The sequence below is a fragment of the Equus przewalskii genome, chromosome 13, assembly GCF_037783145.1.
Source record: "Equus przewalskii isolate Varuska chromosome 13, EquPr2, whole genome shotgun sequence".
NCBI lineage: Eukaryota > Metazoa > Chordata > Mammalia > Perissodactyla > Equidae > Equus > Equus przewalskii.
This window is the reverse complement of record NC_091843.1, coordinates 91,939,629-92,011,717: the sequence shown is the minus strand read 5'-3', so window position 1 is coordinate 92,011,717 and position 72,089 is coordinate 91,939,629. Positions and strand designations below refer to the sequence as shown.

The following is a 72,089-nucleotide window of genomic DNA, read 5'->3' as shown; positions in this document are numbered from 1 at the left end:
CCAGCCTCCTTCTGCCCTGGGCAAGTAACTTGTAACTACTTCTCTCAGAGGAGTGTTTCTTTTAAATTTCAGGTCGTATGCCACTTATTCATCATGATATCAATTTAATGAATGCAACAAGCATTTAAAAGTGAGTTAGGCTAGCATGAAATGGAATGGAAAATTTCAGAGAGGATCCTACACTGCAGGGTGAGCCAGTTGTGTGAGTGTATGTCTGTGTGTGTGTCAAAATGTGCTTTTTACTGTGAACCGTGGACACAACTGTTTGATAGTGACTGCCTTTGAGAGTCGATGTTGGGACAAGATCCCAAGCAGGCAGTACATCTGCACTGGGAAATAATTTAGGGATTCAATTCTTCATAATTCAAGAACAGAGGGTCATACAAGGAGAGTAGTGCTGTGGCAGCAGGTCGACTGGAGAATGTGAGAGGCCAAGAACTTTCAGCGGAGGGAGTTTCGTATAGAGGAGGGGTTAGCCAGGAAAAATGATAATGACGATGGCAATGAGGCTAATAATGATGGAAATGGAACCGTATTTCATCAACTCACGTCTTTTCACCTTTTGACAATTTTGAAGTAGGAATGATTCAAGATTTAATGGCAAGTCAGAGTTTACTTCACATCATTGTTTTTCTTAGAATTTACAGTGGAAAGTGAAAGCAAGAATCTTTGATTAGGTTGTAAACATGAATGAAATTTCAACTCTTTCCAGGAACTAGTTAGACTCTGTGATGGCGAATTTTATGTCTCAACGTGACTAGGCCACAACACCCGGGTATTTGGTCAAACACCAAGCTCTATGCTGCTGTGAAGGTGTTCTTCAGATGAGACTGGGGTTTAAACCAGTAGACTTTGAGGAAAGCAGGTTGCCCTCCACAGTTGGGTGGGCTCATCCAGTCAACCGAAAGTCCCAAGAGAAACAGGCTGCAGCCCCCCAGGAAGACAGGACTCTGCCTCCAGACTTCTTTAGGGCTCCAGCTGCAGCCCCAACTCTTCCTGGGTGTCCAGGTCGCCCTGCAGATTCAAACTTGCCAGCCCCCAGAATCACATTGGCCAGTTCCTTAAAATCTCTCATTGTCTGCCTGCCTATCATCTGTCTATCAATATCTCTATCTATAGATAAATACCTCCATGTCAATATGTCTCTATCTATTTTGATGTATCTATATTTATGCTAACAGCTACATTAATATCTCGGCATCTAATGACCTCTATCTCTATCTATCTATATCTACACATCCCTGGTGAATTCTACCAAACATCCGAAGAAGATTTAACACCTACCCTTCTCAAACTTTTCCAAACAATTGAAGAGAAGGGGATACTTCCTAACTCATTCTACAAGGCCAAAATTTCCCTGATACCAAAATCAGACAAGGACAACACACACACACACAAATTATAGGCCATTATCACTGATGAGCATAGATGCAAAAATCCTCAACAAAATATTGGCAAATCAAATACGACAATACAATAAAAAGATCATACACCATGATCAAGTGGGGTTTATTCCAGGATGCAAGGATGGTTCAGCATGCCAAATCCATCAACATGATACACCACGTTAACAAAATGAAGAATAAAAATCACATGATCCTCTCAATAGATGCAGAGAAAGCATTTGACAAGATACAGCATCCATTTATGATAAAAACTCTGAATAAAATGGGTATAGAGGGAAAGTACCTCAACATAATAAAGCCCATATATGACAAACCTACAGCTAACATCATACTCAATGGTGAAAAACTGAAAGTCACCCCCCTGAGAACAGGAACAAGACAAGGATGCCTGCCTACTTTCACCACTCCTCTGTAACATTGGAAGTCCTAGCCAGAGCAATTAGGCAAGAAAAAGAAACAAAAGGGATCAAAATTGGAAAAGAAAACTAAAAATTGTCACTATTTGCTGGTGACATGATTTTACATAAGAAAACCCTCAAGAACTCACCAAAAAACTATTAAAAAATATTAAACAAATACAGTAAAGTTGCAGTGTACCAAATCAACATAAAAAATCCGTTGCATTTCTGTACGCTAACAATAAAATAGCAGAAAGAGAAATCAAGAATACAGTCCTATTTACAACTGCAGCAAAAACAATAAAATATCTAGTAATAAATTTAACCAAGTACAGAGCCAGCCCTGATGGCCTAGTGGTTAAAATTCAGCGTGCCCACTTCAGTGGCCTGGGTTCAGTTCCCAGCCACGGAACTAGACTGCTCGTCTCTCAGTAGCCATGCTGTGGTGGCAGCTCAAGTAGAAGAGCCAGAAGAACTTACAACTATATACAACTATGTACTGGGCCTTGGGGCAGGGGGAAGGAAGTAAAAGGGAGAAAGATCGGCAGATGTTAGCTTGCGGCAAATCTTACCCTGCCAAAAAACAAACAAACAAAAAAGACGTGGTACTAAATTAGTAGTTCAAAAAAATTAACCAAGGATGTGAAAGGCCCATAGACTGAAAACTATAAAGCATTATCGAAAGAAATGAAAGAAAACACAAAGAAATGGAAAGATTTCCTGTGCTCACTGATTAGAAGAATTAACATAGTTAAAAATGTCCATACTTCTTGCAGCAATCTACTGATTCAATGCAATCCCTATTAAAGTTCCAAAGGCATTTTTCATAGAAATAGAACAAAGCACCCTAAAATCTATATGGAATAACAAAAGACCCTGAATAGCCAAAGGAATCTTGAGAAAATGAACAAAGCTGGAATATTACACTCCCTGGTTTCAAAGTATACTACAAAGCTATAGTAATCAAAACAGCATGGCACTTGTACAAAACAGACAGATCAATGGAACAGAACCGAGAGCCCAGAAATAAATCCACACCTCTATGAACTGCTAGTTATCTATGAAGGAGCCAAGAGCATACAATGGAGGAAAGAAAGTCTCTTCAGTAAATGGTGATGGGAAAACTGAACAGGCACATGCAAGAGAACGAAAGTACACCATCATCTCACACCATGCACAAAAATTAACCCAAAATGGATCAAAGACTTGAATATAAGACCTGAAATCATAAAAATCTTAGAAGTAAACAGAAGCAGTATGTTCTTTGACATTGGCCTCAGCGGTATCTTTTTGAGTATCATGTCTCCTCGGGCAAGGGAAACAAAGGAAAAAAATAAATAAATGGGACCACACCAAACTTAAAAGCTTCTGCACAGCAAAGCAAGCTATCAACAAAATAAAAAGACAACCTGAAAGTTGAGAAAAGATATTTGCAAATCACATGTCTAATAAGCGGTTAATATCAAAAACATATAAAGAACACATAGCACTCAACAACCCACTAAAAAAATAGGCAGAGGATCTGCATGGGCATTTTTCCAGAGAAGATATAGAGACGGCCAACAAGCACATGAAAGGATGTTCAACATCACTAATTATAAGGGAAGTGCAAATCAAAACTACAATGCGATATCACCCTGTGCCCATCAGAATGGCTGCAATTAAAAAGACAAGAAATAACAGGTGTTGGAGAGGATGCGGAGAAAAAGCAAACCTCGTACACTGCAGGTGGAGATGGAAACTGGTGCAGCCACTATGGAAAACAGTGTGGAGAGTCCTCAGAATGTTAAGACTAGAACTACCAGACGATCCATCTATTCCACTTCTGTGTATTTATCCAAAGAACACAAAAACATTAATTCAAAGAGATATATGCACCCCGATGTTCATTGCAGCATTACTCACAATAGCCAAGACTTGGAAACAACCTAAATGCCCATCAGTGGGTGAATGGATAATGAACATGTGGTAAAAATACACAATGAAATACTACTCAGCCACAAACAAAGATGAGCTAACATCAATGGACCTGGAGAGAATTATGTCACGTGAAACAAGTCAGATGGAGAAAGCCAAATACCATATGATTTCACTAACATGTGGAAGATAAAAACAACAACAAACAAATGCATAGACACAGAGAATAGACTGGTGGTTACCAGAGGGGAAGGGAGGAGGGGGCAGCATGAAAGGGGTACATGTGTACGGTGATGGATGGTGATTAGACTTTGGGTGGTGAACAGGATGTAGTCTTCACAGAAATCAAAATATATAGATGTACCTTTGAAATTTATATAATGTTATAAACCAGTGTTACCTCAATAAAAAATTAACTTAAAAAATCTCTATACCTAACTACCTCTATCTCTATCTTTATTTATCTATCTGTATCTACACATCCTATTTGTTCTATTTCTTTGGAGAACGCTGACTAATACAGTCGCTATTAACACTTCTCAAAAAGTAATAAAAATGTAAGTATGTCTCCATTAGCTTTTGCGTAAGTTTACTATTTTTTTAATCCTAAATTCTTTAGGTTCATACTCAGTTTTCATGTCTCGTTTCTTATATTCAAACTGTCATTCTCTCGAACAAGATAAGCTTTACCTTTATTTTCAGTTCAGACCTTCTCATTGCATTATTAGATGTTAAAAAAAATTGTGGATATTGCATAAAATGCAGAGTGCACCTTTCTCAAAAGAAAGGAAATCTCTATGCCAGTCCTTTTCCATCACTAAGTCTTTCATGTCAAGAGTCTTCTCAAGTTCACCATTCAATGTGATTCCACTTTGGAGACGTGGTTCCAAATAACTAACTAACTAACACATCATCATCACAGTAACAACTTTATTCCCTATAAACTGCATCACTCTTTATCTGTTTCCTTTTTCTTAATATCAGGAACCTGACCTAAATAGTGTCTAATTTAGTGTTAATGATAATTATGATAAAGATGCAAAAGAAGATGATGATGTTGATGATGATGAAGATGTGTTGACAGTGTTTAACAGTCTTTCTATATGTAGAGACCACGTGTTTTCTTCTTTTAGACCAAATCTCATCATATTTTGGTCCTGCAATAAGGAATCCCACAATCAGTGCTAGTGGGAACTCTAGAGTGGATGAGATATTGGGGTGTGTGCTCTGAGCAAGGACCAGGCGATCTCTCCCAGAGACTAAGAGGAAGCTGTTGTTGGTCATGTCTGAGTTGGTATTCAGATACGAGGTTAACTGCCAGTCGATGAGCCCACGTCTACTGTCTGTCAGTAGTCCTTGCTCTGCAGTTGGTGGTTGTCAGTCTCCTGCAGCACAGATGCCCCTTCCACCTGTGTGACTTTGTCTCCTTTGAGCCACTGTATGGTTGGTCTCTGCTGCATCAGTGCAGCTGATACTCTCAACAGTAATCAAAGCCAATTTTTCTGAAGAAATAAAAGAACTTCATGCACATACAGAGAGGAATAATCTCTGCTGTGTGTTGAGGTTTTACTGTGTTATGCAGTATGTATTTCCCACTCTCTCACTACTTAATTCTCCACAGCAACTCTGTGAGGCTGCTGCTATTGCCCCACTTTACAGATGAAGAGAGTGGGGATCAGAGAGATGTGTTTATTGAGCAAGGACACATAGTCACTATGGAAGGAGCCAGGCCGCACAGCAAGGACGACCTGACCTAACGCCACACTCCCAAACCCTGTGCTCCATGTCCCTCCCTCATTATCCACACAGAAGTCTTGGTCTTGTAAAAATATGAGTTCTCCTGACCTTAAATACCAATCAAAGTCCGAATAAGACATTGTTTTGGGTCGGTAGGAAGGGAACTTGTTGTGACATTTAATCTGGTAAAGAAAAACAAGGTTACATCCACAAAAAATCTAAATTTGAAAAATGCAAAGAATAATGACCAAGGCCTCGTTCTACCAGATGACAAAATATCCTATAAATCAATAGGTTTACAAGTTACTGACAGTGCATTACTCACATAGACATGAATAAATATCCAAGGAACAGAAGGGATATTCCCCAAATAAACATATATACATAGGAAATTTAGCATCTGGCAGAGAGATAATTTCAAGGCAATGGTGAAAATATAGTTAAGGGAAATAAATTGGGAACTAAGTATTGGAAAATATTAAATGTAACTCTGTCACACACACATTCACTCTCACACACATGCACGTTCCTGATGGAATGGACTGGAAAGCTAAGCATAAATAGAAAATCATAAAACAACAAGATAGACATAATCTTGGGGTTAGGAGGCCGTTTCTAAGTATAACTTCAGACATCAAGGCATAAAATCATCCCCTCCCTAATGCAAACAGTATGGAGATCTCTCAAAAAGTTAAAAATAGAAATACCTTATGACCCAGTCATCCCACTACTGGGTATCCATCCTAAGAACTTGAAATCAGCAATTCCAAAAGTCCCATACACCCCTATGTTCATCGCAGCATTATTCATAATAGCCAAGGCATGGAAACAACCTAAGTGCCCAGCAACTGATGATTGGATAAAGAAGATATGGTATATATATATACAATGGAATACTACTCAGCCATAAAAAGGACAAAGTCGTCCCATTCACAACAACATGGATAGACCTTGAGGGTATTATGTTGAGTGAAATAAGCCAGACAGAGAAAGACGAACTCTGTATGACTCCACTCATAGGTGGTAGTTAACATATAGACAAAGAGAACTGATCGGTGTTTACCAGGGGAAAGGGGGGCTGAGGGGAGGGCACTAGGGGTGAAGTGGTGCACCTACAACATGACTAATAATAATATACAACTGTAATTTCACAAGGTTGTTAACTATCATAATCTTAATTAAAAAAACATCATGCCCTCCCCCCTTCTCAAAATAAACTGAAAACATAAAACTCAACACTCCTCCAGGGTCCCTCACACCCTCATCACCTGGACCTCAGGGATCTCTCAGACCTCACTTCCCACCACCCAGACCTTTCTGCATGTGACGCTCTTCCTCCTCCACAGCTGTTGCCCTGGCTCTTCCTTCCCCTGGGAATGTCCTCCACACTCACATTGTGTGTCTCCCTCCCTCACTCATCAGGGAGAGCTCCAGCATCAGCTCCCATACCTCCTGTTCCTTCTCTAGGCTCACCCCACTGTATTGTTGGTCCCGTCTTTTGTCGACATACATCCTCCATTGGCTTGCTTACTTAGTGAACTTGTACATCTCATGAAAGCAGTGACATCATTTCCCTGTTTTTGCATCCCCTGCTCCAGAACAAGATGCATATAAAATGTATTTAAATAATTCATTTTATTGAATGAAATAAGGAACACAAGAAGGCATAAATATGTGATTGAAGGGGTTTAATATATAAAATTTTAAACTTTGTACCACAGAGGAAACAAAAATTATAGGAAAAAGATAAACATCCACTGGAAAAATGATTCACTGCTTATATGATGACAAAGGGACTAGATTCATAGATAAAATGCTCCTTTAAATCAATAAGCAAAAGCAAAAAAAAGAGAAAAAAACGACAATGAAAATAAGAGGAAACAAGTAATTTAGTGAAGACACAAATAGCCCTAAAACATTTCAGAAAGTGTTAAACTCACTCTTGATGAAGTAAATTGATAATTTGGTAAGACTGATAAGCAAAGACTAAGATAATCTACAGAATCAATGTTAGTGAAATTGTGAAACCATTCTACATGTTGTTGATAAAAGTATAAGTTTATAGTTTTTGAAGGAAAATTTAAAGATGTCTATAAAATATAAATATGGGCACGTCATTTGCTTCAGAATCTTAGGATCCATCTTCTAGAAATAGTAGTCAAGTTTGCAAGGATTTCAGTACACATGGATCCAATGTAGCTTTGTTTGTGACAGTGAGAGTGGGACCCTGCCCCGGTCATTAGGTTTGCAGTAGACACGTGCACAGCATATACTGATATGTAAATATATCCATGATGTATTCAGTGAACAGACTTGCCAGGATTCCCAAGCCTGCTCTTCTCAGGGCTGGTTTCTCAATTCTCGCATCCCTCTCTTAGAGTGAGGAGCTTGCCACACTAAGTGTGTTTATAGTTTTTAACCTCCATGTTTTCGATACCATCTGGCTCCTAACCCTTCACCCACTGTTCTTTCTCAAGCTGGAAGAAAACTGGCCTGTGCTGAGCTTAAAGAAATCGCCTGAGTCTGGGACTCCCCTAGGTGGGGGCTGTGCCCAGTGCAGCTGGTTTCTGATCCCAAAGAACAGGAGACCAGCATTAGCAAGGATGGATTTGGCCTTGACCAAGGGTGTAGATCTAAGACTGAGAAATACTTGCAGAAGAGCTTTTGGCCATGCGAGAGCAAATGCTTCTGAAAGTTTTGCCGATTGAGTTTTGATGGTGCCGTTAGTTCTTTCCACTAACCCCGAGGGCTGGGGATGATACGCACTGTGAAAGTGCTGCACAATAGGCTGAATGTCATAGATAGATTTAGTTACTTGTCTGGTGAAATGAGTTCCCTGGTCGCTGTGAACCTCGGCAGGAATTCCTCAGACAGGAATTACCCTTTCCAGTGACAGTCTGCCTACTGGTAAAGTCATTGCTCTTCTGCAGGGAAAGGCCTCAACTCAATGTGAAAACATACGAATCATTACCAAGATGTGTCTGTATCCTGGAGATGGTGGCATCTGAACAAAGTCTAATCGCCATACTTCAAAGGGCCCCTTAGGAAGGGGAAAGTGACCTTGAAAAACATGATGTGTCTTCCCGGGATTACATTTAGGCCATAGAGGACAAAGAGCATATGCTTTAGGAGCCGCTGTGGGAGAAACTTTCCAAAATTATTGTTTTCCCCATAATATCATCTTTTCAAATGCCCAGTGACTTACATGATGTACACGTTGGAGTAACGGCAATTGTGCTCCAACAAGTACTATATGTCTTTTGTCAGGTCGAAACCACATTTGTGTGGCCGGGTCAAAAGTTCCCCCTTTTTGTTGCCATGTTTGTTCCTCTCCCTCCGTGGCTATTTCTTGAGCCAGTAGAAGGAAATCTTCCCCTGGGTCAGCAGCGTTAACAGAGAGCAGTGGGCATTCTCAAGGCTGGACAGGATAGGTATTTAAAGCTGCTTGCTCAGCAGTAGCATCAACAAGTTGGTTACCCTTGGCTTCCCTACTATCGGATTTGAAATGCCCTGGTATTTTAATAATTGATGATTATTTGCATAGTTGTATAGCATTTAGCAATTTGCAATGTGTTCCATTTTTTACAGGTTTTCCTGAAGAGGTCAAGAACCTCCGTTATTTCCACAGCATTCCAAAGCCGTGTGCCACTCCAAAGGCATAACAATTGTCAGTACAAACATTACCTATCTGATCCTTAGGTAGTTGATAACTTTGAGTTAAGGCAATTAATTCAGCCTGATGTGCTGATTTTACTCCTGGTAAATAAAAGGTTTCCATTATGTCCACTGAGGATGTTATTGCATATCCAGCCTGGTAATGTGCCTGCTCATCTTTTGAACAGGATCTATCTGCAAACCAAATTAGATCAGCATTGTTAATGGGATCTCTTGTAGGTCATTCCTAAGAGTAAGAAGGTAATCTGTTAATAATATGCAGTCATGGTCATTTTCCTCCTGTCATGCTGAAGCAAATAGCAGGGTAAATGTCATTGCAGTGAGCCAGGGTAATATTACATGCAGAAAGCACCGGTACTTCCTTAGAGGCTCATTGGCTTACAGAATAATGCAGAGAATTTAGAAGAGACTCAACTGAGCATGGGACATAAACAGTTAAAGGAGATTCCATTACCATTTATTCACTAGCCTCACACAAGAGAGCTGTTGCTGAAATAGCCCTCATACACAGTGGAAGTCTTTTTTGCTACCAAGTCTACTTGCCGACTATTATATCCTATAGGTCAGTGTTGATCACCATGTTTTTGAGTTGATACACCTAAAGCATTTTCTTTATCTTTGTATACAAAGAGGAAAACTGGCAAGCTGAAATTGGTGTGACCTAAAGCCAGGGCCTGAGCCAAGATGGACTTTAAGCGGTTTGTGACTTTTTCTCCTTCTGGTGTCCCTTGAATCAAATCAGATTGGTGAGACTTAATTAATATATATGAAGGTTGAGCAATGAGTGCCAAGTTAGGCCCCCAAGTCCTGCAGTATCCAGTCAGTCCTAGAATCCCCTCAACTGTTCCTGTGTGAGCAGTTTTACAAAGCCACCACTTCCTCCGTTAGAGTTCTGTAGTTTCTTATCCAGTTCAGTTTTAGGATCTGAAAGTTCATCAGAAACCTCTATTCTTGAGTAAATGTCACAGTCCTTGCCACGAATCTCTCTGAAGCTGAAGCATATTTGTAAAAGCATCAGAGAAAAACAATACCTATGTGTAAATGACAAAAGACAACATTATAATGCAGTTAGCTTGGAAATTAGGTTACAACATTTTAAGGTGATGACTAAAGTTATACCAGGACATATTAATAACGTTTACCCACACAATATAACCTAAGAAAGTTTCTCATCATTTATTTGGCATTGCTTCCTGTGCAATTTAACATATCAAATAAACCTAAGTAGTTTAATATCTCCCTCTCTATAGGAAGAGAGAACAAATTCTTCAGAAGTCCCACGGGCCCACTGGAAATTCTCAAAGTTACTTTCAGATCAAAAGAAAGCTTTTATTTAAGTTTTGTATTTTTGGGTAGTTGGTCAAAAAACACTTAGTCAGATAGGATTATAGCTCACTGTGAAGCAATGCTTAGTTATCCATTTAACCAAACAGACAACAGAAGATGTTAAAGGCAATCATAGGGAGTTTAAAAGTTTCAAAAACCCTAGCTCTCTTATTAGAGTGGTTTTAGCTTTTTGAACACAGGAAATTATTTTGATAAAATATAGACTCCTTGTCTTTTAGGTAGACTTGCTTAAAGGTGAAGAAAAATCTTTCATCATCTCTTTATCAAGAGCAGACTAAGAGTCCAAGAAAATTATCCCTGTAAGACAAAGAAAAGCAAATTCTAATTTTTGTACCAGCTTACTTTTGACATTGAAACTTATTTACTTAATTAAATTCATTTTAATCTCAGCCAACTTGACCATGCACAAAACTCTTTCCTCAGGGTTCTTCTTCAACAAACCTTCCATTACTTTCTCTCTTACATTCAGAATTTGTCCCATGTCTTCCCTCCTTCCTAGAACTTTAGTGCAAACTTACCCTTTTTTTTAAGATTGGGACATGAGCCAACAACTATTGCCAATCTTCTTTTTTTCCCCTGCTTTTTCTCCCCCAATTCCCCCAGTACGTAGTTGTATATTTTTAGTTGTGGGTCCCCCTAGTTGTGGCGTGTGGGACGCAGCCTCAACGTGGCCTGATGAGCGGTACCATGTCTGCACCAAGGATCTGAACCGGTGAAACCCCAGGCCGCCGAAGGCAGAGCATGCGAACCTAACCACTCGGCAACAGAGCCAGCCCCCAAACTTACCTTTCTTAACAAAACAAATAAAATATCTCCATTCCTTATACCTTCTTTCCTGAAAATAGACATCTTCCTTCCTTGTATACAGAGATGTTTTCCTTATTCTTTTACATTAGCATCCTGTGGATTGGCAGACCCACAAATACTATCTAGAAACAGGAGTTTTCTCATAGAAAGTTTCTCAGTGTGGCACAAAGTATTTAATATTGAACATTTTCCTAGATTACGTGACCCTGCGATTCATTTGGGTTAATGTTTTAATTATACTTAGAAATAATTTACATAAGTACTTACTTTAAGCCAATTGAATAGAGCTCTCTTATAAACTAGTGTTAAGCATACCACCCAGGGGTAGAAAAATAGTGCATATTTATAATATACATATATAGACACACACATAAACACATAAACAGATGCAAAGATTGAATAGCCTCCGCTTTAAAAATTTTCCTTAGATCTCTGGGCAAGGGTGCTTGCATAGCAGTCTGCATCTCAAAGGCTTCTTTTCTGCTTTTTTCTTCAGTCTTAGGAATCTGGGATTGTCTAGATAATAACCTCAGAGTGGTTGTGAGCTTTTTGAGATAAACAGGGGAAGTTACTTACCTATCAAAGGACTGACACACCCATACAATGATATTATCCTTACTTTGCCTCTTTCCCTCTGGGTACATAGTCTTATCTTGAAAGAAAGTTCTCCTGATGTTTTGAATATCTGCTTCCAATTTGGCCAAATTTCTGATCATAATTTGCTAAATCCTCCCAAATGTCTTGTCAGGTTTCAGCTGGGACAAACAGTAGCTACTCCTGGCAGCATTAAACAACTCCATTAATTGTTAATTTTAGTTTCCCCTTGACTGTTTAAGGGAATAACAGCAGTTTCCTGAAAATCTCAGAGTCTCCTTAACTCTGGAAGGCCCATACTAGGCCCTCCTTTGAAGGTAGATGATGGGGGTGTCTGCAGAGCCATAACTCAATAGACTTTTCTTTTAGGTACCTCTTATAACTTAATTTTTTATTGGCTTTTTGCAACAAAACTTTCATAAGGTTACTTAGGAATTTTGAAGTCTTTCCTTTTAAGTGCACTTCTTAATTGATCTTATCTGATTGGAATGTTCTTTCTAATGGCCAATGTAACTCTCCTGAGGCTGGTGGCAGTTTGGTAAGATCCCAACCACAATTGGAGTGCAACCTGCATTTCTGTCCAACCATATCTGACTATAAATGGGGTGCAACCACATTTTTGTCTGACGGTGTTTTGGGGTCCCCACCTGACGATTATCAAGTGAAGCTCTCAGGAAAAAAACAAGCTTAGAAGATTCTGCTGCTTTTTCTAGGTATTTACAACTTCTGGAACCTTCAGATTTTGAGCAATTGTGCTGATAGTTGGGGTGCTCCACTCTTTAAGATTAAGATCGCATTTAATCTGTCTGTTCTGTGGTTCTTAAATCTATTGAACAAAAAAGACAAATTCTGGAAGCACGAAGGAACCCCAAAGTGGCCACTGTAATGTTAAATTGTCCCAGGTTATCTTGATCCAAAGATCCAGCCGTTTATGGTTATCCCCATTTTGTTAAGCACTTGCAAGTATCAGCTCCATACGTATTGTCTGTGAAGCCAGCTGGAGTTCCAGGGGGAGGCTTGCCTGTTTGGGGGCTGGTTGGCTTTAGAAGCATGATTTCCCATTTTCTTTGACTTTGATTTTAGCATAACATCTGAACAATTTCTAAAGAGAGTGGAGTGGGTCAGAAGTGTGCTGCTTGTGAGTGTCACTTCCTAAAAGGCCGTGAACACTCTCTCATGTGTCCTGGTGTCTCCCACTGGCAGTCGAGATCTGGGGGCTCAGAGGACTAGATGACAAATCCTTCTGGTCACATCCCTGGATGAGTCGTCAATTGCTTAAATGAATGATCACAAAGGAATTCCCTATGAGACCGCCGCACATCACAAGGACCAACTTCAGACACTCCCACTAGGTTCCCAGTCTCCTGAGAATGCCTTATGCCTGGAAGGTGCTGGTGTCCCTTCTCTTTGAAATTGAATGAGTTCAGTCTCTCATTTTGCTACAAACAACTTGTTCAGAATTTATAGACACAATTCTTTCCAATTTAAAGCCAGATTAAGAAGTCAGTCAGTCCTGTTCACTCCAAAGTTGCCCCTAGGCTCCCCTGGCCTAGGAAATTCCCCCTAGCTTCCTTTACTAGGATATGCACCTGTACCCCCTCAAGATACCTAGCATTAAGACTCGAAAGAGCTCATGTAAAAGTCAGAGCCTATGACTTGACTAAGGAGGTCCAGATTTCAGGAGAACTCACTGAGGCACCCAAGGAGCACAGTGAAGCTGGAAGGGCTCGATGGGCCCATGTTGGTACCAAGCACCTGTTCAAAGTAGATTCCAGGCAGTCTCAGGAACGTTTCTCTGAAATCCCACTGTCTATGTCAAGAAATGTCAGTGCAAACATCCAATAACCATTCTATAGATAGAAGAGACAAGGCTAATTTTACTAGAGCCAGGCTAAGGGCTACAACCTGGGAAGGCAGGCTCCACAGAGGAAGAAAGTTTTCTGCAGAAGCATGGTTTTCAGTACAGTTTTATACCTTTAGAACAAAGAACACCCATTAAACATGCCTAAGGTACGTAGTCATCAAAATTTCAAAGATACTCAGTTTCAGATTAGCAGGTGAGCATGACCCTGATGTCCCAGAAAGGGAACTTATCTTCAGGAGTAGTGACATGGGCTTACCAAGGCTGGTGCTCTGGGAGGGAAGTATGCACCCTTATCATCAAAGAGGTCCTTCTTTTACTTTGAGATAATGTTTGGTGCCCCCTTTACTTTAGTGGTTAAAGCAGATGGACAATGTGCATTTGAAAGGCCATGAGTCAGGCTTCTTTAGTTCAGGCTGAATCAGGTTTAAATCAGAATAGCTACCGCATATACCTCAATATGTGAAAACTTCTTGTGACTGTTCATTGGTGTCCTTTAACATCCTTTGGAATAAACCACAATCTAGTGAGTAAACTCTTCTCCTGAGTTCTGTGAGTCACTCAGGCAAATTAATCAAACCCAAGGTGGGAGTCACAGGAACTTCCCATTTAGAACCCGTTGGCCAGAAGCACAGGTGACCACCTGCACTTGTGATTGGCATCTAAAGTGGAGGCAGTCTTGTGGGACTGAGCCCTTAACCTGAGGAATCTGATGCTATCTCCAGGAAAATAGTGTGCCAATTGATTTAAATTGTAACACCGAGCTGGTATAGAGAATTGGTTGTTGTGGGAAAAACACCCACCCAGAAATACATTTCAGACCAACGCTCTAAGGGATGGGGGCAGCGCATCTCACTTGGCTCATGTACCCGTGGTCAGTCTGGCCTCATTTCCAGGCCGTGCATGCTTGAGTTCAGCATGATGCTCACAACAGGCAGCAAGGGAGGAGACCCAGGCAGGAAGTGGTGGGGGGGTGGGGGTGGTTCATGGAGAGTTCTGGAAAGATCCAGGATCTGTTTCCTTCTGTCAGAAGCCATTGAAGACTGTGCAACTAGTTGCCACAAGAGGGACACCAGAGATCAGTAATGGTGGAGCCTAGACAATTCTGGTGTATTGGGTGGAGAAGTGGCCCAATACACAGAGGTAGGTGGTTTGTTTCCAGCGTGACTTGTAAGCATCATTTCTCCTTTCACTGTGACTTTAGGACTTCCATCCAAACAGGATGGGAATTCACTCTGTTCAGGAAGACTCTACTGGAGAGTTCCCAATAATTCTGTTGGACATGGGCCAGGAACAGTGTGGAATCCCTGGTGGGCCTTTCACTTCTCCTTGGACATCAATCTGAGGCACTAATGACACTTCAGGTGTATCTCCTTAGGTTCTGGAGACGATGTCTTCGTTTTCTGTTGAGCATTTTGGTAGCAGTTGGATTAGCAAATGACCCATCAGCCCTCCTTGAGGTCAGGAGGATGCTACAAGCTTGGGGAAACAGGGACCCTTGCCCCCTCATTGCTGCTATCTCTAGAGGCTCTAAAAACTCAACTACTAACCTTGGATAAACCGTAAGCAAGCAAAGGGAAATAACAGTGAATCCAAACTCCACAGGAGATGTTTCATTCCTCTTTCCAAGGGGTCAGGGAAAGCTTTTAGCATTCAGATTGAAGTTTTTCTTCAGATCTTAAAAATTTTCATCTAATACTTTTAAAATTATTTTCCTCCACTTGTTCTTTGCTCTTCATTTTATGGGTGGTAAACTGAGAAACAATGTCAGTGAAGTCCATTTCCTCACTTCCCAACTTGGGGACTAGTGTCATTGTGTCTCCGACTCCCGAGGTACTTGCTGCCCTACTTCTTCGCCTCTCTCTTCCCTGCCCCTACAGTCCCCAAAGTTGTGCCATGTTTAGCCAATTATGAACAGAGTGGAAAAGCATGGGCCAGCTTACAGGTGAACCTACCTTATACGCCAGCAGCAGAGGGAGACGGACATCATTACACCACAGTCCCTCTGAGTGTCCCAAAACATGGTCGCAAAGGGAAACCTTCCCAGGAGGCGGACTACAGGCAATTAATTAGCTGTTAAGTTTTCAGGAGGGAAATATGCACTGAAGTTTGGACGTGCACTGATTTCGGGGCATTGGCTAACAGGTTGGTCTTTTGTTCAGGGATTTGAGATGAAAGAGACTGGGAAACTGATGACGGGGAGGTTTGGAGAAGAGGATGTAGACAGACTTCTTGAGAGGGGCACAGGGCATGAAGATATCTGCATCCTACATAAATGCCCACTAAAGGGCATCCATTGCAGAGACAGATCTCAGCAGTGTGGTGGATGAGATGACTCTTCCAGTAGATGTCAATCAACCTCTTTTGTCAGCCAACCTTGCTCCTGGGCCCATGAATAATTGAACATGAGTAAAGGGGTGGAGGCTATGGATTGACTCAATATCATGAGCTTTCTTTCACCAAGGTTGACCTTGATTTGGCACATTCCCTGGAGTCTCGGGGGACAACTAATGGCATGTTGATTATATTAGACTCCTTTGATGATGGGTAAGTAATGTTTGTCTTTGTAGGGATAGAAAAACATTCTGGGTGCAGTTTATCTTTCCTTCCCCAACCACTTAGAGAATGGACTTTCAGAATACCTTAATCATCACCAGGGCATCCCACACAACATCACTGATGGCCAGGGAACAGATTTTACAGCAAAGGGAGTGTGGCAACAGGACCACCATTGGAATTCATGATTCTTGCTCCCTCCTCACCGTTCATAAGCAGCAGTCTTGATAGACTGAGGGAATGGCCTGCTGGAGGTTCAGCTATGCTGCAAGCAAGTATCCACACAATACTATGTGAGTGAACACCGCTTTCCTACAGCTGTCGTGTATGCCCTACACCCGCAGTCAGCATGTGAGGTTGTCTTCCCTATAACCTGATGCATGGGTCCAGGAACCATCATGCAAGATGAGAGTGTCCTCCCCACTATTACACACAATAGTCCAGTTGAAGAAGTTCGCTTCATGGCACTGCAAGTTTGGGCTTGGAGAACATAACGGTCGAGCACATGTGTCAACTTGGCTAGGCTACAGTACGCAGTTTTTGTTCAAATGCGGGTGTAGATATTGCTGTGGAAGTATTTTTCAAGATGTGATTAACATCTAAATCAGTAGACTGAGTAAAGCAGATTGTTTTTCATAATGTGATGGATCACATCCTTCCAATGAAGGCCTTAAAAGACAAGACTGAGTTCCCCAAGGAAGAGGGAATTCTGCCTCCAGGCTGCCTTTGGACTCACGCTGCAGCATCGACTCCTGTCAGAATTTCCGGCTTCCTGGCCTGTCCTGCAGATTTTGAACTTGCCAGCCCCCACATCATGTGATTCAACTCCTTAAAATCAATCTCTCTTCTACACACACACACACACACACAAACCCTTATTGGTTCTGTTTCTCTGGAGAAGCTTGATAATATAGTGGATTTGAAGATCTGGTACTGAAGGAAAGAATACTCCCACTAGAAAATATACACAGCCATATGATTTCTTTAAATTAGAAGCTACGACTGCCACCTGTTCTATTTGGGCTTCCTATGCCTGTAAATCATCAGACAGAGAATGAAGTCATTCTACCAGCAGGAATGATTAATCCTGATCACTATCAATAACTTGGATTGCCATTACAGAATGTTACAAGGAGAAAGAATTGGGGGAAACTCCCACTACACCTTTGCTCAGGAGTCCTGGACAATGGAAAGATGCAATAACCCAAAAAGCCAAGACCTCGAGGACTCAAATCCCACATGAAATAACAAGGATGAAGGTATGGTTCACCTCATCTGGTAAAGAATCCCTGTCCAGCCACGATGCTGGAAGAAGGTTAGGGGATCGTGGATTAGGTGATGGAAGAAGCAGCCATGATTAGAAGTCCTATCTCGTACTCATCGAGCATAGCGGGGACTGTGCCAGCTACATTTTATGTTAAATTATTACTCTGCTTCTATCCCACTAATTTGTGAAAAACACTGATAGTGACTAATATTTTAGACCTTGCTGAGCTTATCCCTGCATTGACATCACTCCTTAGCGTTGTGGTAGCCAGAGGGAGCTCCCATGTTCGTGGAGTTGGAGATGCGAACTTTCACCTAATTCAGGACAAGGATTGAAACTGAGGGCAAAGAGGATGGACTCCTTGCCCCTCTAGATTCACTCTCCACTTTCTCCAACCTGCTCTGTGCTCCACCTGCATGGACTACACCAGTGGGCCCCTGGCCTTTAGTTGGTGGTTGAGTTTGGCCAGTGGGGTCCTTGCCACGAAGTAGCAGGATAGAGTAGTGTGAAGTCAACATATTGAGTCCCTATCTTTCCCCCAAGAGTGCCACATCTGGGTGTTCCTCTCCCCTGTAGACCATGACTCCTGTTAGGTACCCCTCCCCACAGAGCCCTTCTGTCCTTAGGTCCTGTAACTGATCCTGTCCTTTCCCCTTCTCGCACAAGTAGTAAAGGTTCCCACTGGAACCAGTCCAGGGAGATGTATGTCCCTTGCAGTTTTCCTTGAGTCTCCCACAACTTAGATAATTTTCTTTTTATTAAACTCTACTCAAATGACCTGCTTTGACATCTGATGGGATCCTGATTAACACAACTGCCCTATAGTTGATTAAAACCAGGTTCTCTGCCTCCAAATCCAGACACATCTCCATCCTACCTCATGACTCAGTGGTGGGATGGCAGTGGGCGGGCTAGCTGGAGGGAAGGTTTGGTTTACACCATCTTATTAACTCAGAGAGAAGGAGTACATGCCCTTTTTCTCACTTCAGAGGGAAAGTGAGTTCTGTGCTCTGGGTCTGACACCTGGGAACGGTTTGTAGGGAAGTGCAGGGTGATGCAACATGAAACAGAATTGATGAAACAAATACGTATGATGTGACATTTGTATGCAGGTGGATTTCATTTTCAAAGCAGATTGTAAAGCAAATTGAGCTCATCACAATGTGTTTCCCTCTCCAACTCCCAATATGTGGGTAATATTCATAAAAAAGTTAAAATTATGGTAATATTTGTCCCAGTAATATGTATTCTTGGGAGTATCTTAAGAAAATAATTTAATAGAAGAAAGAAACCTACACCCATCACATAACATAGCAAAAAATAAAATAAAAATAGCCTCAACGTCTACAAATAAAAACAGTTGTAAATTAAGGAATATCCACTTACTGGAATGTTCTGCATTATTTTCAACGACGTCATGAAAGCCATGTGGATGCGAATCTTTGATGCCGTTTAATAAGGAAAGTGCACAAGAAGCAGCAGGGCGCCTTGAAACAGATGGCCTGGGTCACATGTGAGCTTCCCTGCATCCAGGCTCTGCTAGCTTGAGCCTCAGTTTCCTCAGTTATACCATGGGGATGATAACAGTACCAAAGTAATAGCTTTATTGTGAAAACTAAATGAGTGAAATCAGATAAATTTCCTATAAAAATGCCCACCAAGACTAAGCACTTGATATAAGTCCTATTTGATTGCTGTCAGTCTTATTAGTAAAGGAAATAGAAAGTTATGCCTAAACTATGCTAGTCCCCACTTCTGAATGAGAAAACGTGTGGAACTGGGTAGAAGAGAATAATTAAAATAAGGAGTATTTGGGTAGAATGTGGGTAACTTCATGGCTTCATAAATTTTTAATAATTCTTTTCATTTTTACAGTAAATACATATACATATGAATTATCGGTTCTCATTTTCTACAGACATACAGGCTCTTAACTTCAAAAAATGAAGCTGTCTAAGGAGCTAATAGTTGATAAGATTGAACCACTGTCAATACCAATACTCTATTTACATTTTATCCAAGAGCCAAATCTCTCAATATCTGCTGGTATTAACCAAAAGAGAAGTCTGAGACACAATATGTGACATTTATGGTGTTTAATTCAGAAAAGTGGGGGAAAATTTTCTGGAGGCAGGAATTTGGGAAAAAATGACCATCTAAAGAATAACCATGCAAAACATTGTTGAAGTAGATGATTTTGTGGTTCCCCCCATTTACTGTAAGGCTCAAAACAAATAAAATGCCATCTTTTCTCTCTAATCAGAATTTTCTCTCTGGTCAGATTTTCCAGTCTCTAAAATGTCCACAATTATCAACTTCACAACACTGTTTTAAGCTTTAAATCAACAAAGCCAGCGACTGCTCTGTGAACTTGATTTCTCCATCCCAGGCTGGTGCTGTGAACTCGTTTTCATAACCTCCAGAAACAGGTCTCGCTGTAAGAATGAACGAACGCACGCTTGGACATATGAAGAAGGTGAGCAAAGGTACCAGTGAGTGGGTGAAAGCATCCTAACAGTTCCCGGAATCAGACGGTCTCCAGCTGAACAGGAGCGTCGACAGTGCAGGGTCGTAGCTGATCAGTGCAGCGCGTTACTGATGAAACCGCTAATGTGCTGGAGTCCCACTCAGAGTTCTGCTCTTGAGATGTTTGCGTCTTCAGGTTCCCGCTCCTGAAGGGTACGGACTGTTCTTACTCTCAGCACTTCTGATTCCTAGTGTGTGAGATTTTCCTTCCAGTAACCAACTCCCTGCTCTGCAGAAACCAGACTGTCCACCTCTCCACTCCACCTGGCACCAGTGCCCAGAGTCAGCACAGACCCCACAGGTCCAAGGGCTCAATCCCACAGCAGCCCTCAGTTCAGAGGGCAGTCCCGAGTCCCAGGCTGCCACCCAGACTTATGACCAACTGGCTCTAAATCAGGGGTCCCCATGACCCCTTCCTCAGCTTCCATGATTTGCTAGAACATCTCACAGAACCCAGGGAAACGCTTAAGTTTACTGGTTTATTGTAAAGGATGCACATGAACAGTCAGATGAAGAGGTACATGAGGAGAGGTCTGGAACGGTCCCTAGAGCAGGAGCTTCTGTCCCTGGGGGGTTTGGGGTGTGACACCCACCCAATAAGGAGGCTCTCCAAACCCCATCATTTAGGGGTTTTATGGAGGTTCCATTCTTAGACATGAACGACTAAATCACTGGCCATGGGTGAATGAACTCAACCTCCAGCCCCTCTCCCCTCCCTGAAGGTCTGGGGTGGGGCTGAAAGTTCCAACACTCTGATCACATGGATCCCCTGGCCACCAGTCCCCATCCTGAAGCCATCCAGGGGCCCCACCTGGAGTCACCTCATTGCATAAATCAGGTAGGGTTGAAATGGGCTTGTTATGAATAACAAAAGAAGCTCCTCTCCCCCATGTCACTGAGGAAACTCCAAGGGTCCTAGAAACTCTGTGCCATGAAACGGCACAAAGAACCAACATCTATTTCTTATTAAAGGCAAAGTGGAAGCAAGTCGACAGACAGATAGATCTAGACTTAAATTCAGCATAAAACCTTAATAGCTTTGTAATTACCTAACCTTTATGAGGTTAATAATATCTACTTCACTGAGTCATTATAAGTAACGGATTAAAATGTAAAGGACTTCACAGAGATTAGGCACCTTCAACAGCAGACATTATTTAAACAATTAACACAATAATAGCAATTTGCAAGTATAACCATATAAACAATCAACATGACAATTAGCACCTATGTTACATATATAACAATATAAACAACTAAACAAACATAGAAATGTTACAATTTTTAATGAAAAATAGGAACAGCAAATACTTTCTCTACACTTAGGCCTGAAAATGGTGGGTGAGCACATACATCTCATGTTATCATCTTCCTTGAACTCAAGCAACATTGGAAGAGAAATGACATCTCAAAATATCCTGCCCCTAAAATCTATTTTGATACCTTTAAACTTGTTCCTCTTCCCTAGTGACTACCGTCTCTAAATGTGCCCCCGTGTCCCTGTACAGCCACAGCTCTTCTCTAACACAAGGCGCCTCAGAGCCTTCTTCACGTCCTTGTTCCTCAGCGTGTAAATCAGGGGGTTCAGCATCGGGGTGACCACAGTGTAGAAGAGGGCCAGGAACTTGCCCCGTTTGTGAGAGTTGCTCTTGGCCGGCTGGAGATACATGAAGATGATGCTCCCGTAAAACAGAGCCACGACTGCCACGTGGGAAGAGCAGGTGTTGAAGGCCTTTCTCCGCCCTTCTGCTGAGCTGATCTTCAACACAGCACAGGCAATATGGCCATATGAGACCAGGATGAGACCCAGAGGCAAGACAACAAAGATAAAGCTGGCCACGTACATCTCCACCTCATTAAGGCTGGTGTCCACACAAGCCAGTTGCATAATGAGGGGCATCTCACAGAGAAAGTGGTCAATGCGATTGTTCCCACACAGCGGCAGGAGCATGGTGAGTGTAGAGCCCACCATGCTGTTGATCAGACCCCCGAGCCACGAGATGAAGGCCAAGCTGAGGCAAAGCCATGGATGCATGATGATGGTGTACTGGAGTGGCCTGCAGATGGCAGCAAAGCGGTCATAGGACATGACTGCCAGGAGGACACATTCAGTAACCCCCAGCCAGTGTGAGATATAGAACTGGACCATACACCCTCCATAGCTTATGGTTTTCTGTGGTCCCCAGAGGTTGACCAGGAGTTGTGGGACGATGCTAGTTGTGAAGCTAATGTCCAGGAAGGAGAGATTGGCAAGAAAGAAGTACATCGGAGTGTGGAGGTGCACATCCAGACAGGAGACCAGAATGATGGTGCCATTGCCCAAGAGAGACACCACATAAAACCCCAAGACAAGGACGAAGAGGATAGTTTCTAGCGAGGGTCGTGAAGAGAAGCCCAGGAGTACGAAGACTTCTGGAGAACTTGCATTGGCTATTTCCATGACCACATGCAGCTGGGGGTGGGACAAAAAGGCCACCTGTGGGTGAATGGAGGCACAGGATGTGAGGCATGAAGAGATTATATCAGTTAGCACATTTTCCACATGAATTTATCCCCAGTGTTCTCGAATGCATCCTCCCAGCTGCTCCACGGATGATGTTGCATCACCTCCTCAAGGCCAATGTGTACTGTTGCTAAAGGGCAGGGAGCATGCGTAGCCTGGGGAAATAGACATTCATGCAAAATCCCTGGCATTGATTGTTACTGAAGTATTACTTTGGGAGCAACATCTGCAGTCAACCTAGGTGTTTAGTGCTGAGGATTTGTAGGGTAGAGGATGGCGTTTCATGTGATGAAACACTGCACAGCATTGAGATTGTGCTTCTTCTCCTCTCAGTCAATGGCCACATGGAGTCCACCTTGATATTCCTCTTTCTCTCAGATCCCACGCTCATCACAAAATGTTGCTTTCTCATTAAATACATCCAGATCGCATCACTGCTCACCAGCTCTGCTCCTCCCCCTGGCCCATGGCGCCATCATCTATCACCCGAATTATGGAGCTAATATCCTGACTCGTCTCCCCACATCCCTGTCACGTCCCTTCACAGTATTCTCAGCACAGTAGCCAGAAGGTCACATTAGACATGATGTGACCATCTTGCTCCACAGCTCCACACCCCCATGTCCTGGAACAAGGCTTGCAGGGCTTTCCCCGAAGACATGCACACGCTCATTTTCCCACCTCCTTCGGGGTGTTTCTAAAAGCCACCTTCAGTGAGCCCTCCCTCACGGTGTTATATAATGTTGAGAACCCTCCAGCTCTCTTCTCCTCTTTCCCTGCTTTACATTTATTCACAGGACTTATCACCATAGAACATGTGTTGTTCTAATTTATCATGTCTGTTTCCTGTCTCTCTCACTGGAGTAGAAGTTCCATGGAGCCATGGCCTTCAGTCTAACTTGTCGACTTCTGCTTCCCAGTGCTGGGCCCAGTGTCTGATACAGAAGTCCCTTCATCAACAGTCATTGAACAGGCACATTGTGAAACAGGTTGTTAGAATGGTATGTGGTCCTGGTGGATGCAGGACTGGAGAAATGTGAGGCCATTGTTAGGGACACGCAGGGCAATCTCGCAGTGTGTCATCAGGAAAGAACTCTTGGAACCGTCGGAGTCCTGCATAGGTGACCAGACTATCCCTTTGTCCAATACAGGAGGAAAAAAGCAAATCGTGACCCAGCAGGACAAATAGTCAAGCCAGAAGCCCCCGTAGAGGAAAATGCACAATTTCAGTCTGCTTCAGATGCTCCTGAAAAGTTCTGGAGCCTTTCTGCAAAAAACATTAATTTTTTTGTTCTATGTCTTTTGAAAAGAAGGATGAATTCATTATAATTAGTCTATGCAGAGGTGAGGAACAGAGCAGCTATAAAGTCAACTGTTAACCCTTTTAAAATCCCAGGGAGTGAAACTCATCCATCTCTATACCTGAAAGTTGCCCAAGCAAAATGAGCTTGCACACATGTACATTGTCAGTGTTGTAAGATACTTGCACAGTTTCCATTGTGCATATGTAGGAATGGGGCTCCGAGAGCATCAGACATTTGCCAAAATTCGTGCATAGAAGTTGTACCGGTATGGACTTTACGGAGCCAGAATGCTGAGACAGTCTTCTGATTTGCATGTAGCCGACCACGAAGGCACTGATGCTCTGAGAAAGCACAGGGGATGGATGCTGGGTATCCAAATTGGACAGCACGGAGAGATGACAGAACATGGGTGGTTCAGAATGTGGCTGTGGGAGAGGAGAAGTGAACGGGGATAGTTCTGTGCAACTGAGTCATGGCACAATAAAGTGACTGCCCCGCACTGAGGGTCACCTCAGATGAGCTGATGAGGACATAGAAAAGGAAAAGGCTGATCTGAAGCTGTGTCATCCCCTGTGGGTGCACGTGTCCCCTCTGTGGAGATACGGGAAGTGTGTTACTCACACATGAAGAGGACGCATGAACGTCACCAAGAGATGGGGACCTCCAGTTTTGCCATGAGGTAGTACTTTAGTAGAATTCTTGAGCAAATGAGCCCTTTGTAATGATCTGATCTCTTTCTAAAAATGTTTAATGGCTTACCCAGAGCTGCTCAGGAAATGTACTGGAGCTACACCCGAGACAGCCAGATTCTTAGAACAAAAATAACATTCTCAGCAAAGGAAGAGGTTTGCTCATCCACAGAGATTCACCAAAACTGTCACAGTGCAAATCCTTCTTCAAGATGTGACCCCATCTCTAGTCCTGGGACATTACAATAAAGAATGAGAGCCTAGTGACAGTTGGGGAAATGTCTTGAGTTCAACTTTCACAAGTCAATTATGCAGTCACAAACTCTACCCCTGAATGCAGGCGACCAGCTAGAATGCCAAAGATCCCAAGAAGAACAAATCAGATTATTCAAATAGATCAGTGCTCCTCAACCTGAATTGGGATTATCAGAAATTCTGGGGTCCCAGTGTGTCTTAAATACCACGAAAAACAAATAAACAAACCAAGAACATCACTTACTGATGGCGAGCTAGCAGCAGTATCTCCCTGTCTGCAGGGGGGAATGTTGTACATTGGGCACCATTTCATTTCAGGGATTGATACGATCAACAAATGCAGTACACGTGGCATTAAAAAGTAGGAGAGTAGCCATGGGATTCAGGAAGCCCTAAAAATATTGGCGATCACCAAGTCATCAGTGCCCACCGGCTAGATCCTGTTCAAATGCATGTCTGAAGGACACATTCTCAAGTTTAAAATCAGAATAGGCTTAAATTAGGAAGAAGCACTTATTTTTCCCTGAGGAAACTGTTAGCAGAGGAGTGAGGGCAGCTCACAGTGTTTCCAGCATAAGAATATATGCCAACCTCAAAGGACCAGTGTGTCATACAACCCTTACAGCCACAAGACATTCATCTTATCCCCTGGAGCCTTCAGGAGGGACACTGAGGGTGATGATGTATCAGGAGAGTGAAATTGGAGGGAAAGAAGCTTTGGGGATTTTTTTTCCCAATTGAATAATTACAATTTCATTGTAGTTTCTGTACACACAGAATTGATCCTTCTTATGAATAAAACTTTACTTTTGGTTCTTATAGTGCCAAAGTTGTTTACAAAACTTAAGAATCAGGTCTCTCTATGCAAAGATTTATCATGTGATGAGGGAGAGAGCCTCAAATATTTGCTCACTGACAGTAATTTTGGCACATGCCGTTATAGGTTTTTAAAAAAATCCAATCATTTTATTATTGGTGTACACCACAGTGATGAACTAACATTTTCCTTAAGAGTGATATGGATCCTGATATCAGTTTCCCCACATTAAACCCAGCATATATGGGATCAAAACCAAGGCACTCTTTCCCTGCTTACTCCCTGGCTTCCTGGCTCCAGAATCCACTGTCCTCCATGGAGACAAGTAGCCAAGGACAAGCACCTGGATTCATTATCTCCTCCCCACAGAGAGATACAGGCTGGTGGGAAAGCTGCTGACCAGCAAGGTCAAGGGCTCCCTCCTCTCTGCAAGTAGTCTCAAGGCCAAACACAGGCTGGTGGGAAAGCTGCAACCAGGAAGGCCATATGCCGCCCTTCCCCTACCTAAAATCCCAAATAAAAACCCTCCCTTTTAGCTTTTCTGGGAGTTTGGGATTTAAGCGTTAGCTGCCCTTTCTCCTTGCTCAGCACTGTGCAATAATAAAGTCCTGCTTTCTTCCACTGCACCCAGTGTCAGAGATTGACTTGCTGCTCAACAGGTGAGCGAACTCACTTCAGGTTTGATATCAACAGAATGAGTTTATTTTTACACATAACATGTAAATTTACCATCATAACCATTTTGAAATGTGCAAGTCAGTGAGATTAAGAGCATTCATGAAATAGTGCAGCCATCACCACTACCCAGCTCCAGAACTTTCCATCCCCCCGAAAGCACCCTTAAGCTGTCACTTGCATTTGCCGTCTTCTCCGGCCCCAGATTTCTGGTTTCTGTCTCTATGGATTGGCCTACTTTGATATTCCACATAAATGACATCATACAGTTCGTGGCCTTTTGTGTTTGGCTTCTTTTATTATGATAATGTGTTCTAGGCTCCTCTGTGTTGTGGTGAGTGTCAGAGCTTCATTCCTTTTGTATAATGTTCCACTGCATGACCATGATATTTTGTTTCTCTTGATGGACATTTGGCTTATTCATGGACATTCGGGTTGCTTCCACATTTTGGCTACTGTGAGTAGAGCTGCTATGAACATTTGTCTACAAATTTTGCTTGAACACCTGTTTTCAGATATTTTAGGTATACACCTAGGAGTGGAATTGCTGGGTCATATGATAATTCTATGTTAACTTATTGTGGAACTAATAAACTTTTCCAAACTTTTTCACAGTGAATGCACCATTTTATATTCTTGTTTTATTTTGGGATTTTTTTTTTTTTTTTTTGAGGAAGATTAGCCCTACGCTAACATCTGCTGCCAATCTTCCTCTTTTTTACTGAGGAAGACTGGCCCTGGGCTAACATCCGTGCCCATCTTCCACTACTTTATATGTGGGACGCCTGTCACAGCGTGACCTGACGAGTAGTGGGTAGGTCTGGCCCAGGATCCGAACTTGTGAGCCCCGGGCCGCCCAAGCGGAATGTGTGAATTTAACCGCTGTGCCACTAGGCTAGCCCTCCATTTTACATTCTTGCAAGGACTGTATGTTCCAACTTCTCCAAATCCTCACCAAGACTTGTTGTTTTCTACTTTTTAAGAAAAAATATGGCCATCCTAGTAGGTGTTGAGTGGTATCTCATCACAGTTTTGGTTTGTATTTTCCTGAAAACGATTGATGTTGTGCATTTTTTAAAACATTTTTCTATTTATTTATTTTCCATACATTATGATTTTATTTATTTATTTTGTTTGAGGAAGATTAGCCCTGAGCTAACATCTGCCAATCCTCCTCTTTTTGCTGAGGAAGCCTGGCCCTGAGCTAACATCCATGCCCATCTTCCCCTACTTTATATGTGGGATGCCTACCACAGCATGGCTTTTTGCCAAGTGGTGCCATGTCCACACCCAGGATCCGAACTGGAGAACCCGGGGCCGCCAAGAAGAGGAACGTGCAAACTTAACCACTGTGCCACCGGGCCGGCCCCTCGTTGTGCATAGTTTTATGTGCTTTTTGTCACATTTATATCGTCCTTGGAGAAATGCTTATTCTTTGTCCACTTTTAATTGTTTTGTGTCTTTTTTTGTTGTTGAGATACGACGTCTTTATATATTCTAATTACTAGACCCTTTTCACATAAATGATTTGCAAATATTTCCCCAATCTGTGTTGTCTTTTCACTCTTCTGATAGTGTTCTTAGATGAAGAGAAAGCTTTATTTTAAAATTTTGACGAAGTTCAATTTATCTATTTTTCTTTTGAATGTCATATTTAGGGAACCATTTCAAATCAGAGGTCACTAAGTTTTTCCTCTGTGTTTTTTCTGAGTTTCATAGTTTAGCTCTTCTATTTAGGTCCTTTTAGAGTTATTTTTTTAATATGGCCTAAGATAGGGGTTCCACTGCATCGTTTAGCAGATGCATACCCGCTGCCCCAGCACCATTTGTTGAAGACACTGCTCTTTCCCCACTGCAGGGCTCTGGCACTCTCCTCTAGCATCAGTTGACCATAGAATATGAGTTTACTTCTGTGCTTCCCGTTCTGTTCCACTGAGATACACATCTATTGTTATCACACTTTGGTTACTGCTGCTCTGGAGCAAATTGTGAAATCGGGAAGTGTGAGTCCTCCAGCTCAGTTGCTCTTTGTCAATATCGTTTTGCTATTCAGGGTCCCTTGCAATTCCATATGAATCTGAAAATTGGGTTTTCCAATTTCAATAAAAGAAGAAGCCAGTGGGATTTTGATAGGCATTGCATTGACTGCACAGACCACTGGGGCAGCACCGCCATCTCAACCTTCCCATTAGTCTTTCCCACTCGTGGACGCGGGATATCTTTCTATTTGTGGAGGTCTTCCTTAATTTCTCTCAGCAATATTTTGTGTTTTCACTGTACAAGTTCTGAGCTTTCTTGGTCAAGTTTATTCTTAAGTGTTTTGTTTCTTCAGTGTTAATGTAAATGGAATTCCTTTGTTACCTTTTCAGATTGTTTATTGCTAGATACAGAAATACGACTGAAGTTTGTGTTTGCTCTAGTGTCCTGTAACCTTGATGAATTCATTTATTAGCTTTAACAGCTTTGCGGATATTCAGGATTGCATATGTGAAGACCATGTCGTCTGTGAACTGAGAGAGTTTTCCTTCTCCCTGTGCATTTCGGAAGTCTTTTGCTTTGGAAGAATTTGCTTGCCTCATTGCTTTGGCTGGAACATACCGCACAATGTTGAGTAGAAGTGGTGAAAGTGGGCATCACTGTCATGCTCCTGACTTTAGAGGATAAGCTTGTAGTCTTTCACAACGGAGTATGACATTAGCTGTGGATTTTTCATATATGGCCTTTACCATGTTTAGGAATTTCCCCTCTTGAATTAAATCAATTGATTTTTGTATGTTGAGCCAGCCTTGCATTTCTGGGATAAATCTCACTTGGTCATGGTATGTAATCCTTTTAATATGCTGCTGGATTTCGTTTGCTAGAATTTTGCTGGATTTTATGTGTATATTCATAAACTATATTGATCTGTAAGTTTCCTTAATGTCTCTATCAGACAGCAATGTACTTTCATGTGTCCTGTGGAATAACTACTACTTTGCTGGATGATATTTCTTATTCTTCTAGCAAGAGCCCCTAACTGCACCATGATTAACTCACTCTTCAATGTGTACAGTAGAAAGAGCCTTGAGCGGCATCTTTACTAAGAATTTGACCTTTGAAATCAGTCAGGGCTGGGTTTGTACATTGCGCTGGCGCTAACTTGTTTAGGCTGTTAGTTAAGCCTCTTAGATTTACTTGCTTTCAGTTTTTTCATATATATTTTAAAGGGTTTCCAGATTTTGTTCTACTCCTTAAGCTCTGTGAAGCTAAGACCTGTGTCTGTCATAGTGACTATTATATTCCCTATTGTCCCAGTACATGCCTTGATGCTTGGCATGTTGACAACATCCAATACTTATTTATTATTACTATAAATTTCAGGTGTGATATGATTATATTCCGATTTCTGTGTAGATTCCATCATGTTCACGACCAGAAGACTAATTACGATCCATCACCACACACATGTGCCTAATCACCCCTTTATTATTATTACTATTAATCAGTGAGTGAATGACTGTGGACCCTGTCTATTAATCAGTAGAAAACGGCTGTTTTCCAGGTTTATGGAGACATAATAGGCTTACAACATTGCACAAGTTTAAGGGGTTTCAGCACGTGTTTTATCCCAACACCACCATGCAATTCTCCACCCCAGCTGGGTACGTGTCCTACGACTCAAGTAAATTCTGACACTTCCCCTGGCTGTGGGCTGCGGACCCACCCTTTCTCCATTCCCACTCTGCTTCTCTTCAGACCACTGCCCACTAACTGGCATTCTATGTGCTGCTTTCCTTCTCTTTACATACGTGCCCCCTTCTTTCAGGATGTCAGCGCATGAAGGTAGTAGTTTCTTGTTCACTTTGCTCCCTCCTGCATCCCCAGCTCCCAGAACGTGCATTAAGCAGCATCTATAAATGTACTGAATGCACTGAAGAGTGCAGGACAGTGGCCACTAGGGGGATGCCAACAGCCCACGGAAGCAGGAATTCCCACCCTGCTGCAAACAGGCAGCCTTTTCCACAGCTTGTCCACCCCAGAGCCGAACAAGCCTGCTGGAAAAGACAATCAGCTTGACCGTGGTGACCATTTCACAACATATGCATCTATCAAAACATCACGCTGCACACCTTAAATATATGCAATCTTTTTGTTAATCGTATCTCAATAAAGCTGGAAAAATAAAAAAAGAGAGATAAGATCTAACTCTGGGTTCTGCACTTTGTTGTTTTCTCTTCACCTATAACCCTTCACAATCACCCTGCTCCCAAATGCTTGTCATTCACATGTCTTCTGTCACCAGCTATAGAAAAAAAAATCAAGAACCTTGAGAACTTGTAATGACTTGCATAAGGTCATTCTTATACATCCTCCAATTCTGCATAGAAGTCATTGAGTTACGGAACATTAACACTGTAAGAGAAACTGATTCCTTCAGAGGAGAATTTGTTTTTCCCTAAAGACACTGACATTACTTTAAGTGATAATTATATTATCTGATTTTTTTCATTCATACATTCCTCGAAGAGCTATGAGATGGGGCTGGCCCAGTGGCATAGTGGTTAATTTCGCGTGCTCTGCTTCGGTGGCCCCTGGTTCCTGGGTTTGGATCCCGGGTGCGGACCTATACACCACTTGTCAAGCCATGCTGTGGCAATGTCCCACATACAAAGAAGAGGAAGATGGGCTTGGATGTTAGCTCAGGGCTAATCTTCCTCGCCAAAACAAAACACACACAAAAAACGGTGTAGTCATGGTTTTATCTTACAATATATTGTTTTATAATTAAAATACTACGATTTTTTGGTAGAAGTCTTTAATTCATAAATTTGTTTCCTATTAAAGCTATTAAAACCAAAAAAGTGCACTTTGTACGTTAGAGCAATGCATCTCATATTTCTAGCCACAGAGCTACTCAGAATCTGAGTTTCTGTGTGCATCACTGAGCAAAGCAGTAACTGTGGCCGCCCCTGTGCTGTGGGTCGCATTAGCTGTGGTAGAACACTGAGGACCATGTCAGCCGTTCATTGTTTGTTGGTGTATTTCAGAGTCTCGTCATGCCCCATGTGGGGCAGGCACTCAACGCCCAGGATGGCTAACGCTAAGGTAGGCATCCCAAACAGAGGGGCTCAAGTGGAAAAGGAGGTCTCTTGCATTAGGACGCCGTGCATGCAGAAAATAAACGGTGGCTTCCCATCGGACCCACTAATTAGAAACACACAGACACACACTCCAAATCTGCCTGCAGATTTGAAACCTGGCTGCTTCATAAAATGGGAAATCCTTAGGTAAATAGTGGCAGGGATTTCTATTTTTAAGGATGGTGATGGACTCTTAGAAAAGAGGGAAAGACAAACTAATATCCAGTAAATATGCTGGTTGTTTTCCATAGTGTATGTAATTCAATATAATTTAGAAGAAAATGCATGCTAGTGTCGTATTTTCAAGTGAAGTAACTCCTGTGGAACAGCGCTGGCCCAGGGAACAGCACGTGGGGGCTGGCTTACGTCCTCTCCCCGTGGGAGGAAAGGGCGCAGAAACCTCCAAGTGGCTCGTTAGTTCTGGCACGTACATTTGGTTCCAGACCTTCCATTTTTTATCATTTGCACTTTGAGAATCCATCACACCTGAGAGAGAAAAGCGAATTGCTCTGTAAGTCTGAGGTTTATGCAAACCGGAAACTTTCAGCATCCATAAAATCCTCTAGTTTTACCTGTTGCATACTCCAGAAGGGAGCAGATTGTTTAGCATTTCAAATTATTCGAGACTACAGCCTGAAACGAGCTGTTACCTCAGCCTCTTGTCACCCTGGGACGTCAAAGCCTCCAGTGGATGAGGAATGCATCAATTTGGCAAACGAAGACTTTTAATTCAACAACTATTGGCCTAAATTTATTAAAACACTCCACATATTCAAAAGAAAATCACAGAGAAGGATACGTAGAGTATGCGGGGAATTTACAGATAGAAATCTCCTCAGATAATCAGAGGAGGAGTGCTTGTCCCTCATCAGCGGGGGGCGAGCGGCACTGGAGCTGAGAGGAGACACAGCTTCGCACCCGCTGCTCCGTCTGCAGCCGGAGCCGCCCGCTCTCCCAGCAGGGGACGCGCTGCCACCCAGAACATCAGAACACAAGTGCCAGGAGGTGACTCCTGCTGCCTTCCATCCATTGTCCCCTACAGATCGAAGAAGCACACTGTTAACTTTTCTTTCTTTGTGTTTGTGCTGAGTGACTGGGAGTGACAAGCAGTGACGGAAACTGTGGGCATTGACTTGCTAGGACTTCTGGAACAAAGTACCTCGGACTGGGTGTTTAAGCAACAGAAATTCATTTCTCCCAGTTCCGGAGGGCAGAAGTCCTAGAGCAAGGTGCCCTCAGGGTGGGTGTCTCCTTGTCCTGTGGACAGGAGCCCTCTGTCTGTGTCCACGAATGCTCTCCTCTGTGGGTGCATGTCTCAAATGTCGCCCTGTCAGTCAAAATCTCCTCTTTTTATAAGGACATCAGTCGCATTGGCTTAGGACCCACCCCAAGGCCTCATTGTAACTCAATCACCTCTTTAAAGATCTATTTCCAAATACAGTCACGTTATAAGGTACCAGGGTTAAGGCTTCAACATATGTATCTTTGGGGGGACACAATTCAGCTCCATGACACTGTGATTCCATGTTCAATGTCTTAAGAGGAAAACAAGTTAGTTAAGTTAGTTCTTTTTTTCTTTATTGAAGAATGATTGACAAATAAACATAGTATATGTTTAACACATACAACGTTACGTTTTGAGACAAACGCATTGTGAAATGATGCCCCCAGTCAAGCTGATTCACCCATCCTTCACCTCACACATCTGCCTTTGGTGTGTGTGTGAGAACATTTAAGATCTACTCTCTTAGCAGATTTCAAGCACACAGCACTGTATCATTAACTAGAGTCGCCATGCTGTGGGTTTTCCCCAGAACCTCCTCATCTTACAACTGAAAGCTTGTCCCCTTATTCTTCAGTTAGCTCTGATGAGAACTAAGCCTCCTATTTATGCAGGCAACACAGAAACGGTGATGTCCCAGAGGCCACCTCTCAGCCCAGCACGTCACCTCTTACATTCCTTCCAGACACCCAGCCATTCTGTGTACCAGAGGAAATGAACTTCAGGCAGACAGATGCGTGGTGTGTGTGTGCACAGGTGCAGACACTCACACACAAACACACCTGTAATGTTCACCTGGCACCTTTGCTGAAATGCAGACTCAGCATCTGCCCATGATTCTGTCCGTCTGCAGAACCCCCAAAATACTCTGATGCAAAAACCCCAGCAGAGCACCTCGGTGCTTTGGGAAAAGTAAAAGCAGGACACCACTTGGCTCAGTTAATCATTTGATTGCTTTGCTAAACTGACAAGGTTCTTGCTGAATTAACTGAGGTTCAATGTGGGGATGCGGAGGAACCTCCACACCGTTTCCCACGGCGGCTGCACCTGCCTACACTCCCATCAGCCGTGCACAGTGCTCCCTTCTCTCCACATCCTCGCCACCACTCGTTGTCTCTGGTCTTTTGGTAACAGGCGTTCTAGCAGGGGTGAGGTGCCGTCTCCTTCTGGTCTTGCTTTGCATTTCCCTGATGATCGTGATGCTGACACCTGTTCCTGTCCCTGTTGGCCAACGCCCGCACTTTCACATCCACTGCAGCAACCACCACAATATTCATGAAAACCAAATGTGGAAACAACCTAAGTGCTTGTTGACAAATGGATGGATACAGAAAATGTGGTGTATATATACAACGGAATATTACTCAGCTACAAAGAAGGAAATCCTGCCGTTGCTGACAACACGGGCGCAACTAGAGAACATCGTGCTTTCCAGAGGAAAATAAATATTACACGATCTCACTTACATGTGGAATCTAAAAAATATCCCCACAAGCTCCAGAGGAGAATCAATTAAGCTAATTATAAAATTCCTTAGCATGAAATAATAATAACAATAGTAAATATAATGATTATCATCAACCAAGCAATTTGGGGGAGAAAAAAACTTTTCTTCCATCCTCTTAAGTTCAGTAACCGGCAGCCTGTGAATTAAACTGGCAACAGACAGATCAACAGAAGAAAAGGCATATAAATTTACTAACTTTTAGTTTCACATGCACGAGGGCAGCACAGAAAGAAAGTGACTATCCAAAGGAGTAGTGAGATATTAGAGCTTATCTACCATCTTAGCAGGAGGAAGGGAGGGGACAGAGGCCACTTATGAGAGAGCAAGTGATTTTTAGGAAAGATAAATGGGCCCTTAGGAGAACAGAAGGGAGATATGATAGCAGGTGACAATGTCTGTCTGGGTGTGGTGCTGACTTCTCCTCTCCTCTCCTGTGATGGGTCCCTTGTGGATGAAACTCCCAGGGAGGGGATTTATGATAAATTAGGGGTGTTTTTTTTAATGCTTTTTTTTTTTTGGTGAGGAAGATTGGCCCTGAGCTAACATCTGTTGCCAATCTTCCTCTTTTTCTTTTTTTTCTCCCTAAAGCCCCAGTACACAGTTGTATGTCCTGGTTGTAGGTCATTCTAGTTCTTTTATGTGGGATGCCCCCACAGCATGGCTTGAAGAGCAGTGTGTAGGTCTACGCCCAGGGTCCAAACCAGCGAACCCTGGGCTGCCTAAGAGGAATGTGTGAACTTAACCACACAGCCACGGGACCAGACCCCAACAGTCAAGTTCTTTTGGTTAGCCATCAGTAGTGGAATTAAAGTCTTGCCCTTTTCCAGTCCGTTCATGCTTGTGTGGGCTGAGGGGGCGTCAAAGAGGCTGAGAAAACCGGAACTGTGGTGATGCCACATCTCCATTGTTGAGCGTCTGGGGCCCAGTGGGGACCCACTTAGTTAGGCGTTTGGGGATGGATGAGTTCATTTGTGAGAAGTCAGAAAAGAGAAAGAACGGTTTATTGCGGTGGTTCTCCAATTTAGCAACAGGAGGACGCCACCCCAGAGTCTCTGATGCAGCAGGTGTGAGCGGGGACCTGAGAATCTGCATTCCTAACAGTCCTCAGGTGGCGCGCATGCCTTTGGTCTGGGACCCCCGGCCTAGTGCCTTGCTGCTCAAGGGACCAGCGGGAGCGACAGCACCTGGAAGCTTGTTAGAAAGCGGAGGGCTGAGCCCAGTCTGACGAAATCGGGCTGTGCATTTAGTGGGTCCGCGGAGGGTGGGTACCGACGCGAAAGGTTAGGAAGCGGGGCTTTGGGGCACAGCCCTCAGCCGTGAATTCGGTGAACCACAAACCCAGCAAGGGGCGAGCGCTCCTCTGCCTCAAACACATCTCCTCGGGCTTAAGACGGAAACAAAACAGTCACACAAGATTGAGAACTGATCGTAAGGCGCTCGAGACCCCGAGCTCCGCGGACGGCTGGCAGTAACTTAAGCTCCTCAGCCTTGGGATCCTCACTGGGGGGAAAGGAGCTGGAGGCAGGAGCCTGCGGGGTCTGAACTCAGCGAGCGCCTTCCCCCTCGGAGGGAGGAGGAGGAGGAGGAGCAGCGCCGCCCGCGGGCCGGGCCGTCGCAGGAGACCGGGGACCACCCTGCGCCCCGCCCCGCTCCGGAGCGCCCGCCGTCCCTGCCCGAGGCAGCCCCGCGGGAGGAGGTGGGAAGGTCGGGCAGCCGGGTCTGCGGGCCTCCCTGCCCTGCCCTTTCCTTCCCTGCCTCCCCCCTCCCCCGCCCTCCCCTCCCCTCCTCCCCCCTCCCCCGCCCTCCCCTCCCCTCCTCCCCCCTCCCCTCCCCTCCCCTCCCCCTCCCCTCCCCTCCCCTCCCCCTCCCCTCCCCTCCCCTCCCCCTCCCCCCTCCCCTCCCCTCCCCTCCCCCTCCCCTCCCCTCCCCGCCCCCCTCCCCCCTCCCCTCCCCTCCCCCTCCCCTCCCCTCCCCGCCCCCCTCCCCCCTCCCCTCCCCTCCCCCTCCTCCCCTCCCCTCCCCTGACCCCTCCCCTCCCACTCCCCCCTCCCCTCCCCCTCCCCTCCCCTCCCCGCCCCCCTCCCCTCCCCCTCCCCCCTACCCCCTCCCCTCCCCGCCCCCCTCCCCCCTCCCCTCCCCTCTCCCCCCTCCCCTCCCCGTGTGGCGTCTGAACAGCTGCGCCCTCCGCCCCTGCGCTGACGCCGCTGTCCCTCTGTCGTCCTGCGCCGCTGCTCCTTCTTTCCCGTCTTGTTTCTGAGGCCTCGGACCTGCGAGGAAGCACATTTACATTTGACGTCGGTTTTACAACCAGAGGAACAAATAATCATTTCATTTCCAACCTTGCGTTTTCTTTTTCTCACAATAGGCTTCCTCTTTGCGTGTTTGGAAGAGGACAAAATATTGGGAGTCTTGAAATCCCAGGCTTCCGGGGAATGGGAGAAGCCCTGCCGTCTGGTCCTGCAATCCGGGGATTTCCTTGGAAGCCAAGTGGACCTGAGAGTTCGATTTACTCTCTCACGTTGCAGCCTGATTTTTCCCCGCAGTATGCACGCACACGCATGCACACGCACATACACACATGTGCACACGCATGCACACGCAGGCGCACACACACGGCTTTCTTCCCCTCCCACTCAGAAGGGTTCCTGCCGTCTGTACCGCGCCCGGCCCCTCGCAGCTCGTGGTTGGCGACACACAGGCCAGCGGTCAGATGCAACTCAGATGCAGCGTCCTGCCTCCTTCCTGCCCCTCGTTGCTCTGGTCAGGACTGCCCGGCGTGGGGGAAACTCAGGAGCGGAGAAACCGAGTCACAGAGAGAGGATGGGAAATTGTCTCCCGAGAGAACTCAGGTGCGTCCTGGTGCTGGGCACTGCCCTTCTTGGGAGAAAGGGGACAGGGAGCAGGGGCTGGGCGTGTGCGTTTGTGTTGGGGGGTCGGGAGGGTGACGATTGTGAATTAGGAAGGTTGAACCTGCTGACCGCATCCTCTAAGGACTCACGGCGACCCCTACGTCACGCCTTCTCTTGCCTTACTTTGGAACCATGTTAGGTTGCCAGATTTAGAAAATAGACAGAATGCCAAATCAGATTTGAATTTCAGATAAACAAATGCTTTTTTTTGAGTACAAGTTTGCCCCATGCAATATTTAGTGCATTATACAAAAAAAATTCGTCATTTATCTGAAATTCAAATGTAACCGTGCATCCTGGATTTTATCCACAACCATCATGTGTGGCCACTGGAGTCTGTCTGAGTCTCCCTTCCCTCCTCTGGGTACAGGGCTGACCTCTCCATCCATCAGCTTCATGGGGTTGGTGTGAGAATAAGCAGGTCCTTGACAATCATGCATGTAAAATAATGTACTCAAGTGTTTTTGATTTAAGCGGTGCCTTTTCTCGGTGATTTTTATCCTTATCCTCTTCAAGTGTTTTTGAAGTTGTAGGACAGATATAAACAACAGGCATTTTCATCTCACATCTTGCTTAATCTTAAAGGATTGTCTCTATAGCCCCCCACTCCCCCATCTGCCCTCCCCAACTGCTTCCAGACGGCCTATTATATCATATTATATTATCTTATATTATATTATATATTATATTACTAGATTTTTAAAGTTGAGACATAGTTGACACGTAGCATTGTGTGAGTTTAAGGTGTACAAGGTGTTGACTTGACACATTGATACGTTGCAAGGTGATTACCACTGTGGCATTAGCTACGTCCTGCATCACATTACATGATCATCATTTCTTTTCTGCGGTGGGAAAAATTAAGATCTAGCTTTTAGCAACTTTGGAGTTTATACTACAGTATTGTTGACTGTAAACACTATGCTGTGCATTCGCTCTCCAGGACTTATTTATCTACTAGGTGCAAGTGTGTAACCTTAAACAAATCTGTCCTGTACCCACACCTCCTGGTAACCAGCATTTACTCTCTGTTTGGCTTTTTCAGACTCCACATATAAGTGAGATTATACAGGACTTGTCTTTCTCTGTCTGACTTATCTCACTCAGCATAATGAGTTCAAGGTCCATCCATGCTGTTGCAAATGGCAGGATGCCCTTCTTTCTCATGGCTGAATAATACTCCATGGTGTGTATGTATGTGTCTATATACAATATCTATTGTTTCCATATCTTGGCTGTTGTGAATAATGCTGCAATGAACATGGGAGTGCAGGCATCTCTGTGAGATCCTGATTTTGATTCTTTGGAATAAATACCCAGAAGTGGGATTTCTGGGTCAGATGATTGCTCTGTTTTTAATTTTTTGAGGAACTCTCATCCTCTTTTCCATAGTGCCTGCGCCTTATGCATTCCTACCAACAGTGCGCAAAGTTCCAATTTCTCCACACCCTCCTCAACATTTCTTATCATTTATTATTTTGGTAACAGCCATCCTAAAAGGTGTTAGATAATATTTCACTGTGATTTTGACTTCATTTCCCTGATGATTAGTGATGCTGAGCATCTTTTCATGTACCTGCTGGGCATTTGTATGTCTTCTTTGGAGATGGAGAGAAAATGACACCATTGTACCCAAAGAGTTGAATTTAAACATGTGCCCTGATGAGAAATGTTTTCATCTCCTTAAGGTTAATTAATATTAATGGAAAGTCTATATGAAACAGCACTCTTGGCCTCAAGAACAAAATTAAACAGAGAAGAGACTGCAGAGGACGCTGACTTTAGAAATGCACAAGGCTTTTCAAGAAACACTAGTGTGTAGCTTTAAAAAAAATTAGATGTATTGCTGAGGAAGGATAAGAGCTTGTCAAGCTCACTTTTGCTATCAAGTGATGAAACCACAGTGTAATTTCTTTCTTTTTTTAGGCTGTGCAATGTGATGATTTAATGTATGTAAACATTGTGAAATGAGGATCAGGGTATACTTTCCGATGTCAAGTCATCGCCACTCCCGCACAATCTCCTCTTCTTCAGATAGGGCAAACGTTTATGTGCTCTGGGAGGAAGCACAAACAATGTGCTGTAGAAACAAGAGGAAGGAGGGGATGGAATTCTGATTTGCAACGGCTGGAAGGAAGGGCATTCTGAGGGGCTGCTGTTTGGATGGCGCTGCACACGTTAGGCAGGCTTACCAAGGTCTGAAAAGACTTCCACACTGAAGGGACGACATGTGAACTGTAAGAGTTTGAAGCGAGCGGTGGCTCAGGAATGACTCTTAGTTGTCAGTAACTGGGGCATATTGTTCAAGGACAGAGCCAATGGGAGACGTTGAGAATGCGGTTTGGCACTGATGATGGGGACTCTTCAAAGGCAGAGAGGAAGTGGTACAGCGTGGACATTGATGAGCTGGAGAAAGAAGTAGGTGGCTTATGTGTTAGGGAGAAATGTCCGTCCTCGGTGGGTAAGGAGGAATGACAGGGAAAAATGGACAAAAAGTTAAGAAACTCTTAAAATTTACCTAAAAGGGGTGGTGCAGAGCTAAAATTCAGCACGAAAAAAACCAAAGTGAAAAAGAGGTTTAGTGAAAGTAAAGGCATTTCCAGTGGTTCCTCTTGGTGTTTGTCAGTCATTTAGATCACAGATGTGGTGTGAGAGAAGGCTAAAATCATTCCCCCAGATGAGAGAAAGCTAAAATCATTCCCCGAGATGAAGTTTCAGTTTACTCCTGGCCTCTCCTGGGGACCTGCCCATCATTAGAGAATCTGGGAATATGCCCGACATGTCTGGAGACGGAGGAGACACAGAAGCTGGGAGAGAAGCGATGGACCTTAGGCAGGTAGTCCTGGGAATTCCTGACTTCCTCCTGCAGCTGTCAAACAAATCCCCATCAAATCTACCAGCTGGAGGAAACAGAAATGATAAGAAACAGAAACTCAACCCAACCGTGAGTCACTTTCCTTTCTCTGTAATAACAGGTTTCGCTCTCTCCAGACCCATCCATTACCCCATGACTCTGTGGGCTCATTCATCCCACAGAAGAGCCACGAGACTTGGACTAGAGGCTTTCCAGGTTTTATCCTTAGTCACGCAGGTCCACTGGTGTTGACGGGAAAGGGAAACAACATTTGTCAAGCACCTGAAGGGTGCCTAGCACGTTGCACAGTTGGGCTTAATCCTCACAGTGACGCTATGAAGGAGGCATTCTTATCCTCAGTTTCATGAGTTTCGGAATTTAGGTTACAAGGGCTTCAGTCTCACAGTAGAAGAGGTGATTTAGGTCACTAGTCATGAACCAGCGAGACTCCGAATCCCACAGGCCTCCTCTGCTCATGCAAGAGAGGCCTTTCCTAGGGTTCCTTCCACGGGGAGGATGAGCCGTACTATGCCCAGGGTCTGTTGGAACACGGAGGGACAAAGCCTGCTGGTGTTTCTCAGAGGGGATGAGGAGACGCGGTGCAGCCTTCTGCCTCTTGCTCACCTCACCTATAGGTTCAACATTAAATGGACAGCAGGGAACGCTTCCTTCTTCTGGAAGCTCAGCTGGCACACACATGACACCTAGCATACGTGAATTCTCTCCATGTATCCATCAGCTTATCCATCTGCAGTGTGTGCACACGCTCACCATACAAATAAGCCCGAATCAACTAAAAATAATGGGACAATTTCTTAATACTGGCACAGAAACTTCTAAATTTATATTTCTTAAACATCTCAAATATCTTGTCATCTCTATATGACGCAGGCTTTCAAAACTGATCCTTTAAAGGAAGATTCAATAATAGAAAATTTATATTGCCCCCGGTGGAATTCGACTCAGCCCAAATTCCCACAGGCAACATGGATTTAGAACTTCTTTTTCGGAGAAACCTTCATAATTGAACCTCCATAATTGTCCGTAGGGAAGCCATCCAGTCCTGCTCTGGGGCAAAGTAACCAAAGTAAAAGCCTGGATGTTCCCCAGAGGATAAAGTTCTCGTGTGCCTCTGTCTTCAGAAAGAAAGAGAGATCTTAAACCAAATAAAGAAAAGGAAAATGGGCCTGAAGAAGAAGTTCACTCACCATCTTGTCGCTCTGCCATCACTTTGAAGATTGTGCTCAGGGCCACATGCTGGGGCAGGACCAGGGACAAGAGCGTCGGAGGGGTTGTCCCGGAGTCAGGCGGGTGAACGGAGTCAGATGGCGTGTAGACCATCAGGTAGCCTCCTCCACTTTATGACCTAATGATGAGGCCAGAGGGGGCCTTGAGGACCGTCAGGGACGCTTTCTGCCTTACAAGACACGGAAAGAAAGGATGGGTTAGAAGTTTTCAAAATAAGCTACTTTTTTGTGTCCGTTGAAAAACATTTTGCATTGCTATTTTGATCCAATTTCTAATAAAGTTGTGAGTGTTTTAAAAGTGGAGAGAGGAACAAGAAAATCACCATTAAGAGGGGACTTGAGGGATGGTGCAGAGTGCACAGCCAGCAGGGGAGGGTCTGAGCTGGACCGCTGTGTTGAGAGTCCTGCACCTATTTTTAAATTTCAGACCTTTGAATTACTCATACTCGCCAGTTGGTTTGTTTATTGAGATATAATTGACATCTAACATTGTATAAGTTTAAAGTGTACAACATAATGATTTGAAATGTGTATCTATTGTGAAATGGTCACCACAATAAGTCTAGCTAACATCCATCACCTCACATAGTTACGATTTTTTTTCCTTGTGAAAACATTTAAGATCTACTTTCTTAGCAACTTTCAAATATGCAACACAGTATTGATAACGACAGTCGGCGTGCTGTGCATCACACCCCCAGGACTTATTTAGCTTATAACTGAATGTTCATACTTTGACCACTTTCGTCCATTTCTCTTCCCCCCGCCCACCCCTAGAAACCACAGTCTGACCTCTGGTTCTACAATTTTGTTTCTTTAGACTCCACCTATGAGAGAGATCCTGCAGTGTTTGTCCTTCTCTGTCTGACTTATTCCATTTAGCACGATGCCCTCAAGGTCCACCCATACTCCCCAGTTCTTAACTTACAGTCGGGCTTGACCTGTGCAAGACCATTCTCATCCATTTTATTTTCCCTTCCTCCCCTCTTCTTAGTCTTTTCCCTCCTCCCCTCAGGACCAATTTAGCATATTTCACCTGGAGCCTTGGTGTGTGTGGGTCTTTGGGTTTGAAATGTTAACAGGCACAAACGATAATATGATGTCAACTGAGTCTATTTTCTGCTTTCCTTACTCATCAATATCTTTGAGATTTATAGTTGTTACAGTAAATGCATCTGCTTTGTAGCTTCTTCTGCATATTTGCTCATTATCTGCGCTCACTTCAGAGCAGTCATCCATTGCCACCCTCCCCTCAGCTCTGCAGTGGATGTCCTGAACACGCCCTGGGCCCCTTTGGAAGGGGGTGCCCTGGGATAGACCCCATTTCTTTTCCAGGAGGCTGCACCCTCCGCTCCCACTCTCTGGAGGGCTTCTGAATCCTCACAAGGTTCCTACATTTGGCAATATAGTGTTTCCTAATTTTGCCGTGTATTTGAATGTCAATTAGGATCCCATCGTTATTTTCATTTTCATTTCTCTGGTTGCTGGTGATTTTGTGGATCTATTCATATGCTTGTTAGGCACTGAATGTTTTAAATGTTTACTATTCAAATAATTCAAATTTGCTCATTTTTTTTTCTGTCTGGTTTCTTGCATTCTTATTGATTAGCAAGCACCCTTTGAATATTATAGACCTACCCCTTGAGTGTTAGCCATCTTAAAGAAAAAAATGGTCAATGACACTTGTTAGAGAAGGGGATGCAGACTTTATTCAGGACCACCATGATAGGTATAAGGATCTCTGCAGTGGGATTCTACAGTGTGGGTGAGAGGTTGGGCTCAGCTCCAAATACAGCATGGGAAGTGGGAGCAGTTGGGGGTCAGTGGAAGGAAAATTACTAAGAGGAAACCTCAAGGGTCAGAGAAGATTCTGGCTAAAATGACCTAATAAGATTCTTGCTGAAGTCAGGCCAGGGTGATAAGACATCACCTGAGGGGCGGTGGAGGATGAGGAACCCAGTCAGATATTGAAGGTGATCAGACATTGAGGTTGGGAGTTCTGGTTAAACTGTCTCCTTAGAAAAACCATGTCTTCCTCCTGTGGGTCTCCTTTACTCCCACACCGCTACCCGAGTCACAACACTTCTGACACCAGATGTGTGGAGGGTTTCTCCCCACACCAAGCAATTCTGCAGCTCCAGCTGGGTGTCCTACAGTTCAACTCGATTCTGACACCGTCCTCCTGGAGACAGCGTCAGACCCCACAGGTTAAGGGCTCAGTCGCACAAGACTGCTCCCACCCCTCCTTCAGACGCCAATCACAAGTCCCGGTTGTTACCTGTGCTTCTGACCAATTGGCTCTAAATCTGAGGTTCCCACGACCCCATCCTCAGGTTCGATTAATTTGCTAGAGCAGCTCACAGAACTCAGAGAAACACTTACTTACGTTTGCCAGCTTCTTCAAGGATATGATAAGGACACAGATGAACAGCCAGATGAAGAGATGCACAGGGCGAGGTCTGGGAGGGTCCCGAGCACAGGAGCTTCTGTCGCAGTGGAGTTGGGGTGCGACACCCTCCAGCACGAATATGTTCACCTGCGTGGCAGCTGTGACTCCTCTCCTCCCGGGATTTTGTGGAGGCTTCCTCACGCAGGCATGCTCGATTGTTAACTCCATTTCCAGCCCCTCTCCCGTCTCTGGAGGATGGGGGGTGGGGCTGAAAATTCTAAACTTCTAATCAAGGCCTGGTCTTTCTTGTGACCAACCCCCATCCAGGAGCCACCCAGGAGCCCACCAGAGTCTCCTCATTAGAACAAAAGACGCTCCTAATGCTCTTATCACTTGGGAATTGACAAGGGTTTTAGGAACTCTGTGCCAGAAACAGGGAGGAAGACCAAATATATATTTCTTATTATAAATCACAATATCACACTGTCTCAGCAGGATTCTTGCAAAAACTGAACTTTACAAAGAAGTGCACTGAGGGGCCTAGGAGAAGGTTCATGAGCCTGACTAAAGTCTGCCCAAGCAAAGAATATTCATCAGCCGTTGCAAATAGCTGTTCTCACCAGGCATCTATGTACTTGATTCATTTTTATTGACCAGAAATCCTAAATGTTGATGTAATCAAATTTGTCAAGCTTTTGCCTCATGGTTTGTGCTTTTAGGTCTTTTAAAATAATTAAATTTCCTTTAATTCATTTCTACATTAAAGTAAAATTTGCATATAGTAAGGTGAGCAAATTTTAATAATAACACTTGTTGACGAACGTGTGTACCCAGGTAACTAGCCTCCCGATCGTGATATGTAACTCTTCCATCATCCCTGCAGGTTCCCACATGTCCCTTCTCAATCACCTCCACTGTCCTGATTTCTAGCTCCCTGTTTGTCTTTTTGTAAATGGACCCAGACAACATGTACTCTTCTGTGTCTGTCTTTCACTCAACACTAAGGTTGGAGAGGTTGATCCACATTGTTGCTTGTACTAATCATTCGTTCTTCGTTTATTGCTGAACATCCCAGAGTCTGTGTTTGTGCAAATACACAAGTCTGATTACACGTGCTTCCATTGATGGCATTTGAGTGGCTTCCAGGTTTTGGTTACTATGAATAAAGCTACTATAAATATTCACATACAAATGTTTTTGTGGATATGTGTTTTCTTTTCTCTTGGGTAATTTCCTAAGACAGGAATGGCTGGGTTCCTCTTTTGGGTCTTTATGAAGAAGTTTTTCCCCACTCTTAGATGACAAAGCCATTATTCTGAATTTCCTTCGATGGCCTCCTTATTTAGGTCTCTAACCCCTATCAGTATACAGCATAAAGGAGGAATTTTTCTGTTTCTTTTCTCTTTCTCTCCAAATAGTGAGTCAGATTTTTGCAACTTTATCTGTTAAAAGATCCATTCTTTTCTCACTGAATTGTGGTTCCTTCTTTATTATGTATCGAGTTTCTACATATAGATGGATCTGTTTCTTTATGTTGGTCTATTTCTTATATTCCTTTACTAGCAGCATACTGTTTTTATTATTGTGACTTTGTAGTATGACTTGATGTCTGGTGTGATGTCATTCTCTATGACATCAGAGAGGTTTGCCACAGGAAATATAAGTCGTGGCAGATTTTTTTTTTCAGTACAGTGGGTTTCAATATAGAGAATTGTGCGCTTACAAAATCATTGGAATGGCTGAAGTTGTGGGTTTGAGGCTGGGCCTCTTGTAAAGACACCTCCACGTTACAGAATTGACCCAGGGGAGCTCCTCCTGCCCAGGAGTGATTCCACATTCGAGAATTCCCCACCAGTGCTGTCTGGGAGGCTGGAGAATGGACACTAGAACATTGGTACAGAAAAGGCTTCCTGTCTCTGAGCCTGACTGTCAGAGGAGGAGCCACGCAAGGCCTCTTGGCACTTCAGACGGCACCTAGTTTGCAGCCCAAATACTGGCTATGAATGAGTCTAAGCCGGGTAGTCATTGCTTTCCTCTCGGACCATAAAGAAGGTGGAATGGACATTGGTATTGCCTGTTAACAGTGTCCACCACACGCCTCTTTGTTCTTCATTTCAAAATCGATTTAGCTCTTTGAAGACTTTATCCTCCCATATTCATTTAAAACTGAATTTGTTGATTTTATCAAAAGTGTCAGCCTGAATTGTGATTGAGATAACACTGACTATATAGATTAATTTGTGGGCAAAATGCTATATTTATGCAGAAACACTATTCCAGCCAAAACAATTGTTTATACTGCATTTATCCAAATCTTCCTTAATGCATTTTGTAGAGCTTTAATTTTTGTTTTTCTTGCATTCTTTGCTGGGTTGATTTCTAGATGCCACTTTCAACAATAAATCTATGAAGTATGCTATTTTCTAGTCTGCTATTATTGGAATGCTACTGAATTTTGTAAGATCATTTTGTATCTAGCAGCCTTGCCGACTTTCTCATTTCTTTTAATGGTTTATTAATTCTCCTGGGTTTTCTACACAGTTAAAATCATTTATGAAGTTAAAGATTTTTCTCTCCTTTTTCATTTCTTACAACTCTTATTCCTTTTGTTTTATATCATTATTATGTTTAATAATATCAGTGGTCTTGGGCGTCCTTGTAACAGATCTTAGATTTAGTTTCCTTATGTTTTTGGTATGTTGCCTTTACAAAATAAGGAAGTTCCATCTTATAATAAGTTTTATGGAATTTTTATTGTTAATGGAGCTAGATATTATCAAATGCATTTTTTGAGACTATTGAGCTAACCTTGTATTTTTTATCTCAGACTTCTAAGGTGGTAAATTATGTTATAGATTTTGGGCAGATGACCCACCTTGAATTTCTGAGATTAAACCCACCTGATTGTCACGTGTATCATTTTTACTGCACTTTTAGATTTAATTAACTCATATTTTATTAAGGATTATTGCCTCTATTTTCTTGAGTGAATTGGGCCTGTGATTTTTTCTCCTATTTATTTAATTTTGGAATGAAGAGTATACTAATCTCATTAAGTGGATTTGACATCATTTTTTTATTTTTCCACTTTCTGGAACCTCTTGTAGAAGAGAGGATGTGTTTGTCACATGAAGTTTGGTGAAATGTTATGTGGAATCGTGTGGGCTAGAATTTCTTGAGGTGTGGGGGCTATTCAAGGGCCAATTTCTGCATTTTGTTTTTCCAAGATAGTATCCATTTCAAGTCATCATTTTTGTTTTGTATCATTGTGCATCGTGTGTTTTCTTTCTGTAGAACTTGTTCTGAAGTCTCCACTTTTGTTTTATTTTTGATCCCTGCTTTGTTACTTAATTGGTCTTCCAAACTTTTGCCCATCTTACTGGTACTACTTTTTTCTAATATTTGGTTCTCTATCACATTTGTTTCTGCCCATAGCTTTTCTTGTTTCCTCTCTCTTTTTCCAACTTCTGAGATAACTGCTTTGTCATTTCAATCATTTATGTTTTCTTATGAATATATGTTGGCAACCCATTTTCTTTACATTTCCCCTTATATCCTGCAAATAGTCTTGTATAGCTTTCACTATTGTTATAAGTGTTTTAAGGAGGTTCCTTTATGATTCCATTTTTAAAATAAAGATTACTTAGTATATTACTTACTGTCTATACATATGTGCATTTTTAGTTATCGTTTTATTGTTGATCTTTGATTTTATTGCTTTATGGAGAAATAGTGTGCACTTTGTTGATTTGGGGGTATTTTTTTAGATTTCCTTTTTGGAGTTATGATGTCTTAAATTAATGTCAAACATTTGGAAAGTTAAAAAAAAAAAAGGAAAATAAACAGAAAGCATGGAAAAATCACCCATGATCTTAATTCTTTGGCCAAGATACATCTTTAACCTCAATTGAATATTTATTATTTTAATGATAGAATATTAGTAGATTCATTAATTCAGTTAGCAAATCTTTGTGCATCACCTACAACCTGACATCTGAATTCCGCTTGACTAAAAAAACAAACTTTTACTTTGTGTATGGCAGAATTTAGCATCCATGTATGTTCAGTAATATGAATGATGTAGAATTCCACTTGGGTTCTTGTTAATGTTAAGGACTCTCTGCTCCTGTTTTTAACTTTAAAATGCAAACGTCCTCTTAGCAGGTAAGTCGGTGGATCACTAATAACCTCAGGGAGAATTATTTCAGCAGATTCTTTCTTCACTGACCAGTTTAGGAAAATGGAATCATGAGAAAACCAGACTCCAGGGAAACAGAAAAAGAAGACAAGACAGAGGACACTGGAATTAAATTTTGCCTGATTTACCGTCTGCACTATTAAGTAATCACAACACATGAAGTTGACCATTTGTGAATATCATCCAGAAATCGCTACATCAGAACTCATCCTATGCGAGAAAACGGCCCCTTCTTCTGCAAGTCGGACTTACTGTATTTAATAAATTCTATTCTTTGCTTGGAATTTGTATTTAATAAATTCTATTCATATGTCAATATCTGACAATGTTTCTTGAGCTTTTAAATACCAACACTGAGAACACGCCTTTTCTGAACACTGCTGGTAAGCGGGAGCAAGGCTCATACATCAAAACCTTTCCTGTGCAGTCCTACATAGAAGCCAGAGAAGAGACAAGAGGGGACGAAGACCATTCACAGAAATGCTGTGTTTGCTCAACTGGTCTGGTGGGAAGTCGGTTAACGGAGTCACCGGCGTGGGTGTGTGGCTAACTGTTGTGTGAGCCTCCACTCCGCTCCTTCCTCTGGCCTCAACTTCATCATTCAGTGCTAGCTTGACTCTCCTAAGGATGATGATGACTGATGGGAAAGTTCAAAGAGTGAGAGCACAACATACACTTCCCTGAATGTAGGTGAAGACCACAGCGCCCAGGGATGGCCAAACAGCAGGGCTGGGATAAGCTTGCCTGGCTCAGAGGGCCGAGATCGACAGTCCTGGGACTCCATGGGGCTGGCTCCCTGGAGAAGCTGCACCTCCCTGTTGTTGGGGTCTTTCTACCTTCTTGGCACCCGCCCACCTCTTCTGGAGACTCTGGAAATTTTCATGCCTGGTCATGACCAATTCCAGCCCTGGAACTTTCCTGATTCTTCAATACAACACTGAGGGAAACAAAGGCCAGACTATAGACATTTTGTCCCATCAGAAGCCTGGCCTCTATGGTTAATTTCTGAGTTGCATTCTGTATCTGTGACAGTCTGTCAATTCCAAAGGAGAGAGAAGTTTGGTAAAAGGAAGGCAGGCTTGGTTTCATGGTGTGGAAAAATACAGAGCGGGCAAGAACTTTCAGAGGGAGGTAACGGTCTCTTCTTTTCTGTGTTTCCATCTAGTTGCCTGAGAGACAATCAGAAGAAGGTCAGGAATAACGTGGGAAGGAGAGGGTAAGAATACGGCATATCAGAGCATTTTTCTCCGAGATTGACTTCCAGAACCTCTGTCCCATGAGGGTGAACATCATAGGCCTCTTAGAGCCACCGTGAGAGAGTTCTCTGGTGATTGCCTCCAAGACTTGGCAGAAGGTTAGATGGAGACCATATCTAAATAAGAGAGATGGGGTCTCAGCACACAAGTTTTGTTTCTTAATGGTCATAAAAGCAAATGCACAAACGCATAGCTGAAATAACGGAGGTTTGTTTTTGGTTGGCTATTGCAATGGCCATACTTCCAACCTACTCCTCACATTTATCCAGAATAATCTTTGGAAAGTGCAAGTCTAATCATGCCTTTCCCTTAGGACCCTTCAGTGGTTCTCCACTGCATCCAGAATAAAACCCGTACCCTTCACCGGGGCCTACAGTCCTACAAGGACTGACCCCTGCGGACCTCTGCAATTTCATTCCCCGCCCTCCGCCCTCACCCACTGTCCTCCAGGGGTTCTGCTCTCATTTCATGTTCTTCAGCCACCAAGCTCAGCCCCATCTTAGGGCCCTGCCCCATGCTGCTCTCTTGGTGCACAAGGTCCTCATCTTGTGTCCTGTGCTTGACAGCGCCTCTGCCTGGAGATGCTGGCTCTCACGCTCTCCCTGGCCACGCTCTGTAGGAACGTGGCTTCCACCCCCGTGGGTTCCTGTGCTGCCGCCTACTCAGATTTGCCTTGTCTTTCTTTCAACCTTTTAACTTTGTGTTTGCTACTTTAGCTTCCTGGAGTCCATCTCCCTCTGTGGACCGCGTGCTCTTCAGGGCAGTAACCACTGCCTGACTTGCTGTGCCTCTCTGCTGCCCAACCTTACAAGACGTTCAATGGAAAAAAGAAAAAAACAGTGGAAAAACAGCAGCTATCTGGACGCTGACATCTTGCCTGGTTTAGATTAACAGGAACATCTGTCTTGTTTGTTAATCGTGGGCTTCTCCTATCTCTGCTCTCAACGTCTTTCCTAATCATCTCATCTCAAGGTCTGGGTTTCTCTCTCTGACTCAGCCCCTTCTTCTCTTACAAAGTGTGAGTGGATGGATGGGCGTCAGGGGAAGGCTTGGCTTTGTTGGTGGTGTGAAATGGTGTTTGCAGGAATCAGCCGCTCCCGAGGTTTCACCTAGCCTTTCTCTGCACACAGGGAAGATGGGACAGTGGGAGGCTGTGCCTTGCAGCTGGAGAGGAGACAGCAAGCACCTGGGGATGTTCTCCAGCGAAAGTTCCTCTCAGGCTGCCGTGAGTCCGTTCTGGACAGCGTCAGGCCATTGAAACAAGGCTTTTGCTTGATTGTGTGTAAAATGATGTTTCTCTCGTTCTTCACTGTTAAAGGAGCTGAAGTCTTAACGTTTTCAAATGCAAGCAAGTCTTTATGACAAACAGACAGTAACTAATGAAAAGGAATCAAATGTCTCTAGAGTTTCCCCATCCAGGTAAATTTTACGGGCAGGACTCATGGAGCTTGGTCAGCTCGGCAAGGGAGTGCCCAGCTGGCTGACTGTCCCAGTCAACTGCAGAAATATGTACGGGTCTTACGTGGGCCAGAGCTGAAGTCAGGGATTTTTCGTTTTGGGGGGTGTTTGGCTAATTTAACAGGATGATGCTCTTTGGATAAAGTTACATTCTCTACATCTTCCTGAGTCAATTCTGCTTATTTTCTTTCTACTGGAATATCACTCATTTAACCCATGACTTTAAATGTACTTACAAAAAGAACAGTATGAACTTTTCAAGTCATTTAACTTTAAATTTAGGTTTATGAGGTATGATTCAATAAAATTCATCCTTTTCAGGTAAACAGTTGATAAGTTTAGAAAAACATATACAGTCATGTAACCATCACTGCAGTCGAGATTCAGAATATCTGCACCCCACCCCCACCAATAACCCCTGGCAATTGGGGGTCTGATTGCTGCTTTGCTTTTTTCCAGGATGTCATAGTACTGTCGCTTTTATCTTTATTGAATTCTTGTTTCTGCTTTTCTTAGTTTTTAAAATCGTTGCTATTCTAATCTTTTTGCCTTCCATTTGTCTTGTTACTTTACTTTTTATTTTTTCTTGGATCTGAGTAGTTTTTCCCTTCAAGCATTGTTTTATATTTTTAATACTGAGTTTTAATTGATTGCATTAGTATCAGTATCTGTGTTATTTCTGCTTTGTGGATTTTATCAAAGTTCTTTGTCGTATATTATGTACCAACTTTCAAACAAGTTACTTATATTCTTTAAATTTTCATTTCTTCGTACAGAAAATAGTCTTAAAATTTGAAAATACTACAACTTTAGACTGTAACTAAAATGACATTTTAAAAATTAGTCTATTTGTTAGTATGATGCCTGGCTGGACCAGCTCTCAGCAAAGACAAGCCAGCACTGTCTTCATTGTGCCCCGTGTAACCCTATGGAGTTCATCTCTGTTTCTGTCCTCAGCAGCCCGCTCTATCATCTGTCCCTGTAAGTTTGTGGGTAGGATTTCGAGGATCTTCTCATTTACCTTGACAGATATCTACCCCTCATCAAGAACAGCAGAGAAATCAATTGACTTTCAATATGTCCTTTGAATCCCTCCCAGTCACTATATCGCACACGTGTTCTCCGTAGGTGTGAGAAGATCCAGGGTCTGAAGATCTAGTAACTCCTTCAGTTTCATCAAATACGGAGTTTTATTCTCCACGTTTCTTTCTTTTCCTAAATGTTTGTGGTGTTCCTGTTTTTCAGCTTTATTGAAGTATAACTGATCAATAAAATTGTAAGATATTAAAGTGTGCATGATATATATGTACACTGTGAAACCGAGTGTATGTGTGTACACCGAGTTAATTAACACACCCATCACCCCACATATTTACCCCTTTTTTGGTGAGAGCATTTAAACTCTACTTTCTTAGCCAATTTCAATTAAACAATACAGTGTTATCAACTATACTTCACGGTTTTTCAGAAAGGACTAGAGTACGAGGGGGTTTAGCTGTACTTAATACTGGAATTGTCCATCTAGCAATGACCATAGGTGAAGAGCAGTGAAACGTGTCTTTCAAGCACATTTTCACTTCAGAGAACTGGAGTGTCTCATGTGATTATCTCTTTCTTTGTAGGCAGGAAATGACTACATCGGAGGGAGAAAATCAAGATGGAGATAAGAAAAGTGAGTCATTGCTTCATAAGATTTTTCCTACTAGGGAAGTTGTCAAATTATACACCCAAACCAGCTGACACCTGGACTGGAAGGAGCCCTACTCGGAGTCCCTGAAGAGATGGCACAGTCCTTCGGTTTTTTTTTGACTCACAAACCCCATCTCATTTTCTTTCTATTGCACTAATATCTGTATATGATTTATTTCAACTGACACTCTGTGAATTTCTGTGGGAAGCAATTACCAAAATCCTACTGATTTTAATTCATATATTGGTGTTTTAAAATAGGGCCACTTTGAAGATTAGCTGGTGATCCGGGTATTTTTTTTGCTCAAGTGCGTGCTCTGTTTGACCTGGTGTCCAGATGTAGTGATCGTGCTGTTAACTCACAATGGACGATGATAATAACAGTGCTCAGTCCCTGGGAACAAGCATGTCCAAGGGAAACTAACTTTATCTTACTGCTGTTGTTTCCGCTGTCTTCTCACCTCACAGTCAAGCTTCTTGAAAGAACTGTGGAGCCTCGTTGTTTGAAAGTTTGCACGTCCCCGTCACCTCTCAGCTCATGGAGCTTCTAGTACCACCCTCCACTGAGCATGTGACACAGGCTATGAAATGCATGTATTCCAACAGACATCGTCATGACCATGAATAGAATAACACTGACAAAAAGCATCACAGTGCTTCACATATGAAATTGTTCTATGTTTGTATATACGGTTGTACTAAACTATGGGATGAAATCTATTTCTAACAGTGGGTCATGTTCAAAGAAAGTTGAGTGCCTCTGCCCAAACGTAACTACTAGGACTCTAAAGCACAGTTCCCATCTTAATCTCAGTGCCCTCTCTCCAGCACTTAGGAGCAGTCTCAACCTCTCCCTCCTGAAATTCTTCCCTCCTCCATTCGTTTGGCCCCACGCTCAACTGTCTGGATGCTTGTCGCAGCCACGTCTCTACCATCTGACACCCCCCTTTCTCGGGTGTACCTAAATTGCCAGTCTCCTCAGTGACCCTGCCTTAGAATTTTTCTACCCTCTTGAAGAGTTTATGTGTGATTAATCTTATTTCTTCTTCAAATCTTTGGTAGAATTTTCTGGGGAAGCCATCTGGGGGAATTATATTTATTGTGAAGAACTTTTCATACATATGAATGCAAATGCTTCTGTAGTTACGGACCATTCACATTTTCTGTTTCATTTTGTCAGCTTTGCAAGTTACATTTCTTGTCAAGTTTGTCCTTTTCAATTAAAATTTCAAAGTCCTAAGCTTAAAACTATTCTTCATACCCTTGTGTGTATTTAACGTTTGTTGGATCTGTAGTGATGCCCTTATGCTCATTCTTAACATCGTGCTTGTGTGTGTGTGTGTGTAAGCAGGCATGCTTTCCAACTATTATTTGATTCATTAGTTTTACTAGAGTTCATTCATTTCCTTAATATTTTTATGGAACCAAATGTTGTATTTTATCAATCCTCTATCGCAGGAGAGTCTTTCTCTGGGGCCCCTCTGATTGGTATACGGCTCACCCAGATTCTCAGAGACTGACCAAATGCTGTGCCACTTTTGCAGGAAGAGGAGATACAGCTGGTTTGGCTGGGGGCATCCTGAAATAACTCACACTACTAAACCCCAAGAAACTCCACTGAGGTGCGGGCCCCTTTGTTTTCCTTTGATGTGCTGTGTGTTTAGAGTCACCTGGGCTACCTGCTCCTTCCTGTTCACGAGGACATTCCAGCCTTATGTTCTCCATGGAGTACACCATTACCGTGTCCTGTGGATATATGAAACGATCAGTGTTCCCGCAAGGCAGATTTTGACAGACAGAAACTGATAAACCCTGAGATAGACCAGTGAAGCTGTGCTGGTATCCCTCCACGTGTGTTAGATGTCTGCGTTGTATTGCTTTAGTCAACCGAACAGACCCCATTTGCAGCAGTAAATGCAACTGAAGTTGCCATCTAATTAAGTTTGTGACAATGTCCGAGACCCTCCTTTACACAGGTCGAAAGGGGAAATTAAATGAGGCAGTGATCAAAATCACAACCTCTGCATCATCTCAGTGTGCAGATCATTGATTTCCTGATTTCCTTGGGGAAGTTGTGTTGCTGTTAGTGAATTTGTTGTTTACTCTCCATTTGGACCACACCACCAGAGCAGGCCAGGAGAACCAATCTGATGGTGCCACTACTTGGTCAACACATCTGTTTCACCCAGGTTTTCAAGTCATGATGAAATTCACAAGATGTATTTATGTACCCTTCAACGCATTGTGAAACAGACACGGGGGAAAACTTTTCTCACCCCAGTTGGTGGGCTAAGGTACATAAAAGATCTTTTCAGGGCAGTTTCCTTGGTCCTTTGATCAGCTCTTGAGCCGCAAACTTAAAGCCACGATGTATCATGTTTTCTGTTTCTGTGCTCCAGAAGCCATTAGATCAGGTCTTCGTTATATTGTATTCCTCATTCTTTCCAAAAGGGTCTGTTGGAGCCATCCTTTAGGCTGGCCTCCTCCACTCAAGTGACCACAGGGCAGCTCGAGGAGCTGGAAGAGGCAAAGAAATGGAGGCTCCCTTAGAGTTTCCAGAACAGAATGCAGCCCTGTCCACACCTTGACTTAGCCCAGGGAGACTCAGTTCAGAATTCTGATCTGCAGAACTGTCAGGCAATGAGTGCGTTGTTTTAAGCCCTCAGGTTTGTGACTGTTGGTTACAGCAGCAATAGGAGACTAGTACAACCTGAAACGCTACAGCCATTTCAGACGGCCCCTCCTGAGATCGGTTTCTGGGCGGCCACTCTAGTCAACAATTGGAAGTGCCCTCAGCTCTGTGAGCTGCAGTATCGAGCCCAGACTTTCTGGTAGGTGCACCAATATCTAGACATTCATTCAGGCCCATACCGTCCGTGGGCTTTCCTTCATAGTCTAGGACTCACAGAATCAACTCAGTAACAACCCCAAGTGGCTGAATTCACATTTTTGTTTGTTTGATTTTAGCAGATGGTGAACAAATATTGAATAAAAATAGATCAATAAAAAGGTCGACATACCCTTTCTGTTATCATCCACTCCATTTTGAGGGCACACTTGGGTCTGATTTTCATTTTCAGTCTGAATAGGTTGATGTGTTCTTGCTGAGGGACACTGCTTGGCTTTCCTTTGCACGATGACTTCCCCAGGCTTTCAGTCAAGGAAGGAAGCGCTTCACAATCCAGGACCCAAGGGAGCACCTCATCTGACAAGAGACAGACGGTTGGCGGTTGGGTTTCAGGTTAATTGTCGTCATCAGAAATTCATTCAGATATTCCTGTTCTGATTCTAAGCTCACATTCTTTTCCAATCAATGCACTAACTTCAAGTAAGAAGTCTTTGCAGGGTGTCAGTATTCAACTGACCTTTAGCATAGTGATGGCATGTTCCACATTTTTCATCTGAAACTAAATATGCTGATTCATAAACATTTTAACATCTTCAGCACCTCTAGCAGCAAGCACTTCACCCACTAGTCTTTTGTTTCTTCACGCGCTTCATACTGACACTTGCTTCTCCAGACTGCTATCTCTAAGCCTATAATTGAATTGTATTCAGGCTACATAATTCCCTCAGTTTATGGTTATGAAACAATATTAAAGTCGAAACATATTTGTTTAAGCAAATCATTACATATGACTACATTCATAAGGATATGTAATTATGCAGATATACATAGCATTTTCATATTTGAAATCAGTGCTTTGAACATAACTTTTTATTTGTAAAGAATGGTTGGCTATTACAAATTATTAGCATACTGTTGTTTTACAGAATCTGTTTAATTTATTCTAAGATTTTGCTAGGAATTACTTTCAAGCTTATTAGGTTATAGATTTCAGAATCAGTCAATGTTCCTCTTATAAACTGGGATTTTTGCTGTATTTAGTATTCTATGACCTCCCTAATTCTAGCTTGTTTATTAAAAATATTAGTAATGGATCTCAGATTACCATGTTTATAAATTGCTTCAGTATTCACAGATATAATCCACCTGAGTCTGTATGTGTGGATTTAACTGGAAATAGTTACTCTTGTCGTTTCAGTGCCTAGCTCAATAACAATGGTTCATTGTGAAGAATAACATGATTTTCCTGTGATACTTTTATAGTATTTATATCCTAAATTCATAGCTATAATCATTCTTTCTTCATACTTGCCATGCTCTGTTGTCACAGCGTGTTTGTGGACAAAATTTTATTACTCAATTCCAAAATCCAGTTTCATTTGGCAGCGTTGGTACCATTTACGGAGAAATACATGATCGACGCTGCGCCTGAGTGTGCGTTCTCCCTCAGTCTTGTCATAGAGGCTCGAGACCCCCGACAGTGACGGGAGATAACACCAGAGTCTGGATGGTGGGCCTCTGCACTCTTGTCCCGCATTCTGCCCTTCCGCCTTCCCCACCCCCACCTGTGATGGTCAAAACTCTTAGGTTGCTTTCCTTTCCTTTTTATCCTCCAGGTAAAGAAGCTCCATCCACTTCTGATCAGGTAATAAAAAAATTATTACATTCTTCTGATAAATGTCAAGATGCAGATGACTTCATCTAAGCGTAGCCGTAGATCTTCCTTTGCTTGAGATTTCTGAGTGGATTTACCAAAGTCTTTCTTATTTTAATATCCTCGGAAATTTTAATGAAGAAAGGGAAAGATTTTTTAAAATTTTAAATCTTTTAACTGATTTAGGTGATTGGCAAGTTCTTATTGTTGTCCCAGTACTACTGAAGTCTACCATTTTAATTTTCAAAACTATTATAACAAAATAAGTGAAATCAAATAAATTTACTCTTATAATCTGAACACCATAAAACATTAGTTCTTTTTTAGCTTTCCACATTCCCTTCCAATCATTAAGTCCAGGAATTAGCATTTATATTTATAAACATGCTGGATATCAATAAATATATGAAAAAATATTTATTCCTTTTATTGCTACATCACAAGCATTTTATCAATTTAATTAGTATGTGGCATCTTAATGTTTTAATTTTTCTTTCACAGTCTACACAGTTGAAAATGTATTTAAACTCTAACTTTTATTAGTTGTATTTTATCTTATGAAAATTTATTGTTATGTAACTTGACTAATTACTTATTGAGGTCTGATTGTTGCACATATTGTGTCTCGGTATGTGTGACCTGAGGCACAGAACTGCTTGCCTCTGGATGTTCAGAAGGATGATGGTGTCCTTCCTTCCTCTTTTATTGTTTGAGGTAAAGTGGAAGCAGAATGAGAAGTAGCTTGGAGCACAGTATGTGTTGCTAAAATGAGGTCTCTAAGACATCAGGGATGAAAAAGTGCTTTGGATGCCTGAGGGGTGTGATGGCCGTCAGACAAGAGAGGAGTAGGGGGCACTGGGTTCAGATCTGAGGGATGATCCTGCACCCTTGACTTGTCTTTCTTTTGTGCTGGGCAGGGCAACGAGACTAGCTGTGGTTCTGAAGAAGTGTCTTACTCCGTCATTAACCACAGGAGGCCGTCTCTGAGCTCCAACGACGATGGTTATGAGAACGTTGATCCCACCACAGAGAGAGTCAGACCCCTGAGAGAAGGGTCAGAAACAGAATACACCCTTCTCAGGCTGACATGCCTTACCAGGCCTTCCTCCTGCACCCCCGAGAATGATTACGAAGTCGTGCTTCCTCGCCAGCACCCTCATACCTCATCTTCTTCCAGCAACAGACACGACACAGAATAGCTGCCTCCGGGGGAGTCTTTCTCTCCCAGCATTCACAAAACATTCATTTCTGGCCAGAGTTTAGAAATAATATCCTTCTACTATATTGCCTTGGGAAACTCTGAAACGTGGTGTCTCTGTGGTATCAGTTGAAATAGTGACAAAGTATTCTACATCATTTTGTTTGTAAAATTTGAGGACATGGAGATGGTGTGGAAAGCTTCCTAGGACAATAAGCATCCAGAGATATGTAACCTAGACTATCCAGTTCCAATCCTGCTCTCCAAATTTCAAACGCCAGCATCCCCACTCCTAATTGTCTATTTCATTGTCAAGGTGTAAGCTACTCAATAAAGATGAATGGATAAAGAAGTTGTGGTGGATATATATACACACACACACAATGGAATATTACTCAGCTATTTAAAAAAAGAATGAAATCTTTCCATTTGCAGCAACATGGATGGACTTAAGGGCCTTCTGCTAAGTGAAAAAAGTCAAAGACAAATACGGTATGATCTCACTTATATGTGGAATCTAAAAAAAAAAATGAACTCATAGATTCGGAGAACAGACTGGTGGTTGCCAGAGGAGGGGGTGGGGAGTGGCAGAAATGCATGACAGGATCAAAATCTACAAACTTCCAGTTGTAAAATCAATAAGTCGAGGAGATGTAACGCGTTGCCTGGTGACTATAGTTAATGATACTGCATTGCATATTTGAAAGTTGGTAAGATAGTAAATCTTAAAACTTCTCATCACAAGAAAAAGAAATTTTTGTAAATACGTAAGGTGACGGAAAAAAAGCCAACCCAGGGCTCCCAGTGTGTGCACAAGCTCCTTTCTGGGAGTTACCAGCAGTTGGAGTGAGGCGGGGGCAGAGCACAGAGACAGTGCTCCCCTCAGGTCTCTGGAGAGGATTACGGCGGCCATTGGCTGTGTGGTTAATCAGAAGTCTGCCCCTCCGGCCACAGCTGTGAGATCCTTGTGACCTGGAGGAGGCCAGGGTAGAGCCTGGAAACAGTGTCTCTGCTGTCTTTGGAGAACATTTCACTTGGCCCCTAGATCTGTGTGAGTGTTGAAAGTTGGGGTGCCTGATGTGAGGTTCAACCCTTCACTCCTCACTGGGAAGCTGGGCGTTGTGAGTTCCCTTTCGATTGTGGGTTACTGCACCAGGGGTGGGGCTTATGGTGAGGTTGTGGCTCAGCCTCTCCCACCATTTAGACGTGGAGTTTGCTCATTCAGCTGATGTGTAGGAGGGGCTCAGCTCATTTCCGGATTTCTGTGAGAGGGAATTGTTCCGTATGTAGCTGTAGATTCAGTGTGTCTGGGAGGAGGTGTGTGCAGGGTCCTGCTGGGTCACCATCGTGCACTGGAGCTCTTGTGCCTTCAACTCTTGGTGGACAACTGGCTTTTGCAGTTTTTGATGCTTTTAAACAATGCTGCTATGTGCGTGTCTGGTGTATTCTTGTGCGTATCCACCCAGTTTCCTCTAGGGATCCTAGAGGCGGGATTGCTGGGCAGCAGTACATGGAGATGTTCAGTTCCACTAGAAAAGCCTGCATGATCCCTCCACGGACATTCCGAGCTCCCAGCGTCGTTGTTTCAGAGTTTTTGATGCTGCACATGCTTGTCTACCCTTCACATCATCAGCGTTTTACATTTTGTCAAGTCTTATAGATAGATGTGCAATGGTAGACGTAATTGTTTTAATCTATGTTTCCCTCAAAAACCTTTATTGACTTATTTTGTGAAGCACATAGTCAGTCATTTGGCCCATCTGTCCCATTGGGTTTTATGTTTTTATTGATTTCCAAGATGTGTTTATGTATGCTGGATACGAGTCCTTTGTTATTTATATGTTGTAAATATCTTCTCTAGTCAAATAGCTTCTCTTTAACTTTTTTAAATGAATTTCTTAATTGTCCTCTTATTAAATTTCTCAGTCTCTTACTTAGTTTAGTACTTTTTGTGTCTTGCTTAAGAACAAATAAAATATAATGATAAATTCCAATATTCCTTTCTATTCTCTTCATTGTTTTTCCTCTTAAATTTATACCTGTAATCCACTGGGTGTTTATGTGTAATGTTGAGATAGTAGTGCAATTTCATTTTTTATTATGGTAAAATATACCTAACAAATGTTTTATTGTTATAAAATATACATAACATAAAGATGGCACTTTCTGTTCTTTTGGTTTTTTTGTTTTTTGCTGAGGAAGATTCGCCCTGAGCTAACATCTATTGTCAATCTTCCTCCCTTTTTTTTTTTTTGTGAAGAGGATTAACCCTGAGCTAACATCTGCCACCAATCCTCCTCTTTTTGCTGAGGAAGATTGGCCCTGAGCTAATATCCATGCCCATCTTCCTCTACTTTATATGTGGGATGCCTGCCACAGTGTGGCTTGACAAGCAGTGCAAAGGTCCGCACTTGGGATCTGAACTGGTGAACCCTGGGCTGCCAAAGCGGAACGTGCTAACTTAACCACTGGCCCCAAAGATGGCACGTTTCTAAGTTTACAGTTCAGTGGCACTAAATATAATCACAGTGTTGTGCAACCATCACCTCTCTCCATTTCTAGACTTCTCCATCATCCCAAACAGAAACCCTTTAGCAATTTTATTTTTATTTGGGCAGCTAATTGGTCTAGGACTACTTACTAAAAAGGCATCTCGGGGGCTGGCCCCGCGGTAAAGTGGTTAAGTTTGCACACTCCACTTCGGTGTCCTGGGTTTGCGGGTTCAGATCCTGGGCGTTGACCTACACGACTCGTCAGCCATGTTGGGGCAGTAGCCCACATATTGAGGAAGATGGGCACAGATGTTAGCTCAGGGCTAATCTTCCTCCAGTAAAAAATGAGGAAGATTGCCAACAGATATTAGCTTAGGGATAGTCTTCCTCAGCAAAACAACAACAACAAAAAAATAAAGACATCTCTTTCCCTTCCTGACCTGCCCAGCCCACTGATGATAAATCATGGATGCATGTTCTTGTCTCTGGGCTTTTTCTTCCCTCTTTTGACCTATTTACCTCTCTGTGCCTGGATACCACATACTCTTAATCACTATTTTAGAAGGTCTTGATAAATGGAACAATGAAGTCCTCCAATTTTTTTTGTCTTTTCCACCCAACATTCCAAGTTTTTTTACTTTTTCCATCCCACTGAGTTTCCATATAAATTTAAGAATTAGCTTATCATGTGTCAACAAAGCTTATTGTATTTTATGTTATTATACTGAATCTATAATTGGTTCTTCTCCTTTTGCTCTGTGCTTCTTGATTAAAATTTTAAAATGTCTTAACTGTCATAATGGAAAGTGGGTGAGAGAGATTCATGCTCTCAATCTGTCGTGTGTATCTTCAGTCCTATTTATTTCTCCATAACACTGTGCATACACTTCCTTTTTAAAAAAAACAATGATAAGAGAACAGCTGTCCCCACCACCCAGTTTAACATAACAGAATATCACCACTGGCTTCTCAACCTCCTGATGCAATATCATCTCTCTTTCTTTCCCAAAAAGTTAAGCGTAGATTTTCCATCAAAATAAGGAAAAACTAAATAATATTTCCACTTTACTTCAAATTCCTAATGAGATTATTTTCTCTAGGATGAAATCAAACGGCACGCTGCAGTGTGGAGCCTCTACGACACCGCGGCTGGCCCGCTGGCCGTCAACCTCCCCCTCCCCACTCTCTCACGCCCTCGCTAGGTTCCAGTCTTGAAAAACTACTTGCAAACACCTCTTATGCTTTTTGGTTTCTGAGATTTTTGTTCATTCTCTTCCTGTTTCCTGAATAGTTTCTTTGCATTTTTTTCTCACGTTTTGGCTAATTTCTACTTCTTTTTCAATGAACACCTCTTTTTCAAAAAAGCTCTTTTGTCCTTTCAAAGTCTAAATCCTTGTTCTCTTCCCTTACGTGGTGACAAGATACTAGACACTGAGTTGGCTTTACACAATGTATCAATCTGTCTTCTATTATCATGTGACCTACAGGAGGGCAAGTTCATTGCTATGTCTCTATTTTCTTGAACAGTGGCTAGAAGAAGATAAATACTTAAGAAACGACTATGAAATGAAACTCTGTTTACTAATACCTGGATAAGATTTACTTATTTAATACTTGATTTAATTCAGTAGGTATTATTCCAGAGGAGTAAAAAAGATTAGTAAGACATGATCCTTGCCTTCAATATCATAGAGTACATAATATTATTGTTTTATATAAATTTGCATAAAAATATTTCAAATGTGAAGTAAATTTTGGTGGAAACAATGTAAGCACGGATGGAAGGTTAAAATAAATATGCCAATTAAAAACATTGATTGCACAACTGCAATGTGTCAGACACTCAACTAAGTGCTGGAGATACCACCACCACAAAGTTCAGAATCCAGGGTAACACTCAGGCATTAAAAAATAGAGTATGTAATGTTCTAATTGTTTTTAGATGCCAGAAAGTGAAAAGGGCATCATCAAAAAAGATTTGTTTCAGATTGGCAGTATGGAAAAAGTGCCTAAGGAAAGAAGTATGAACATAGGTAGACTGTGAGAAGAACATCTCTGTGTCAGGGAAGGGCAGTTTAAAATGCCTCACTATAGGAAGTCAATTGAAATGTGAGAAATGTAAAAGAAAACAAAACAAAATGCCAGCAAAGCTGGAGCAAATAGAGCTGAGGAAGCAAGCTGGGACAAATCATTCTGGACCCTTTAACTGGTGTGAAGAACTTTGGGATTTGTTAGAATCTAACGAGAAACTATTAAGAGGATTTAAATGAAGGGCTGACATGGAAGGATGGGTGCATGGATGGATGGATGGAGGAATGGATGGATGGATGGATGGACGGATGGATGGATGGGTGCATGGATGGAGGGATGGATGGAGGGATGGATGAATGGATACACGGATGAATGGATGAGTGCATGGATGGATGGATGGATGGATGGACGGATGGATGGATGGTGCATGGATGGAGGGATGGATGGAGGGATGGATGAATGGATACACGGATGAATGGATGAGTGCATGGATGGATGGACGGACAGATGGATGGATGGATGGATGGGTGCATGGATGGAGGGATGGATGGAGGGATGGATGAATGGCTACACGGATGAATGGATGAGTGCATGGATGGATGGATGGACGGATGGATGGGTGCATGGAAGACTGTCCAATGTGCTCAATAAAGTCTTAAGTGCTTCCAGGAATACTATTGAAATTTCCTAGGCTATAAAAAAATGCTCCAAATGACAAAAATTAAGACTTCAGGGCTTACAATGCATTACTCTCCTTGGTCATCTTGTGTTTTGTAAGTATCCCTGGTGGGGCATGATATCCCAGAGGACCAACCCATGACCTCTAGAGTATGCAAACATCCACGCCCCAGGGAAATTGATAACTTCCTTATAAATTGTGTGTCTTTTCTGGACATCAAGGGGGGAGGAACATCTTCGTCTTCTCCAGGTAAAGGAGGTAAAGGTTGTGCTCCTCCAAATAGGAGTTGTTCTAAAGATAGCATGTTTTCTTTAGTTGCCAATATTTCCTCACAATTTAGACATCATCTGGGAGGATAGCACCTAAATATGTTTCTTAGAATTCTTCTGCTTGAACTACCATGCTGGCCAAAGGGAAATGTTCATGTTTTTAGAATTGGGTAAAGTGAGGGAGTTCATTCAATTACTACCAAATTCTGATTCTGAGTTTAGTACTTTAGAGACAGCTTTCTAAAGAACTTGCAGAATCTTCATTTGTAACGACTTAAACCTGAACCTTTTCTGTCACCAAAGTCCTTTATTTTTCATCATGCTTTATAGACTTCCATCAACGCAGGAGTGACAATAATTGCACATGTGTCTAAGCACAATAAATATCACTTCAGTAGTGTCCCGGTGGCAGGACACTAGTTATAAGTCCATTTCAATGACATAAAAAAGAAACTTGGAAAGCTTGAGCTGGGACAACAAATTTAGAGTAGGAGATTAATCAACAAAAACGCAAAAACTCAACAGGATTGTGTTTAAATAAACAACTTCAGAGTAAAGACTTGGAGTCTTAAATTGCTACCCTTTAGCTGCATTTGCTTCCTAAGAGACTGGAGGATGGCAGTGATTAATTTGCCGTATTGTTCTTCATACATCCAGGGGTTTGGCACTTGGCTGGGGATAGTGCTTTTATTTATCTGGCTTCCCTGATCAGGTTATCATGCAATTGTCATAGATATATGAGTTATACACATGATTTATGTGTTTATGTAGGGTCTTCATTGTGGAAGGTGTCAAATGAGCAGCTAGTATTAATGTGTCACAGGTTGGTTGGATCTGTGGGTCAAAGTCTTAAAGCCAAGAAGAAGATCAAAGCAGTGGTTCAGTTGTGTGCTTGGACTTTGTGGAATGGTTGGTCTGATCCTTCCTTGCATTAACTGACTCAGGACTGAATGGATACAGGCTGTTTTTAACTATTCCATCTCCTTATGTCATCATTTCAACTTCTTCCTCTTCATTGGCGCAATCTTCATCGGCTCAATATTCATCCCATTGGTAGTTAAATCTTAATGATTTTTACTTAATTAACCCTCTGCAGTGTTTCTTGCATTCTATTTATCTCACCTTCACTCTCTCCCAAATTCATAACATTGTTATTGTCCACTGTTGCATTAGCTGCCTGCATAGTTTCTGAACTAGACTGTCTTCTGTTTTAAATTCTTCTACACTGTGCAGGTATTTTTATCTTGAAAAGGAAAATTTAAACCAAACTAAAACCCTCCTACAAGTCCTTTGCTATCCAAATAAGGTCTACTGACATTTATGATCCTTGGAAAAGTGACTTAAATTTATCTTGTATCATATTCTATTATATGGCAAAGCCAATGCACACAATAATCACTCTTCAAATTTAGTTACTTTTTTTCTATGACAGCTTATAATGTACCCTCCATTCCTATACCCATGAAATTTGGTCTTGGATTGCTTTCCTTCTCATCTCTTTAAGAGTAAGATGTAATCAGTTTTTGAACTCTAAGCCTTCCCCCTGTAGATTCCTCTCCTGACTCCACATTCTCGTAATGCACTGCTTACACAGATGATATGATGTACATTCTGGTGTGTTTCATCATGTACCTACCTTATTTATCCATTTGATAGATTCTGAGAATGCACTATGGTATTTGTAATTCCCACATTTCCTAAAAAATTCCATTTCCTTTATATTGAAAAACTTGATAGTGATGAATAAGTGGGTAAAACCTCAACTTGGACGCATTCTAACTTTTGTTTTATCCTCAAGGCAGGTGGAAAATCTCTGATCAACAGGCCAGGTATTATTCTTCATGGGATGATCATGGTGTCACACTCTTCTATTCTCTATGCTGGCCCTTTCTCTTCATCCATTCCCAGTCTTATCTCTCAACACCTAGATATTAATTGCCAAAGAAATGACAGAAAATCCCTGCAGTTTCTGTTGAACGTGACTTCGTCACTCTGGAGTCAATTGTGAAGGCAAGAGTAATGGAGTGGACGAATGACGGTGCCTCCCTGGGTTCATTCTGGTAGGTTTTTCTGACCAGCCTCACTTAGAGCTGGTTGTCTTTGGGGTGATCTTGTTCCTTTACCTCCTGATGCTCCTCCGTGATGCTACCAACCTCCTAGTATCCCATTTAGACTCCAAATTCCTCACTCCTGTGGACTTTTTCCTATCCCATCTCTCCTTTATGGACCTCTACTTCACCCATAGTACTGTTCCTCAGCTTCTAGTCAACCTGGGGGGTTCAGATAAGTCCATCATCTGTGGTGGCCTTGTGGTTCAGCTATACATCTCCCTTGTCCTGAGATCCACAGAGTGTGTCCTCCTGGCTGTGATGTCCTGCAATTGTTAACTTACCTTCCGCTGTCCTCTACATTATGCCTTGGCCATGCACCCTTGGCTCTATCATATCCTGGCATCTATGGTATGGGGTGCCACCATGCTCATAAAATTCACTCTCACCTTGCAGCTACCCTTCTGTGGTGTCACCAAGTAGACCATTTCTTCTGTAAGTTCTCTTTGCTCAGCAAGTTGGCTTGTGTGGACACCACTTTCAATCAGGCCCGAGCTATTGGTGGCTAATGTCTTATTCCTGGTGGTGTTTTTGTCGTTCATCCTGATCTCCTGTGAACACGTTGCCCAAAGCAGTTCTGAAGATCAAGTCAGCTATTGGATATCATAAAGCATGTGGGACCTGTTCCTCCCAGATGATGGTTGTCATCATCTTCTAAGGAACCATATTAATGCATCTGCAGCTGGCCAAGAGTAGATGCAAGGACCAGGGGAAGTTTGTCTCCCTCTGCTACACCGTGGTCACCCCCATGCTCAACCCCCTCATCTACACCCTGAGAAATAAGGAAGTGAAGGCAGCACTGAGAAAGATTCTTTGTGCTTTAGTGAGACGTGATTATCAACAAATATTTAGGAGTTATTAGGACTGATTCATAAATGGGTGATCACTCAATAATTGGTTTTGTCCTGTTCATGACCCTATAAGTGGGTTTCAGTAGAAAAATTGAAATAGAGCTTGAATGTCAGAGTCAGACAGACCTAAGTTTGAATGCCCATTTCACCACGTAAGAGCTGTGTGGCTTGAACAAGTTGCATCACCTTTCTGACTTCTGTAATTTGAGCTTCAAAGTATCGAGCAAACCAAAATTAGATCACTCTTCTAGGTGCTTTGTGTTCATAAAGTTTATTTATAAGTTTTGTTTTACTTAGCAGCCATAACTCTATGCTAGAAGGATATTATTATAGTTTTCCTTCAGCAGAGATTGAGATATATTGACCAGTTGCTCAGAACAGAAAGAGCAACTCCTAAAGCTTAGTGGCATTGTCCTTGCCACTAACCGTGGATTGCTGGACCCCTCACATGTGGCCAGGTCCCCTGTGGAAGCCCCGTTACACACAGAGTTCCCCTCTGTTGCTGCACCTCCTCCTGGATGGCAACTCTCTCATGGTTTGTGTTTGTCTCCTTAGCAGACTTTTGAGAACAGCAACTATGTGATGACTTCACCACAGTTTAAAATAAGCGCTTCACACAGGTGACTCCCAGATTTACATTTCTGCACGGCCCTTTCCATCCACATCTTCATGTCAACTGTGTCCTTCACTTCCCCAAGTGGGCTCTTGAAATGGCCTCAAAATGATCACATCATAACTAAATCAAAAGCTCCCTGGTCTGGTTCCTTCTCAGTATTCCTAATATCACACAGTGGGACATGCTTCATCCTCCCTGCTCTCGTCCTTCTCACCTGCTGTAGGTAACCCATACACAACCCTGCAGACTGTACCTGATAACAATCTCTCTGGTCTTCCCACTTCTTTCCATGTTAACTTTCCGCCACCTCTCCTGTGCACAGCTGAGATGGCCTCCTTACTGCACAGAAGATATTTATTTCGTGAATTCATCACCTATTCCATTACACCTTCCATCCTTTCATACCTGACTAGGTGCACACAATTTTTCATGCATCATGAAACTTCTATGCGTCTTATCTCCTTTAAGAAATGGACTTGGCAATCCAGCAATTATTGAGGCATTGTGGACACATGTGAACAAAACACCCTTTATAGAGTTTATATGCTGATGGCCCAGCTCTATTACTTGGAAGATTTTCACTACTGATGGTATCTATTACCAAACAGTAGGAGGCAATGTTACGGGGGGAAAAAGCCTCACTTTCAACAAATTCACTGTAAAACCAAATCTATATCAATCTAGCGAGAAGATTTCTGGCTACGTGTTTCTGTTTTACCTGGATTTTTGATGTTAAATGGATCATGGTTGTAAAGCAAAATTACCTAAGCCGTGGCACGTTGCCGTGATAAGGAGGAGAGTTTATTTCGTTGTTTCTAAATTTAAAATATGTTTAAATGTCTGTAAGCAAGGAAGGAATCTGTGGGTGAATGTTCCACGGCTGACGGCTTGAACAGAAGGCAGTCTTCAAGTAGCACAATCCGTCCCACACGACAGAGAGGATCTTTTTTTAAAGTATTAGAGGAATCAGAAGATATCTACATATACAACAGAACAGACTCGGAAATAGACTGTTCTCCAGTGTGCTGGAGGGTGCAGACATCTCTGACTCCCAATTAACTGGGCCTTCCTGATCTAGGAAAATATATGGGGAAAGAAAGTGGACTGATCAGGCAGGAAGTAGAATCTGGAAATTATTGGTAAGCATGATCAGAGACAACAATAATCAAGGGAATGTGGAGACTCTCCTATCATGAATAACGAGAAGGCAACAATTAATTTTTAATTCCATATGACAATTGAAGACCTACAACAGTAGAAAAGAGAAACAAGAAGAGAACTGTTCACCTGCCTGCTAAAAAATGAAAAAGGTGGGCCGGCCCAGTGGCGCAGCGGTTAAGTTCACACGCTCTACCCTGCGGGACACAGGGTTCGTCGGTTTGGATCCTGCCTTTGGATTTACGCACCACTTATCAAGCCATGTTGTGGCAGGCATCCCACATATAAAATAGAGGAAGATGGGCACGGACGTTAGCTCAGGGCCTGTCTTCCTCAGCAAAAAGAGGAGGATTGGCGGCAGATGTAGCCTCAGGGCTAATTTTCCTCCAAAAAGAAAGAAAGAAATGAAAGGAGCATCTTACTAAAGTGAGAACGCTGCAGTGTAGTGGGGCCTCACATTGCTGTCCAAGTGAATGCAGCCCATTGCCACCTTGATGCTGTGGACCCGTTACTCAAGGGATTGACTCATGAGGTGCTTTATCTGAATTACTGCAATTTCTCTGAATTCTCTGTTCATTACTGAATGATACGATTTTTTCTCCTGCCTCATGCCTGTGTTAGAGTGGGGTAATCAGGAGTGTAATTGGCAATGTTTGGAAAAGCGCCAAGGTGAGTTCCTGATATCTTACTGATGGGAAGAAATCGTGACCGCAGGGCCTGTTGGCACAACCGTGTCCCAGGATCCTCTGCTGTGAACACTTTAATGAGTCACACATTGTCCACAGAGGAAACACGGCAATTCTCCTACCCTTCTGGGGATGTGAGGATGCCACATCAACAAGACTTTCTTTGCTTTCCTAACATAAACCTTCTCCTTCTCAAGGAGGTAAATCACTGGCATTTCTCACTCTATGGTTATTTCTCTTGGGAAGGGAGTCACTGGTCATAGCCCGTTTTCTTCTGACACATTCCTAAGCAACCGCAACACCCAGTGTAGAATCCATTTACTGTTTCCCGTATTTGGGATGCGCATTTGCATGTTGACCACGGACTGTATGGGCAGGAGCAGCAGCTTTTCGAGCTGCTGCAGAGAGATCAGCCCCCAGAGAAGGAGCTTCCCAGGCCTTGTGATACTTCTTACTCATGACTGAGGGCTGATGTCACCTGTGCGCCAAACTCCCAAAGACGGTTCAACATCTTCGCCTGCTCTTCCAAGCAGGGGAGGAAGATTAGGTGTCATCTTTCTGGGCATCCTGACTCCCAGTTTAGCCACTGGTCAGTGACAAGTCTCTACGAGACCCGGACGCTCCCTTTGCTCGGAACCTCACTTTTGGTTCCCAGTTTGCCCTTCCTTGAACACCTCCCCTGGCTCCAGGACCTTAAACCAGGAACACCTGCTGGCTGCCTCTCAAGACACAGGCAGCTGGACATGCCGTGGACAAGGCAGGAACGCCTGAGGCCAGACTGCATGTTCTCGGCCTGAAATAGGTATGTGGACAGGAGGGGCAGCTGCGGTCACCGTGGGCAGGTTGCACGTTTTATTGCGTGTAGAGCAAGCTAAGAAATCAAAGCACCTCAGAATGGTCAAGTCTGTGAATTTCAGATTAGCCCCTTCTTGTTGTCACTGACTATTTCAGAACCTTTTTTCTCATAGAATTGTCTTTGTTTCTGGTTTTGGGGGTTTGTTGTTTGTTTATTTTATTTTATTGTTTTAATGCCCGAGATCACCTCTGCTCAAAGACAGCAAAGAACCGGTTTAAATTGATCATCCCTGACCTTTCTGTGTTCTTCAAATTGAAGAAACAATCCTCTGACCCAAATATTTTTGCATGGGATACGCATTTGTCAAACGTCTTGCCGGGGTCTAGAGAAAATCTCATTGAGTTGAAAGGAGTAAGTCAGGATGGACCTTATATGCTCAACCGATCCATCTCAGTTCTTCCTATTATTCTGCTCCCAGAAATTGTGTTCCAGAAGGAGATTTACATGTGGCACACATCTCTACCTACCCTCATCTCACTTTGTTTAATCGCAGCCTCAGTCTCCTGACCTGCTCTGGGCTGTGATGGACGCCAAATTGTTAAAATGCTTGTTTTGAACATTATAATCTCCTCATTTTATTGAAAGGCTTTTTTGAATTCAATTCTAAAAATTTCTTTTCAATGCAACTTAGATGTTTTTAAAAGGCAGAACTAATCAGCTGACAGTATTTGCGGCCTTCGGTCTAGAGGCATTTCTACAATACTGGGATGAGAATGTTGTTTTTCTTATACTTAAAAATAAGCTCTTATTTCTGTGTTTTGATGTTGGATTGTAGAAATGAGAGTCTACCAGAACAGAGTAGAAGGTTGAGTGGGTCATAGCAACATTTGTACAAGGCAAGTGTTTTAAGGAGAATCGTAAGTCATGGGCTCGGCACCACGGCAGCGCTTTCAACGCGTATGCGGCAGTGGCACAGGGAGAGGATGGATGCCACACTATTTTCTAAGTGAAAAGAGTTCAGTGTCAGAGAAGAAGGCACAATGTGGGAGCTCACACCATGCCTTGATCCACATGGTGTTTGGATGTGGTCAACGGAGAGGAACAAACTGGGAAGTGGCACTAGGGCTGGAGTCTCCTGAGGAGCAGGGTCTGAACACGTTCTCAAGGGAGGGGCGACTCCAGGTGGTGTGAGGAGCTGGGGGCATGTCCAGCTCGACAGCTGACAGGGCGGGGCTGCAGCAAGGCTTAAGTTACAATCAGGCCGGACACTGAGTCACATGAAAATGTGCAGAAGTCCTCCAGACTGTAAAGTAGATGGACTGGAGGTACCCCCAAGACCACATCGATTATGAGCATCTCATTTTCTGAGGGTGGCACGAAGACTCAGTGGACTTTGAAGGTGGTAGGTGGCTGTGGACACAGAGCATTATCTTCCAGGGTTTAGGGACCTGCCCCATGTTACACCCCGTGTCACGATGGATTCATTCTCATCAAAGGGACCAGAAGGATCCATGTCAGGAGGCCTTTCCAGCTGCCACACCCAAAAGTCAGCTTCCTATACTGGTTTAGGGCCCATGGCATAGTGTTTGGGGGCCCAAGGAGGAGGAGGTCGCACAGAGAGAAGAACAGAATGCAGGAGGCACAGTCGGCATTTGGGGGCTGGAAGAGAAGTTTGCTTGGACCTGGAAAGAGAAGAGATTCCTCAGGTCTTGGTGGAAGGAGCGATTATCAGCAGGATTCATTCAGTCCCAACTCCTCCCATGATATCTCTGTAGATTTCACACAATGTCTATTTGCAAATACTTTTCTACATTAATTAAAAAATTTGATGATATGTTTTGTAGTAGAGAGATTTTAAAGTTTTAGAATAAAAAATACAAATTGTTTACAATATAACCTCTTAAATTGCCGGTTTATACGGTAATGTCTTTGTGAAGTAAACTCTGTTAAGATGTTTCTGAAATAGTCCCAAAAATTATCTAGTTTCAATAGGAATTATCTATAGTTCCATTAATAAATAATACAAAATTATAGTTTGCATTATTATCTTTAGTATGTATTAGGTTCTCTTCTATGCTTTTTCAGAAATGTTTCATTAATATTCAGGATTACTTTTGTTTCTTTTGTTATGTAAACTGCTATTTTTATTTTGTGTAAGTTTTATTTTCTGGTATTTTTCTAATGGTTCACCTTAATTTTTTTCTTATGTTGTTTAAAACAAGTTTTAAACCCTAAATATTCTTATATTTTAATATTTACAGTATTTTTAATTATGAATTTAATAATGTCCAATTGAAATTTTGCCACCCTCTTTCCCCTAACTTTCTATTATTAATTTCAGTTCTACAGCAATGAGTATAGTGAGCAAAACTTCTATTCTGTATGGAATCAGAGTTTTCATTAAAGCTGAATATCTGCTCAATGACACACACTTCACAGCACCAGCATGTCTGGTTTCTA

The 72,089-nt window shown here is 42.7% G+C and overlaps 2 protein-coding genes across 3 annotated transcripts; one reads left to right on the top strand and one right to left on the bottom strand.

The window, feature by feature from the left end:
• Window positions 1–15,552: 15,552 nt before the first annotated feature.
• On the bottom strand, window positions 15,553–22,531 carry LOC139075219 (olfactory receptor 2C3-like). The gene is made up of 2 exons (XM_070570006.1): window positions 21,618–22,531; window positions 15,553–15,616 (listed from the first exon to the last, which is right to left on the bottom strand). The coding sequence occupies exons 1-2, from the start codon at window positions 22,529–22,531 to the stop codon at window positions 15,553–15,555; spliced, it is 978 nt and encodes a 325-aa protein (XP_070426107.1).
• Window positions 22,532–36,417: 13,886 nt separating this feature from the next.
• On the top strand, window positions 36,418–58,295 carry GCSAML (germinal center associated signaling and motility like). 2 transcript variants are annotated; one of them, XM_070569912.1, is made up of 5 exons: window positions 36,418–37,092; window positions 49,006–49,056; window positions 52,177–52,226; window positions 56,708–56,736; window positions 57,663–58,295. In XM_070569912.1, exons 1-5 carry the CDS (start codon window positions 36,788–36,790, stop codon window positions 57,942–57,944), a joined length of 717 nt encoding a protein of 238 aa, XP_070426013.1. In that variant the 5' UTR covers window positions 36,418–36,787; the 3' UTR covers window positions 57,945–58,295. The 2 variants fall into 2 exon arrangements, with proteins under 2 accessions (XP_070426013.1, XP_070426012.1); XM_070569911.1 differs by lacking the exon at window positions 49,006–49,056 and having other exon boundaries at window positions 36,453–37,092.
• Window positions 58,296–72,089: the final 13,794 nt, after the last annotated feature.

What these genes read in the sequence shown, in the direction of transcription:
- LOC139075219 (XM_070570006.1), bottom strand. Translation starts at nt 22,531, where the DNA reads ATGGAAATAGCCAATGCAAGTTCTCCAGAAGTCTTCGTACTCCTGGGC. An exon ending in AAGGCTCTGAGGCGCCTTGT is followed by an intron (nt 15,617 to 21,617) that starts GTTAGAGAAGAG and finishes TGGGGACTGTAG; the next exon opens with GGGCAGGGAAGAGAGAGGCG.
- GCSAML (XM_070569912.1), top strand. Translation starts at nt 36,788, where the DNA reads ATGCACGCACACGCATGCACACGCACATACACACATGTGCACACGCAT. An exon ending in TCAAGATGGAGATAAGAAAA is followed by an intron (nt 52,227 to 56,707) that starts GTGAGTCATTGC and finishes TTTATCCTCCAG; the next exon opens with GTAAAGAAGCTCCATCCACT. An exon ending in CTCCATCCACTTCTGATCAG is followed by an intron (nt 56,737 to 57,662) that starts GTAATAAAAAAA and finishes TGTGCTGGGCAG; the next exon opens with GGCAACGAGACTAGCTGTGG.